At 47.7% G+C, this 71,806-nt stretch overlaps 2 long non-coding RNA genes across 9 annotated transcripts; both read left to right on the top strand.

Annotated features, from left to right (window-relative positions):
* Positions 1-15,295: 15,295 nt before the first annotated feature.
* On the top strand, positions 15,296-45,698 carry LOC131910960 (uncharacterized). 7 transcript variants are annotated; one of them, XR_009379262.1, is made up of 6 exons: positions 15,296-15,456; positions 16,093-16,311; positions 17,892-17,977; positions 35,374-35,478; positions 36,707-37,133; positions 37,587-38,844. It is a non-coding gene; the product is annotated as an uncharacterized LOC131910960 (long non-coding RNA). The 7 variants fall into 7 exon arrangements; XR_009379259.1 differs by lacking the exon at positions 16,093-16,311 and having other exon boundaries at positions 15,301-15,456; XR_009379258.1 differs by lacking the exons at positions 15,296-15,456; positions 16,093-16,311; positions 17,892-17,977 and adding an exon at positions 31,911-32,614 and having other exon boundaries at positions 33,025-35,478.
* A 7-nt stretch (positions 45,699-45,705) lies between these two features.
* LOC131910961 (uncharacterized) lies at positions 45,706-68,512 on the top strand. 2 transcript variants are annotated; one of them, XR_009379264.1, is made up of 8 exons: positions 45,706-47,061; positions 49,815-49,944; positions 53,958-54,088; positions 60,578-60,746; positions 63,660-64,115; positions 64,399-64,557; positions 65,426-65,550; positions 67,494-68,512. It is a non-coding gene; the product is annotated as an uncharacterized LOC131910961 (long non-coding RNA). The 2 variants fall into 2 exon arrangements; XR_009379263.1 differs by having other exon boundaries at positions 63,660-64,557.
* The last annotated feature ends 3,294 nt before the right edge of the window (positions 68,513-71,806 follow it).

The raw sequence follows: 71,806 nt of genomic DNA, 5'->3' as shown, positions 1-71,806 counted from the left end.
CGTCAAGGGTTTGGGTGAGTTTGTGGCCCAGGCGAGCTGGGGAGAAGTGGGTAGCATGTGTGTGCAGCATTTTTCTATGCCCTGGTTGGCAATGATGCTTGGCACACCTTGCTATACTCGGCTAGGAGCTAGGCCAAGGAGACAGAGGCCAGAGCACATTTTAAAAAAGCCACTTCCTTCAGGATTTTAATAGATAAGCGTCCCCTAAGGACTCAGGTTTATCCTTATAGAGACAATATAACATTCTCCTCAGAAAATATCAGGTCACCAGTGGCTTTGACAGTGACTCTCTACCCATGTGACACTGGCCCTGCGTGCTCTCACCCGCCTGTCCCCTACCACGTAGCAGCTGTATGTCTGTCATCCTTATCACCCCTTCACAGCAGGAAAAGAATAAAGAGATCCATGGCCTCAGACTTCAATGGTCTGAGGTCTGAGTGACTGTCTCTGCTGCAAGCCGTGACCTCCTCCTACTCAGCTGCTTCTCTCCTGGCTGAGCCTCAGGAAGGAGGAGTGACCTTTGTCTCCCTGACAGAAGTCACCCAACAGGGAATCCTGTCACACTCTAAACTGGAAACACCCACTTGGGTGGAGCGCCCAGGAGAAGGACAGGTCGAGGCCTCACTGCTCATAGCCAGGTGACACTTCATCCTCTGGCTAGCAGGCGGTCCCTGCAGAAGCCACCCCGATGCCGCTGCTCTTCCGACTCTCAGGCTGTGTTTATGGAGAGTCATTATCCTGTCTTTCATGGAGGTAGTACATGCACAGGCTTGAAAACTGAGGGAGGAAAGTAAGGTCTGAACACAGCAGCTTCACCCTTCCCTGCCTTCCCCCGCCCCCGCCCCCAGGTCCACCCAGGTCCACCTAGAAGTCTTCAGCTGCTGACCTCCCATGACCACCCCCCTTCATGACAGTCACAGGCCATCTTCTCTTTATTTGTATCCAAAGACATTCATTCTTAGGCTGGAGTGAGATCGCCCAGTTGGTTAAAGTGTTTGCTGTGCAAACACAAGGACCCACACTCTATCCCCAGAAGCCATGTAAAAGAGACCAGATGTGTGTGCACTTGTGGTCCCAGGTCTGGGAAGGCAGAGATAGGTAGATCTCTGTGGTTTGCTGGTCAGCCAGTCTAGCCCACTTGCTCAGTTCTAGGCTCCGTGGAAGGACTCTGTCTCTGAAAGAAAATGGATAGTGGCTGAGGAATGATATCCAAGGTTGATCTCTGGCCTCCACACTCATGTACACATATGTGCACTGTTTCATACATACCCTATAAACACACACACAGACATAGACACACAGACACACACATGCAAATAAGATGCTCTTTGCACCAAACTGTGGAATATGCCCCTCTCCGTCTACTCCAAGTTTCCTTCTCTTATTTCAGTCTTGTTCTCAAGAGGCATGCACTGACGTTTGTGTCTGGAATGTGTAGGTGTCCCATGTAGTGCTGCCTAGTGTGTCCACACTTGTCCTAATTCACACATTAACAGAACGTCTACGCTTTATGCCGTTCCCTCACTTCCTTTGTAAATACAGGGGTTCTCTTTTGTGGTTTCAGTTACCTGGCATCAACTAGGACTGAAAATATTAAATGGAAAATTCTAGAAATGGAGGCTAGAGAGATAGTTCAGCAGCTGAGAGCATTCACTGCTCTTGCAGTGAACCTGACTTCAGTTCTCAGTACCTGTGTCAGGTGACTTACAACCAACTGCCTGCAATTCCAGTTCTGGATTCTTCTGGATTCTGTGGACCTTCACATGTGCCCTACACACATAGACATAATTAAAAAGAAAGTAAAAATCTAAAAAGATATTTTTGTAAATGAAGAACTCATGTTTTAAATTCCATGCTCTTCTGAGTAGAATGATGAACTCTTATGTGGTCTTATTCTGTTCTGTCCAGCACTGGAATCATCCTTTTCCCAGTGTGTTCCCATAGTATTTACTAACTACTCATTACACACACAATTTCTAAAAATTAAAAAGGAGAGAGGAGGATGGGAGGAAGGATATAGGGGTGTACACACACACACACACACACACACACACACACACACATACACACACATCCCTAAAACGTTGTATGTGACCCATGTTTCCACTGAAAACACTCCTGCGTAGTGCCCTTATTATTCTCCTAAAAATGTAAAAAACATAGATCATACTAGGCTCTCGCTTAGGGTTGTTTCATGCTGTCCCCAACCCTTACATGCTTTGTGGTGACATTTCCTGCTATAGGGGATGGTACTTTGCTCAGCACTGAGGACTCAGGACAAAGACAGTTCAAGGACACGGACAGTAAGCTACACTGTCATTGGCAGTGACTTCAGGCCTGAGAATCATGGCTGCTTGGCAGTCAGCTCACTGGGATTGTAGGCTTCTCCCTGTTCATCTTCCCTGGTCCTCTCATTTCCTAACAAACAGTTTCAGTCTTCAAAATAAACAGGAAGAAGAGCAAGCTGTTGCTTAGTTACCAAGAACAGACTCCCATCAGCACCTGGGGCCAGACTGTACTCTCTAAGAGGGTGGAACCTGCAGGGGCTTCCTGCACACCTGTGGGTGAGAGCCCTTGTCTTGTCTAGGGTGTTGGGGAGAGGAGAGGAGGCCCCGAGGGGCAGTGGGAGGACTGTGGGGCAGGAAGGATGAAGGGCTCCGGGCTGATTCATCCCCTCTCTGTGGTCCTTCTGTCTGTGGGGTGTGTGGATGAGCTCTCTGTGATGGAAATCACCAGGTGTCCATTCCAAAGGAAACAGACATTTCTGCAGCTTTTATAAATGAGGTGGTCCTTTGTCACACGCGTTATTAACACTGTGGGGAGAAGACAGACTGTTCATCAGACATGAATGGGATGCATTTTATGATTAATACTATGTAATCTTTGTTAAGTTTTCTGAGCAGACAAATAGATCTATCCCTTAGAGTGGTAAGACATAAAGAAACGAGGACTTGAATATTTGTGAGGGAAACTGGACATGAGTGGATAACTGAAAGAGTTCAGTTGGAAGTTCAAAAATTATGCAAGGGGCGATGGGGAGGAACCTGTGTCCTGTGTTTCCCCTATACAGTTGGCTGGCCGACAGTCATGCGCACACAAAGTTCAGGGCAGGGCAAGCTAATGCCTAGCAGGGGGAGCTCTGGGACCCTTGAGAACAAACAGAAGCTGTGGTAGGTGGCATTGTCACTGTGACAAATACTTAGGTTTACTCAGCTTAAAGGGGGAGGGTTAGCTTTGGCTTTCAAATTTCATTTCAGAAGCTTCAGTCCATGGCTGCTTGGACCTCACGCTTCCTGGGCTGAGGAAGACCACATGAAGAGGAATGTGTGGAAGAGCAAAACGGCTCACCTTATGATAGTGGGACGGAGGGAGGGAGCGAGGGAGGGAGGGAGGGAGGGAGGGAGGGAGAGAGAGAGAGAGAGAGAGAGAGAGAGAGAGAGAGAGAGAGAGGCACAGAGAGACAGAGAGAGACAGAGACAAACCAGAGCCCCAATATTCCCTTTCTCTTTCAAGGGTGTATCCCAGTGACCTAATTTCCTCCCATTAGGACCCACCTCCTAAAGGTTGCACCCTCTTCCAATTGTCCCACAGACTGACCAGCACATCTTTCACTGTAAGCCTGTCGGGGACATTCTACACCTAAACTATAGCAGGATGATGGTTTTGGCCATCATTCCCAAAGTAGAGCTTGCTGGGTGCTGGCACCCTCCACTAGTGTGTGTGTGTGTGTGTGTGTGTGTGTGTGTGTGTGTGTGTGTGTGTGTGTTCCTGTGAAGATGTGGAAGGCAGGGCAGGTCTAGGCACCACTGGACTCCATGTCACTCTCACTGCCCAGCCATCAGCAAAGAGGCTCCAGGGAAATGCCCTCCCTGTATCTCCTCAAATGACTCCCTCATCTCCCCAGTCAATGTAGGCGCCTCGGAGGCCATGTTGGCTCAGTGCTGGGCAGGCCACCCTTGGTACTTGTGTCATGAGGAAAAGCTCAGCGGAGACTGGCTGGACAGACACCTGGAGGCAGGACCCTGTCTTCAGATCCCAGAGGGTTTAAATTTATGCTAACAAACTTCTGTCTCTTTCATGGGCTGCTGCCAACAACGTGGCCATCCATCTTCCAGCTGCTGGATTTGCTACTGTGAGCTCATGAGAATAGACAGATTTTGCTTAGGGGCTAAGGCTTCCAGGTGGAGTCCTGCAACTGCCGCCATCATGGGCTTTGAATTGCATCAGGAAGGCACCCTGACACCTGGTGAGTGTCTCACTGAGGAGACAGAGCCCTGTCTTCCTTCTGCATTTACGGCCAGGTCAAAGGTCACTGGCACTTCCCTTTCCTGCTCACCCTCGTATCTCTTCCTGTTGGGCAGTGTAATTAGTTCCTGCTTGTATGTTTTATCTTCGCTTATCAGGTCTAGAAAAGGGACTTTGCTCAGCTAACTGGGCATCCTTTCACATTCTGCAGGGCAGTGTGTGTGCACTGGGGGAGATAAAGAGTCCCATGGGAGTTAGAGGGGCCTCGTTGAGAGGGGAGACAGGGCCCCCTACTCCATCATTTCCAGATGATCGCCGTGCAGGGTAGATCAGAGGCAGATGGGCTGCCTGTGTTGTTTTCCAATCTGCGCAGAGATGCCACTTTCTTACTGATGAAAATGTCCTTCCTTGTTTTATTTCCCTGCTCCCCTGCGGTTTTCTTCCCTATCTACATCTCCCCAGGCTGGTTTCATTCTATTCTGCTTGCCACAGCCTTCTCTTCTGCAGACTTCAAACCACTTGGCTGGCAGTTGTGAGCTTGTCCCTGCCTTGGAGACTGACTGCTTCTCACTGGAGATGACTGTCAGCCCTGTCCCCCATACGGTCACAGATGCTTCTCTAAACACGTCTTCGGTCACCCTTCCCTGCCTGGTCAGAATGGATTAGGGAAAAAGATGCATCCAGCCCTTGGTATTTATGTGGGATTTCCCAGGATCCATGTGAACCCCAGAATCCTCAGATATTGCACATCCTCTCCTGTGCTTCAGACCTCCCCTGGGTTGCTTATAGTATTTAATACAAAGTAAATACTATGTGGATGGTTACACTATACCACTTAGGGATCAATAGCAAGGAAAAGGTCTGCACATACTTAATATAGACTCTTCTCTCTCTCTCTCTCTCTCTCTCTCTCTCTCTCTCTCTCTCTCTCTCTCTCTCTATATATATATATATATATATATATATATATATATATATATATCTGTGACAAGGTCTCACTGTGTAAGGAAAAGGCTATATATCCAGGCTAGCCACAAACTCCCAGAGACCTGCCTGTCTCTGCCTCCTGAATACTTGGACTAGAAGTTTGGAACACCATACTAGACACAACTTTCTTCCTCTAAATGTTCCATCTGTGGCTAGTCAACTCCATGTCTATAGAAGCTGTGGGTGAGGAAGGAGGGCGGTATTTGGGTAAAGCATGTGGTTGCCAACAGCTGTCAGTCACTCAGGTAGGATGCTGTGTGTGAGCGATCATAGTCTGGGGGAATGCTGAGAAGCTGGCTCTCAGTCAAGTCTCACACTTGCCATCCCAGTATTCGAGAGATTGGGTCAGAAAGATGGCAAGTTTGAGGCCAGCCTGGGTCACACAAGAAGGCCCCGTCTAAGCAACAAAAGGACAGAAAGAAGGGCTCCCTGTGCCTGCTGCAGATTCCCCTAGTCATTTGATGTCCCTGTCACCTCCAATGCCTGCCTTTAAGGACATATCAGGGCAGGAGGATGCTGTGTAGGCTGATGTGTGACCCTCAAAAGCATCGCTATGGCACGCACGTACACTGTCTGCAAAGGCCACAGAAGGGGCTGAGACCAGGGGCCGGACATGGGTCTGGTTATCCATGCTGCATCCTTGGCACAAGTGAGTTCAGAAGAAAGGGTCACCACTGTGGCCACACCCCTTCATGGGGTTGGGCTCCTTCTGAGGGTCCCAGCCACCCATCATCCCTCACTAGCACACACGTCCTTCCCTTATTTCCTTTTCCTCCTTCCCTTTGCTTGCTTGCTTCCTCCCGTCCTTCCCCTCCCCTCCCCTCCTCTCTCCTCTCTTCCCTTCCTTTTCTTCCTTTCTCTCAGTGTAGTCCAGGCTGGCCTTGAACTCATGACCCTTCTGCACTTTCTTCTCCAATGATCAGATTACAAGACATGAACTGTTTCTCTCTGCTCTGACCTGCTGCTCACCACTCATTTCCGACACCAGCTAAGTGTCCCTCCCTCACACCACACAATCAGTTCAGCAGCAGAGACACCAGCTGAGTGTCTTTCTAACTGGTTCTGTTTTAACACTATCTCGTGGAGATAGACTCTCTTCCCGAAGGTGCAGGCTCACCCTCCAGCACTGCCCCTTCCTATGCCCGTCACACCCCCAGTGGTTTGACCTCCACATGTAAGCTGGAGCTCTTATGATATACTGGGGTCAAATACTTGCTACATCATCTCATACATGTCAGGGAAACAGGCATAAAGGTTTGTCATTACAAGTGATAGATGGAGAGATGAGCGGGACAACTTTGGAGACTCTCCCGGCCTCTTTGAGCGGCACCTGGCAGGGACCTCCAGGAGCCTATTTGGTACAAATCTTATCTGTTTGTGGTTCTAAGGAAGCTTCACCACATGGATGAGGTAGGGGTGCATTGGTGGGCGCTGGTGATGAGCACAACCTCCAGTCCCTTTCTCTCCCTGGAGGTAGGAAATGGCAGCTTTTCACCCTGCCTGTGCTTTCCTCTGACCAACCCCGCTTCTGAAGCTGCCGTTGCTCCACTAGCACACAAGACACTTTGGAGATGTCAAGGGTTTCAAGAGCCATGTGCCAGGAACTGGGGACAAGGAGGGTGCTTGCTATGACATTACCCTCCCCATCATGCATTCTTTTACTTTTGCATAGGTGAGTGTTTGCATGTACACATACGTGGAAGCCAGAGACTCCATCCCTCTCCACCTTATTTTTGGAGGTCACCAATCTAGCTAGACTGGCTGTCAGAATGAGACGGGGGTCCTCCAGTCTGTCTCCTCAGCTCTGGGATCACAGGCACACACCACTAGGCCAAGCATTTCAAGTCCTGGGTATGGAACTCAGATTCTCATGCTTGTGTAAGAAACACTGTACCGCTGTTCTCGGGTTTTCAGAGGTCAAGCTGAGCCGCCTATAGACCATACACAGCAGAGAGAGGTCAAGCTCCCGTGGGCCTCAGCGACATCTCCGAGTGTCAGCACGGGACCCAGACTCCTGAGGGAGGAGGTAGATGAGTGCTCTCTCTGGCACTGTTCCCTTTCCCTCCCTTGCTGCATCTCAGAGTATGACCTCACACCCTCCACAGGAGCCCCTGGGTGTGGTTGCTCTTTTCCTCTGTGGAGTTTTTCCAGGCTTTGCATAAAAAACAAAATCGTGAAGCAAGTTCCTGTATTAAGGCTGCTTGGAAAACACATGGATTTTTTTTTTTTTTTTTTTTTTGAGAAAACACTCTAGGTTTTTTTTTTTTCTTTCTAAATAAGGAAATAAAATTCAGAATGATTAATTCAGGGATGGTCTCATACAATCTGTGAAATTAATTCTTTCCAATCTCTCTTTATTTGGTAGTAATGTGTCCTTGGCACTGGTATGAACTCAGGAATGAATTCCTCCGAATCTGTCCCCCGAGAAGCAAGGGGCTCTCATGGCCTCTAAACACCTTTTCTACCCACGTGAAAGGAGATAACTGGATCAAATGATGTGGGGTCCCTCTGTGCCCTGTCCCTCACAGTGATAGGACTGAGGACTGAGGACGTGGCCATACCCTTGGATCCTTTATCTTCCCCAGAACCTGAGCTGGGTCTTGGTGTCCACACTACTGGGGCCCTCCATGCCCTGTCTCCCACAGTGCTATGACTGAGTCCCTGTGGCCATGCCGTTAGCCATGCTGTTAGCCATGCTTCTGAATGCAGAGGTGGCTGTCAAGGAAGGCAAGGATTTAGCCATGTCTTGTTCATAGGGTGGTGTCATAGATGTGAAAACCTTCTAACATCTCTCCCATATTGGGCTTGAATTTTTTTTCTAATAGTTTGGATTTAAAACGTTAAAATGTCATGTTTTTATTGATATGAGTCCAGGGAGCCTCTGCTGCGATTTCCAGGTTACTGTGTCCTGGAACAAAGAATCAGACCAGGGACACATGGATAGTGATAAAAATAGAGACAGTTTATTAAGAGAGAGGAATGTCCTCCTGAGGATGGAAATGCGCCAGAGGGCTGGCCAAGGTGAGAAGCTCAAAGGCCCTGGGCCTGGGGAGTCATAAGCCTTTGTAGACCATTTGCATAGTGTCTGCCTTCTCCTATGTGGATGGTTTGCATAATGCCCACCTCCTTGGGCATCTGAGGTCACAGGCTGTTCGCAAGCATTCTCTGCTTTATGTATATATAGCCCATGGCCTGGAAGGGTTTCTAGTCTCTTTTACCATTGGTGTCTTTCATGGGTACATCATGATGCTTTGGAGCCTCCTTCTGCCCCTAACCTTGTTCCTTACTGTCACACTGGCCTTTGGGGTGGTTGGACAATGATAGAGGTTAGAGCAGGCATTATCCCATTGGGGCTCAGCCTCATCCAGCTGCCCTGACTCTAAGGTCCCCATGAAACCAAGGGAAGTAAACTTGTGGCTTCAGTGGCCTCTAACACCAACTCTTAGAGATCATGTTGCTAAGCAATACTCTTGTTCGCTTTGCCATAGGTAACCCCTCTAACTGATGGGGCATGACAGTAAGGGTTGCCTAATTGTTCTGCAGGAACTCAGGCAGTTCAAGCGGGGTGAAGCCACTGATCATTCTCTTAGGCTTGTGCAAATGTCTAATGTGTAAGCTTTCAACACCAGAGTGCTCCAAACTACCCTCCAAGCACACACATGCTGCCTGCACCCAGTGAAAAGCTTGAACCTTGACCTGGCATGTGAGGACCACTGATCACAGTGATTTTCCTCACCACTGCCTCAGACCCCCACGTCCTTATCCCATAACAACCCTGACCCCATCCTCAGCATTGGAGGCTGGAGGCTGGAGGCTGCCTCCCTATGTTGGCCTCACGAGTAGATGGTCTTTCTCTTCTGTGAAGCTGGTCACTTCATGACTAGCATGCTCTGTGGGGGGCTCAAGGAACTTGTCTTTAAACCCAGAGCTCCAATGACTCCATTAGCATCCTTCATGCTAGCCAGAACTTACTGCACGCAGCATCCCGCATCTTCTTTTCTTTATTGATTTTTTTGGTCCCAAACTTATTTCAAGTTAGCCATGAAAAGAGGCTACTAGAGTGGGGATACAGGAGTCTGGTTCCCCTGAACTCCCCATCCAACTGCCTGAGATAGTTCCCACAAGATCAAAGAGATTATTCTCATCATAGTTCAGATCTCTTAGACATTTAATTGTGAGGTGCTTGATGTATTCTAGTGACTGTGTATGCATGATGAGTGTGTAAATGTATGTGTTCATTCTGGTGTTACACAGTTTATACAAATGCCGTCAGGGAGGCACAATAGATCTGGACCAGAGACACTCTGAAGCCTACTTCAGGAAGTCTCCTCTGTTCCTCCTTGGTTCTACAGCCCTAATGCCACATTCTAGCCTGTCTGCCATGTCTTCTGTCAACACCACGTCCATGTCCAAGTTTCATAAAACACCGTAAGCTGTGTGGAAAATAATGTTGTTCTGGAGCAGTGGTTCTCAACCTTCCTAATGCTGTGACCCTTTAATACAGTTCCTTATGCTGGGACGACCCCCAACTGTAAAGTTATTTTCATTGCTACTTCATAACTGTAATTTTGCTCCTGTTGTGAATACTAATATAAATATCTGATATGCATGATGTCTGATAGGCTATCCACAAAGGGGTCGTGGCCCACAAGTTGAGAACCACTCACTGTTCTAGAGGAACGCTTGTGTCTCTCGGTCTGATTATCAGATTCTTGAAACAACAGCCTCAGAGAAATGGGAATTCCCCTGGAATCTCATGCTGTGAGAGGGAAAAGGTGCCAACTAGAGAGCAGTTTTTATCTTGGGATTCCACACAGTTCTAACAACTTCTCAGACCACCTTATAGGACAAGAAGCCCAGACAATGGTGGACTAATGGTAGGCAGGCCCACACCTTAACCAGAACTGCTTAGATGTCCATATCCGTGGTCCTTTATTTGAAATTTAACCTCAGTTCAGGAACTAAAGGATGGACATCAAGCAGGGTCACTCGATCTTTGTTCCTCTTCCCAATGTGGCCTCACTGAATAAATCTCTCTCTTTTTCTTCTTACTGTTCATCTGGATGTTTTAATTGAATTTTGGGGGATGGGTAGCCAACTTGTCTTCTTAGTGTACAGGCTGTGACCCCTAATTTGGTAATGGAACTACATTTTGTCTGGGCCACCAGCTAGGGCATCTATCCCACTTGCTTCTCCATTGCGTGTTCCTCTTGATGCCGCCCTGTCACATGGAGAATCACATCAGGCTGTGAAGAGCCTGCTGGCCGGCCTTCCAACCACCCTGCTTCTGGCTCCTTGGCTGCTGTTGGCAGTGATGGCCAGGAGACCTTCCCCTTGGAGTAGCAGAGCCTTCCTGAGGTGCCATTGACACCTTCCTCTGTCCCTCCCTGAAGTCTCATTTCTCACGTGGCTGCTGCAGGGACACCTTTCCTCAAGTCCCACACACAGCAAGGCTCTCTGCAGAGTTGGCTCCCAGGGTCTGTTTCATGCTGTTTTCACCCACTCCACATCAAGGCCTGACTCAGGGGAGGTGGGCAGCACAGCCTCAGGGATGAATGCGTGGGGAGGAGCAGAGCCACCCAAGGATTTCCGGGGGGCCAAGCTAGTAATGCCGGTGTAGAGTGCAATGCAGAGCATCCTGGCGCAGAGCAAGTCCTGTGGTGGGAGAGAGCGAGCAAAGCACTGATTCTCACATCCAGAGACTGTTTGGCCCCCAGAGCCACGCCTTTGCCTCATGAAAGGCTTATTTATTTACGTATGTGTGCATGCATGCATGCTGCACACAGAGGTCACACTCTCTGTTTTCCCCTCTTCCTCTTGTGTTCTGGGGGTGAAACTCCGGTCCTCAAGCTTTGCAGTGAGGGCCTCGGCCTGTTGAACTGTCTCCCCAGCCCTTTAAAGAGATTTTAACAGCAAGGCCCTCCCTCCCCTCTTCTCGGTTCCCCGTCTCACTGCCTGCTCCTCTTCTGATCAGCAGCACGGCCATGCAGAAGATGTGCCAGCCAGCCTGGGTCTCCTGCCTCTCCTTCTTCGCTTCTTTTATAATGAGAATTCATATTTCTGTTTAAAAAATACATGTTTTCATTAGTGTGTGTAGTGTGAAAGAGACACAAAAGGGTAGGCTGAATGTGATCAAAACATGTTGTACATGTAGCATGTCACATGAAACTGACTACTATATATAGTTAATAGACTGATAACAGAACTTATTTATGTATCATTACTTGTGTGTGTGTGTGATTAGGGTGTGGTATAAGCATTTCACAGTGCGGATGTGAATGGCATAGGACAACTTTGAGAAGTCAATTCTCTCCTTCCACCTTTACACAGGTTCCAGGGATCATATTTAGGAAACCAAGTTTGGGTGACAAGCACCTTTACTCACTGAATCTCCTTACCCCCCAAAGCCTTTATAACAAAGAAGACAGCAGAGCGCACTCTCTTTGTCTCCCAGCCCATCACACAAAGAAACAACTAAAAGCTGCCATCTTCCGCTCAGAAAGTGGGGCCTCACCTGAGCCCAGCCACACCAGTCTCTTGGCCCTGGATTACAGCCTTCAGAACCGAAGGAAAGAGAATGCTCAGTACTTAAGCTCTAGCCTGTGACATTCTGCTGTGATGGTCACGGGTGGCAAACCTAGCCTCATTCTAGGAGTGAGGACAGAGTCTTGGGGCACAGAGTGCCAAGCCTTGTATTCTGAACTTCACTATTCCAATATCCATTCATGAAACATCTTCATGAATGGGGACAGCAGGGAGCATGAAAAGGACACAGCTCTGCCTTTCACACCCAGGCTGCGTCCACTGTTGCTGTACCTGCTGGCAGCAGCAGCTAGCGGCACATGGCGGCACATTCATAGACACCCTGGGGACAGTGGCCCAGAAACAGTCTTCCTAGCAGAGCTCTGCCCTACTTTTGAGAATACCTGTGATGATGCCAGGGGCAGAGTTTCGGTCCTTCAGAGCCGAAGAGAAATCAGAGGGCAGCATGGCCTCCACAGTGGGCCTGTGACTCTGGTCAACATTCATGTATGCTGTCTGAGGGTGGTGTTTCATAGGGCAGCGCAGTGTGAGGAACCATGTTGGGGGACAGTGACATGCCTGAATTCCTCCTCCGACATCATGAGCAAAGATCAGGCTTGGTAAAGTACCATAAAAAAAATTCTTAAAAATTCAAGACTCTAATTCCACACAGCCTAAGGTCCGTTAGAACTATGGGGCAGGCAAGGCAGTGGCCACTGTGGAGATCACAACTCAGGGTTTCTCAATGAGACAGTAGAATTTTCTTTTCTCTTTCCTATTACTTTTCTTTAGAAGGAAAACTGGCTCAGGCCTATAATCTCATAAACTTGAGAATCTGAGGCAGAGGATCACAAGTTCATGACCAGCCTGGGTAATTAAGAGAGAGTCTGTTTCAAATTTCCAAAAGTAAAAAAGGGCTTCGGATATTCCTCAATGGGAAAAAGTGCTTGCCATACAAGTGTGAGAACCTGAGTTCAAATTCCCAGAGCCCATGTAAAAACCAGATAGGTAGTGCGAGAATCTGTAGTCCTGTGCTCTGCCACAGTGAAAGAGGAGGTAGAGACAGGAGGATCCCCAGAAATTCATGGGACGGATAGCCTGATACACTCAGGAAGAACAAAGAAGAGATCTTATTTCAAATGAGGTTCTTGAAGTGGTACATATGTACCTGTGCTCGTGAGCCGCACACATATACATGCATGTGCACACACACATACATACACATGTGCACTGTGTGCACACATAGATATTAAAGTTTTTTTAATTAAAAAGCAGGCTGAGGATGTAGCTCACAGTAGAGCCCTTGCCCAGCATGTGTGAGGCCTGATTTAATCCCTAGTACGACAAAGAAAATTAAGGAAGGAGAGTGAAAAATGCTGGGGATACTTATATTTGATTGGGTGCAAGAGATTTTGAATGGGAACACAATACGTTTCTACATTTTTAGATGCTGTTTTATTATTTTTTTTATAATGACAAACATATTTTCCATGGTCTTTGGGCTTTCTGTTTCTAGGACAATATCCAGACACTCTTGTTTGCAGATACAAGAGGACCTAACTTTGTGCTGGCCTGGCAATGACTTACTTTACAGAGCATGTCACGTTGAAGTGGCTGGCCACTATGTGTCCAACACCTGTGGCTGGCCACTGTCCACACAGTCATCACAGTGCACCTTTGGTAATACAAAGCATGAGATACTTGTGAGTGATAAGAGACTGACTTAGCGCTCAGCATGGCTGGGGATAAGTGTCACTCTGTTTTACTGGCCACCGGAGACCTGGCCGGCACATTTGCTCTCTGGGGCACTTTCTACCTCTGGGAGCAGCTGTCTGGAACGTTAGACCTGCAATGGCAGTGTGTGAGCAGGCTGTGGTTTGTCGGCATGCCTCACAGAGGCCGTCAGGTCTGCAGGTCTTCAACCTCACCCCTCCAGACAGTACGGGCAAGGGCTTGAGCCCACTGGCCTGGCTGCCCCCTCTGGCTCCATCTTGAGGGTCTCCCCCCTGGGTGCACGGTCTCAGCCACATCGGAAGTGAGGATGGGATTGCTCAACTCCTTGGAGCTCGTCCTGTCTGCTCACCCAGAACCCACCTGTCCTATCTCCAAAGGCCTCCAGGAAGGAGCAGCCACCACCACCTGGTCTTTAACTCTTCCTTAACTGAGTCCAGGTCAAAATCTTGTGTGTGTGTGCATGTGCGTGTGTGCGTGCGTGCGTGCGTGCGTGCGTGCATGCGTGCGTGCGTGCATGCGTGCGTGCGTGTGTGTGTGTGTGTGTGTGTGTATGTTGTGTGTACATAAGTGTGTGCATGTAGTTGCATCCACATATACCAAAGACCAAGGGCATATGTATGTGTATCTTTACCACACAAACTACACATCAGAAAGATACCTCATATACACACAACAACATTCACATATCACACTCGTCACATACATCCCCACACATGCCACATGTCTGACACACAATAAGCAGTTCAACACAGGCCAAACAAACAACTCACTGTATTATAAATACATCAGTTTTCACATACCATACACATTCACACATAATAAATGAAATGCACAACACACATGTACCACAGACCATTTCCACAGGCACACACACTACTCACCGAACATATCACATGTCACGCTTACATGCTACATGTGCACACAGACAGTCCGCATTCAGACATTGTTCCCTTGACCACAGACTTTAGCATAGGAGGGATTTCTGAGAAAATCCGGAGTGAGCTTTGGAGAGAGAGAGAGAGAGCACAAGGAATGACAGTGTCTCCTCTAGTGCTGGCCACTGACCCTTTTCCACTCGACACATCTTCTGGCACCCAGAGTACAAGCACTGTACAAGGTAGAGTGTGGGGATCCCTGTGAAGGCAGAGGGGACACCCCTGTTCTCATGAAGCTTAGAGGTCTGGACAGGAGATACGGAGAAGGAATGAGCATGTCAGCGGATGCCATGACACAGTTGACAGGCAGGAAATAGAACCCAGGAAGAGTGAAGCTAGTAGCTCATGACCAGCGAGGCAGGAGAGAGGCAGAGGAGTGGCCAGGATGAGGAGTGGAGCCCCTAAGTGGGAGGGGGCAGGCTAGAGGACCCTGAAGGTCTCACCTCTCATGTAAATCTTGCCCCTGGGAAGATGTTCACAAAAGGGTTTGACCAGACTCTGCACCCACAAGCAACCATGTGCCCACAGAGCTCACAGCAGGGGCAAGAAGCCCGGGCAAGTGGGTGTGTGAAGGAGGAAGACCTGGCTGGGCTGTGGGGGAGGGGCAGCTCAACTGTCAGGAGGAGGAGGGAGGGCCGGAGTCTCAGGGTCATTTCCCATCATTGCATTATGAAATGCTCTCTAGCTTGTGGAAGTGTTGAAGGACAGAGCTTGCAGGTGTATGCGTGTGTACGTGTGCTTGCACGGAGACTTCACCCTGCTTTCCTCGGTGTCAAGACATCGCACAGCCCCAGTCAAAACTGGGTGCTTCGTTTTCCTAGCAGCTGTGCCTGCTTGCACAAGACCCTCACAAGATTGGGCCCTTCAGCATTCCGTCCTGGAGGGGGGAAGGGCTCACAAGGCCTAACCCCTCCTCAATGATCGGATGATAGTGGTAGTTACTGTACATTGGAAGAGAGAGGTTTTTCTTCTGTGCTGTAGCCCCCAAGTAAACTGCCCATGTATCTGTAAATAATTCCTCACCCACGCTCCTGTAAGTAACCCTCATTAAACTCTTTGGTTCACTAGAAACAAATAAGTCCCCATAGAAGTAGAGGAAGGACCATTTGGGAAGAGGGGATCAGTGGGAGAGGGAAAGAGGGGGTAATTTATGATCAAAATACTACATGTATGAAAATCTCATCGTATATTACAATGTATAGTTAGTATATGCTAATATCAACTTCAACAAAAGAGCCTGGAGGAGGAACTCGGTTCCTTAAGTGTTTGCCTGGAGAGGGTGGGAATCTGATTTTGGTCTCTAGTGCCACACAAGAAAAGCCAGGTGATGCGTCATTCCAGTGGTACATGTGGAGACAGTCCCTGGGACACAGCGGCCAGTCAGTCTAACCTAATTGGTGAGCTTCAGACCAGTGAAAGATCCTATCCCAAAGACGATGGCTAGCACTTCTGTGGATGGCACCCAACATTGTCCTCTGCCCCCTACACTCATGCACACACATAAAAAAAATCTGAGTGTTTTCTGGTTTGGGAAATCCTGTGGACAGGATTGCAGGCTCTATTGAGTCTTCTTCCCTAAAGGCTTCCATGCTTGGTAGATAATCACAAGTTCAGTGTCTCCCCGAGTCTGCAGCAGTCCTGTGCTTTTTCTTCTCTTCCATACCCTTAGCACTTTGGGCCCGTGGCCTTGTGAAATTCCACTCCAGCTGAGCATGCTTGGCGGTTTCTCAGATTGAGTTGCTGTTCTGAATTTGGGGAGAGGAACGTAGACATGAGCCCTCTCCTTATTTCACACTCAGTTCGTGTGGCACACCCAACTGACTTTTGGAGGTCTTGACCTCCATCTCTTCTTGGTCCAGTGGTGTCTGCTCAGTTTCTCTGCTGACAGGTGATTATTTTAACTGTTTCATGGATTGGTCAGAAGGAAGCAGTAATTCATGCCCACCCTGAAGGGCAGAGACAAATTCCGCTTCCTGGGGTGGGGGGAGACTTGAGGAGTTTGGATGGTATATTGTACCATCCTAGTCATTAGGAAATGTTGCTCACATCACATGTTTGGTTATCATGAACTTATCTTAGCTGTCTTTTCTATTTGTGGGAAGGTGACATTTTGAATGCTAATATCTTTGACAGTCTGGGGGACAAAGGTTGGCTGCTGTCTAGCCATAGTCTCAGGGGAGGCGTCTAACTAAACCAGGGGAGGTTTTGATTTGCATAGACCCAAGGGAACTTCCAGTTAGGGAGAGACCAGTGAACTACAGTTAGGTGCCTCCCCTCTCTCTCTCCAAGCTCCTTGTAGCTTCCATGGCTCCAAAGGCCCATGTATTTAACGGTGTTTGGTCCTGGTCCATGGCTTTACTGGGGAGTGTCAGTACCGTCCACTGGAAGGAAGGCTGTCACCTGCTCATGTGCCCTTTAAGGGGGATACTAGGACTCTGGACCTTCCTCTTTCTCTATGAGGCAGACTACCACCGTGGTGCATTGTGCCACTGGAGACCCAAAGCCACAGGACTTAGTGACCGTGGATAAAACCTCTAGAATGGTCAGCCAAAATAGAGAGGCTGATCACTGCAGATGTTTGCTATAGTGATGGAAGCTGAATGAAATATCCCCACTGAAGTCACCTATGAACCAGAGAGAAGTGCAGACATGCTAAGGAAAGATCTCAACATTTTGTAAGTGAGGCAGCTGAGCAGACATTAACCGGGGTCCTGCTGTCCCTTGGGAGGTGGTTATCCGTCACTAGAGGCTTGCAGAAGGGTGATCTGTGGCCTGGTGGTTCTTGCTCCTGCTTGTACAATCTGTGACTGCCCGGCATAAAGCACCACACTAGGTTGCTGGAGCCATGGGGATTTAGGATCACCCAGTTCCACAGGCCAGAATTCCAAGATGAAGAATAACTCCTGAAGGACTAGGGACCATCACCTACTAGGCCTCTGGCTTGCGGGAGTGGGTCTTCAATCTCTGCAGTGTTCTCGGGCATGTATATGTCCTCTTCTGTAAGGACAGGAATCACATTGAGTTGGGGCCCAGCCAGGTGACTCCTTCACAAACTGCACTTGCAGTGGCCCAGTCTCTAGCTATAGCCATTGTCTGACACATTAAGGTTAGGACTTCAACATTTGAAATTTGAGGTGGAGGGCATGACTCAGCCTATATGTAGGTGGGACATTTACCTGCTGGTGGGACAGCAAATTCCCCTTAGGTTGGCTGTGGCCAGTGGATCTCACAGAGGGCAGGGAGAGTGTTGAGGATGATAATCAGTAAGGCCAGACAGTAGCCAGGCCTCCCTGCCTTCTCCTGGGGAGACACTGAAAAGATAACAGTCCCCAGTGACAGTGCCACCAAGGGCTGCCATCAGATGCCTCCTCACCAGAGTCTGAGTCTCTTTCTACCAGACTAGAAGCCCTACCCCGACATCTACCTGCTCAGGTTCCAAACAATATTTAATGCCTCTCTTTGAACTAGGAATGGACAGCTGAGGACCACCGGATGCCTGGGGAGCATCTCTTAGAAAACCAAGACTTGGAAGAACAAACCAGACAGCAAGGCAGGTATGTGGAAGAGGAGGAGTAAGCAGGGGCCAGACACCTAGAAAATGTGGTTGTAGAAGCAGATGGCCGTGCACCCACAGGAAAAGAAAAGTAGGAGAGTAAAGGAGAATTGCTAGGCATTGGTCAAGAGGGAAGGAGAATATATTTTTAAGCATGAAAATAATACCTACTATCTACCTTCTAGCTATCATCTGTTTATCTATATATTAATTATCTACCATCTATTTACCTATTGATTATCTCTCCTCCATAATCTGTTAGCTATCTACTACCTATCATCTGTCTATCAAGATTAATCTACCTACCATCTATCTGTCTATCATCAAACTATGTTCGTATTTCTTCTTTTTCTCCTGAACTCTTCCTTTTAAATTAGTGTGTACTATACTATAAAAAAAAGGAAGAAAATTACAAAATCTGATCCTTGAAGCAGGGGCCCGAACCCAAGTGAGGCAAGGAAGGATCACAAATCTCCAACAGAAAATAAAGATATTTGAATACTTGGAAAAATTTTGAGGCATTTAACAACCATCTTAACTTTTGGAAATGTTAGCAGGAAATACATGGAAAACTGAACAAATAAAAATATAAGATGACTCTCAGCTCCTGGAAAAACAAACCAGTATGAAAGTTGTGTGAGAAAGGAGTTATGCTGGGAGTAGGACCCTGGGCTCAGCATGAACAATCTGTGCCTCAGTTTACCAATATAGACTCTGTGGGAAGAGGGTGCAGGGAGCTGGGAGGATGTGAGAGAACAACTTGGCTACCACAGCAGAAACTATGCTAAAATGTCTCCTAATCAGAAGGCATCAGAATAGTATATTGCGTAGACATAAAGAAGTAAGTACCAGAAAGTCATCTTTTAAAGTAGACAATGACTTCCTCTATGATGTAGGGAAGGTTTGGGCACCAGGCCCATGAGTTTTAGCATAAGCTACTTAAAGATCTTTGATTTCACTGTGTGGTTGTACTTAGCTAAAATTAGAATCATAATTTCACAGCAGAAGTGCGAGCTTCAGAATGCGTAGACACAGCGCAGGCTTCCTGGCAGGAGAGTGTATTGACTTTCGTGTGGCGAGCTGGCCTTGGGGTTTTCTGTGCTTGTTGTCGATGCTGCAAGGAAGTCTCTGGCTCCTGGAGCCACGCCACTCCATCCATCACTGTCCCTTTGAAAGGGCCTTTGTGACATGATGCTTCCCACATTTACACCTCACCCTACTTGTCCCATACAGGGATGCACGGATGAGAGAACCCAGCTTCTCTCAGCTGGTGTCAGCAGAGCCTCCACTCCGTGAGGACACTTACTTAACAGCAGCTGTTATAACTCAAGCTCTTGGGAGAGTTGATAGCTTGGCTCCTCCTAGAAAAATTTCACAGCTTCTTTGCTCCATTCCATTCTCTTGTCTCCACCAGTCCTCCTGGACTAGCTCTCCAGATCCCTGTGATGCTGTTCTCTGTCATGACATCCCTTGACCTCCAACCAAGGTCAGAGACAATGGAGTTGGGACCAGAGAGACTTTCTGTGGGGAATGTTGGGTCCCCATTTGCAGGACACCCAACTTCCCCACCAAGCATTCTTAAGGAGGTGGGGTAGATGTAGACCAGTGACACACAGAGAAGGTGATTTGGTGAAGGAAATGTGAACAGGGAAAGAATGTCGCTGCTGTTTGATTGGACTGGCCCATGTTGCAGATTTAAGGTAAGAGAGACCTGAGCAGGCCCCATGCAGCTGCGACACTCAGTGCTATGTGGTGGAGCCTACAATCAACAGTTACTCCTCTATGGTAACTCTTTGGTGTTGGGAACTTTCTCTTCTCATGGGGGCTCCAAGATGGGAGACCATCTGGATAATGCAGCCATGTCTGGGGAGGCCAAGGTGGAAGTGACCACACACCAGAGGGGCCAGCAGTGACTAGAAGGCTCTGAAAGCTGGTCTTTAATGCAAAACTGGGCTGGGGTTGTAGGAATGTTTATTGTAGAATGCGTATGCTAATAGTTTCAGCACTGGAGAAGTAAAGTCAGTAAGATCAAGATTTCAAGGTCACCCTTAGCTATTACAGTGAGTTTGAGACCAGCCTGGGCTACTGGAGACCATGTTTCAAAAGAAAATCAAATCCAGGCAATAAAGGGACATTGCGGGGGCTCAACCATGCAGAACATTTGCGCCATCACCGACTCAAGGAGACAGGCCTGGCTTCAGGGACCTTGACTGCAGGACTGCATAGGGCTGTCGTCTTCTCTTGGTACAGACTGTCTTGGGAGCGAGGGGCAGGGTTGCTCTCAGCTCTGGCCTTTGGGTCCACCAGGTCATTTGTTATACTTGTGAGGTCAACAGTTTTGTTCCCAGGTTGTAGCCTAACAAAGCCGTTGTCATCACCAGGGGCTCGGTGCCACCAAGATGATACAGAGTGGGGATGGGAAGGGGAAGCTGAGCCACCTCCCTCTTAGCCATCCCTCTGTCCAGTGCCTGTTTCCACAAAGCTAGCACACTATGGATTTAATTATGTGCCACAATATTTCTTCATTTCTGATGATGCTCAGTTGACTGGGAGACACAGTGACTGCTTTTCTGTCGTGGTTGAGTAGGATATTTTCCTGTAAGGGCCAAAGATCATTGTTCAGTACCTTGCTCAATCACTTACCTTTTTCTTCGTCTTCTTTCTTTTTTCTTTTTTTGAGAGAAGGTGTTTCACCAAAATTGAAGTTCATAGAGTGTCTAGATTAGCTGGTTAGTAATTTCCACAGATCCTCCTGTCTTCACTTGCCATCACACTGTGGCTACAAATGTGTACTGCCATGTTCTGCTTGTAGATAGGCACTGAGGATCTGTGGTCTTGTGCTTGTTCAGCAAGCATTGTACAGGCCAAACTATCCATCCATCATCTATCCAACATCTATCTATCTATCTATCTATCTATCTATCTATCTATCTATCTATCTATCTACCTACCTATCTATCCATCCATCCATCCACCTATCTATCTATCTATCTATCTATCTATCTATCTATCTATCTATCTATCTATCTACCTACCTACCTACCTACCTACCTACCTACCTACCTACCTATCTATTTTGGGACAGAGTCTCACAATGTAGCCCTGGCTGATCTTGAACTCATGAAAACCCTCTTGCTTCTGTCTCTTGATCTCAGGTGTGTGCCACACTCAGCTCAAAGGTACTTTAATGAAAATGTTTGTTCATATGACACAATTGCAGCTTCCCTGGAATGCCCAGCTTACTTCTTTTATGTTCACAGCCCAAAGAATAGTCTTGAGAGAGAAAGCTGGTGTGACTCTTGCACCTTTGTACACATCAGAGCTGAGAGCCTGCAACACCATGCCATGGGATGGAGGCTCCAGAAGAGGTGGCCAGCTGTGGAGCTGGGAACAGGCACCGTTACCTGTTCCCTCCTCTGATCTACAGTCTACAGGATACTTGCAGGGGAAGCCTTTGTGAACTCAGGACCCAGAAGTCACAGGCTCAAGCCTCACAAAAAGAGCTCAAACTGGAGTGTTGACCAAGGAGACAGAAGTTACGGTCTTTCCAAAAGAGCAGGACCCTGGGAAAATTCTTCCTCTTTTTCTCTCATCAAACCCAGCGAGGGGGGAGTGGAGCAAGGGGAGCATTTCCAGCAGAAATGCTCCTGGTTCCATTTAATGACAGTGTAGGCACCAATTTTTAGTGGAAAAACAAGTGGTCAGCTTGGAGCAGTTGAAGAGGCTGTGGAGGTAGGCTGTGAATTTGCAGCCATGCAGGTAGGTGACCTGCCCTAACCACATCTGAGGGCATGGCTGAGTCTAATTTCACTAAGAAAAATCCCATTTTCCTGGGATTGTGATATCAGGCACCCTAGCTAGATTTACATGAGATGGAATTCTTAGCTGTCAAAGTATATGGAGCCAGGACGTCAGTGTTGCATGGGATATTTGATCAAACTGTGAAACCACAAGATTGTGCTAATAATATTAACCTTGGATCAGGGCAGAGCCAGCAACTAGTTGACAGGAATTATCCATAGACAGTATAGAGAAGCCAGGAAGACAGATAGAGAGATGCATAGGAAGGAGTAGGGAGTCACTTGAAATTTTGCAGTCTTTTGGTTTGGGACAGCTGGAGAGAAACTCTCTTGCTGGGTCTCTGGCCAAAAAGGAAGATCAGCTGGTTGCTTCTCAGGCCCTCTGAGCTAGCAGGTTTTCACCCCAACATTGGATTCCCAAGTCTTTATTGGTAAATAGAACCACAGAGCCTTAGTTAAAAACTACATTTGGTGGCAGTGGTACACCAGGCTGTGGTCTGAGCAGTGGGGCATTGACTGCAGGGGCCGGGGTGTTGGGTGGGGTAGCAGGGACGCAGATGATTGTTAAAATATCAGTAGATTTAGATGCGTTTGATAAACCAACAAAAAAAAATAACACTCCACCTCAAGGAGACAGCATTCACTGGTTGTGGCTCTGGCAGAGACTTTTGTGACAGCTGTTAGTATCAGGTACGTCTGTGTGAGCTCACCTCTTCCACACCTCCTGGCTGCTCACCTCTTCCACCCTTCCTGGCTGCTCACCTCCTCTACCCCTCCTGGCAGCTCACCTCCTCCACCCCTCCTGGCTTTGGCTCTATTTTGAGTCCCACCATCTTTACAGTAGTCTCTCTCATTCTCACCTCTCTCAGTTACAAATGACAGCCTACAATAGGACTTTCAGTACATTGACCCTTATTGGGTCGCCTTGTGAGGGCCGAGATCACCAGTGAGGAACGTTCTGAGCACCTCTGATTGTGAGTCCAAGTCTCTCAGAGCCATAGAAGTCACACATCTAGGCGTGGAGGGGAAAAGTAGAGGGAGGAGGAGAAATAGGAGGAGGAGGAGGAGGAGGAGGAGGAGAAATAGGAGGAGGACCCTTGTGGTTCTGTGCTGTCAGGGAACTTGGGCACGTGCTACTTCAGTTAGCTTCATTTAATTGTCAGCGACACTAGACAAGGTCAATGACCTCCTCTTATTATATACGGGGGACAGGGGCTCAGAGAATTCAGGGTGTTGCTTCCAGCACTGCAGCTGGTTCCCTGAGGAACTGATGTTTGTCGCCTGGCTTGTCTTAGCCCCACAGCTCCCACACCCATTATTTATGGGACCTAGCCGACACACAGCTCACTGGTGAAGTTTCTGGGATGAAGCACTCAGAAATAGCCAGGGCACCAGCCATTTTTCTGTAGCTTAGTATCTCCAGGATCAAGAGCTACTAATTAGAGCTGGTTAGGAACTGTGAATGTTGGTCTGCTTGGGGAGTGGGAGGGCTGAGACTCCAGGGAAGAAGCATGTACGATCCCTAGCACCCAGGCAGGGTGGGGCAGTCTGCCAGTGCCTGTGCAGATGTTCAGCCTCTTGTAGCCTCTGCACAGACATGTTCCCATACCAGCTTGTGCCAGGACAACTGCCTCAATTCATGTATAGTGCTATAACAGAATACCACAAGATGGCTTCCGGACATCAAAATCATACTTTTTATTTATTTTTCATGATTGCATGTGTGTATACTTGTGTTCCTGATATCCTATGCACGCTGCAGATGTGCATGCACATGTGTGAACATAGATGTGGAAGCCAGAGGGCAACCCCAGGTCTCTTTCCCAGGAGCCTTGCACCTCTGATTTTCTTTGTTGTTTGCTTGCTTTGGTTTTGGGGTCAGGTCTCTCACTGAACCTGGAATTTACTGGTTAGGCCCCTGCCTGATTCTGCCTCCCCAGCACAGGGATTACAAGCCTCTGCCTCCATGCCTGACTTTTAATGCAGGCTCTGGAGACTGAATACAGGTTCCTCATGCTTATCTGGTAGGCACTTCACTGAGTGACTTGTCTCCCCAGCCTGTATTTCTCACAGTTCTGCAAGTGGAAAGTCAACGATGAAGGTTGATGGTGGGCTTGGGAGAGCACACCTTCTCACCTGTATGCTACAAGGGCAGAAAGGTCTCATGTTTTTGAGTCTTGCTGTACAGCCCAGGCTTGTCTTGAACCTCTAATCTTCCTGTCTGAGCCTCCCTGGTGCTGGGATTGCAGCCCCACACCACCAGGCCTACTGATCTGAGATCTCCTACAGAGGCCCTAATCCTGGTCATGAAAGCTCTGCCTTCTTGTCCTATCCACATATCCCACGGCTCCTGTTTTCTGGAGGAGGGTGTGGGAAATGAGTATCCTGCCTTCCTTAGATGTTTCTTGGAAATTACGGGTGAAACTATCTGAGCTAGGTGGGTTTTAGTTTTAGTTTTTTTCACTTGTTATTCAAGAAACTGAACCAATATTCCACTTGAGGGGCCCCCTGTGTTATCTTTTTCTCTTTAAGTGACTTTGTGTCCTTCCAGGAATCTTTGAACCCTCTTAGGAGTTTGGAATTTGAAGCTGCCAGAGGACTTAGCTTTCTCTCCCTGGGAACTCAGCAACTAAAGAGAATGTCCCTTTGAACTCCCACTCTTTGTGGAGTCTGCACAGGCCTCAGAAATTCCCCTTCTCCATCCAGGCTTAGTGAGGACTTCTGCTATGTGGAACTGGACAAAGGTGGGCATGGTGTGAGGGGAGTGGATCCAGGAAGGGAGGTTCAGTCTTGGTCACAGAGTGGTCTTGAACTTAATTGAATTGGTCTAACCTGAAATCGTTTAAGAATTTGGAGGCTCAAGATTTCCTGCTCTTGTCATTTCCTGAGAAATACCTGTCTGACCATCCTGAGGGTCAAGTGCTTTTTAAACCCATTGTCTCTCTGGGTAGGCCCTGTGGGCTCAGAACCGAGCTGCCTCTGGTCGGTTAGCCTCAGGATGAGTGTCAGTGAGCCCTCCCCGCTGCGGAGGTACACCACGTTCGTTCCCTAGGCCAACTCTGTAATACACATGCTTTTCCTGCTCCAGTGCTGATTCTGAATGCTTCTTTGCCAGGTGGTTCAGGAGTCTCTGTGGGAACTGGGGGTGACAGTTGATGGGAACTCCAGCAAGTAAGCTGAGACTGTTCAGTTTCAGCTGAACACCTTAAGCCACTGAGATGTGGACAGAGTGCAGAACAGCCCTTGTGGTGAAAACAAGCCACTGCACAGGAATCACTCATCCCCTGAAGACTTGTCATTTCTTCACACCTGTTAAATTAATTACATGTCTCCTCACTGTGGCAAATCCCTGAAAAAAGCAACTTAAAGAAGGAAAGGATTGTTTTGGCTCACAATTTGAGGATCCAGTCCATTATGGTGAGGAAGGCATGGTGGCAGAAGTGTGAGGTGACACAATGTGAGGTCACATTGCATCCACCATCAGTATTGAGACAGAGGTGATGGGGAGAAAAGGACAGGAGAGAGAGAAGGAGCAGGGGAGGATAGAGGAGGGGAGGAGGAAAGGGAGGAGAGAGAGAGGAAGAGAGAGGATAGAGGAGGAAAGGAAAGGGAGGAGAGGAGAGGAGAGGGGAGAGAGGAGGAGCAGGGGAGAGAGAGGAGAGAACAGAGGAGGAGAGGAGAGAAGGAGAGGGGAGAGAGAAATTCTGGTCCTTTCATGCAGTTATGCCAGCCTACTGAATGGTGCTGCCTTCATTTAGGGCAAGTCCTCTTACCTGAACTCATCTTGGAGCTCCCTCACAGGTATGCCTAGAGGCTTGTCTCCTAGAAGACTCTGGATCCTGTCAGCTTGACAGTATCAACCCTCACAGCCTTGCAGGGCCTGCCCTTCATTCTTGACTCCCTGCTGAATGAAGAGATATTTCTTCCTACCCAAAGCCGGCTCCTGAAACTCTCCCAAACACTCTTTGCAAACATCTTTGCAGGATGAGAAGACTTCCATCCCATCCACCATCTCTTTTCCTTCCTGTTTAGTTCTCTCCCTCTCTGTACTAGATTCCTGCAGTAATTTGTGAAATACGATAAGTCTCTCTTACAAACTTAAAATATAGCAGAAATATCAAACTCTGCAGTTCCTGCCTGCCCTTCACTCTGCAGGTGCAGGGTTTCCCACAGGGGTTGCCTACACTTGTCTACAGTTTTTTACTTCGCTGTCACTCTGCCATCACTGTAATCTAGCTTCTGCTGGCACTGTGCCACTAAAACACCCGTGGTTCAGGTGACTAATGGCCTCTATGCTCTGCATGAACGCTCTGCAGAGTTCTGTGCAGATGAGAAGAGCAGGTGAAGCCCGGTCTGCCCTCAGCTCCTGGTTCCTCCCGTGCTTTGGCCACACCTCAGTCCCCTGGCAGGTTCAACCTGTAAGACCTCCATTAGCTGGGACCTTCTCTTTTCTTACCACTGAATTTTCACCTGAAATGAAGCAATTACTTTTACAGTCACTTCCTTATTCTTCCTTGTCAAGGTTCCAGATTGGTCCATCCTTTCACGTGGCTTGGCAACCAGCCCTAGTGGGTACAAACCAGTCAGTCAAATGTTAACATCCCTGCATGGGCTCCAACTTCCTCTGCTGAGTGGCTTTTCTGGGCTTTGTTCCTCTTTTGATAAGAGAGACCTTAGGGACTTCTGACTTGCTTTTATTGATTTTGACTGGAGACAGGACTCCTAGACTACTGTAGGACTCACTACCTTAGCACCCTACAAATTTAGTCAAGATGTTGGGGGTGCTTCCCAAGAAGGGTGGGTTGTCTGTGTCATAGTAAGATGAGTCACCCTCTAATGGCTCTAAGGCCATGCTTCTTGTTTTGTGAGATAGTGAGTTCTTTCTTTGTTGACCTCAATTCAGGTTGAAGTTTTGGTTATGGGTAGATATGATTGTGTTCTTTTGGCTCCACACACCACTGATTTGCAAAATATACACATATTTCTATAATCACACTGGGATAATCTTCCGAGCTTCACATTTGTATAGCTCGTGGCTGGCTGGCTTAGAGTCATACCTTAGCAATTTTGAAGACCCCTCTCATTCCTGGAAGCCAAGTCATGGTCTGTCCCCTTGGCCTCCCTTTCATCAATATTCCCTCTTTAGTGAGCGGTGTTATGTGTGTCTAGCTTTGCATACAGGAACCCAGAAACCCTCCCTAGAGCTGCTTTTGCCTCAGCCTTTTGGTCATCACTAGTAAATATCTTTCTAGCTAAATTTCTCTCCTCATTGCCTCTCCTGAAATGTTTATTCTCTCTGATCTCACATATGAACATTCTTAGTACTATCTTTCCCCTTCCAGAATATCTGCCCTTTGCCCTGTTCTATTCCCACACACCACAGCATGGTGCTACCACCTGGAAGGGACCAATTAATGTCCATGTTTCCTGGCGTATGGTGGTTTTTGAAAGTTATTTTTTTTTCATTTGACTTCAAGATGGTGTAAAAAGTGATAGGCAACCAGGAGAAACCATACCTCAGGTTTTTAATTTTTGTGTTTTCAGAGATATGAATAGTCTATATGACCCTTTCTTGTGATGCTGGCCAGAGGCAGTGGGCTGTGGCTTGTTGTTGGCTCCATGACCATGACGGGGACAACTGATGCTCTGTCACCCCATGCTGCAGTGGTGTTTTCAGGTGATGGAGACAGAACCTTGTCACAAACTGAAGAACATCAGTTCTTGAGGAAATAATGGATCTGTTTTCAGCTAGTCTGCTGTGTGCAGTGGTGTGTGTGTGCATACAAGAGACCCCGCCTCAAACAAAATGTGGAAGGTGAGGACTAACAACAGCTGAGATTGTCCTCTGACGTCCACATGTGTCATGGCACTTGCACACCTGTACTCACAAACATGATCATATGCAAGTGTATGTACATGTATACACATGCATACGTACCCATGCTTGTATGCACTCATACATGCACACACATCTGCATGCACATGTACACACATGTGCACACACACACACACACACACACACACACACACACACACACATACACCTCACAGGGCTTCGGAGAGAGGAAAGAAAGTTGGAGCCCACATTAGAACATTCCTTTTCCTCTCAGGCTTTGCAGAGCACACTAAACACATCTGAGAGGAAGACGGTGCCTACTCCTAGTGAAGTGGAAATGACAGAGCCCAGGGGCTTGTGCTCTGACCAAATTGTCCTCAGAACAGGAGTGGGCTGAGCCAGCCCTAACTCAGGCCAGTCCAAAACGTCTCTCCTGTTGCTAACAGCATGGGCCCTTGACTACACATGGCATGCATGTGCTGCCTAAAGGCACTTAGGGTACTCTTTCTCCTTCTCTTACTGCCGGAATAGGAAATGACCTGCACTCATGCAGTATTCTCCTCTGAGCTGGCAGCTTGCTTTCTGGCTGCAGATAAGCAGCAGGTATGAGGGATGTTTGTCAAACGGGCCTCTGAGGGGAAATTTCCTTTCTGCTTTTCCTGTCAAACTAGTGAGTGAATCCCATTTCTGCTCCACACCACAAGCTCCCTGGGTGCAGCCTGCCCTAGTGTGCAGATGAAGCTCTGGATCCTTCCCCCCTTCCCCCCACACACCCGGCAAGCAGTGGGTCCACAGAGCCCCTTCTGTGCTCTTGTGTGTCTGGTTTCTTGGACTAAGCACAAGATGAATCATCCTTGGGGAAAGGCTGATGGGTGGAGACGTGAGACGCCCAGGAGGATGTGACCGGCCTGCAGGCGGGACCCTGCACAGTGTGTTTCCCTCCACAGAACTTGCTTCCAGCAGGAGGCACTGGGGTAAGGGTGTTCCCTCCCAGGAGGCTCCTCGGGCTCTACTAGGCAAATGCTATAGTGTGCTGCCACGGCTGGCTGCAAATCTCCTCTCTGGTCTTCTGCTCCAGGGGCCCAGCTGTAGGGAGCCTTGAGCCCCCAGGTGGAGAGCTAAACTGCATCTAAAGTGGAGGACCAAAGCCAGGGAGGTGGCACTGGGGTGGCTTGAGTCTGAACTGTCCCCCAGGTTCATGTGTTTGAACATCTGGTCCTTGTGTGGGGGTGCTACTTGGTAGGTTATGGAACCTTTAGGAAGTGGATCCTGGCTTGAGGAAATGAGTCACCAGAAGCAGGCTTTTGAGCTTTTATGACCCAGCACCACTTCCTGTTGAGGCTCTTCTCTCCACAGTATGACCTGCTGGTTTCCTGCCCCTACTATTGTGTCTTTCCTCCCTCCCTCCTACGCGACTTCCCCACAACAGTGGCCTGTATCCCCCCCCCAACTGTGAGCCTCAGGCATTTTGTCACAGTATGGAGGAACATAGCCTGCATGTGCTGACACGGGCTGGCCCTGTGGGGTGGCTTGGCCGTGCAATTCTCCAAACTCGATATCAAGGTATGTTACCATATCATTCATGGAAGCATTTGGGGACCCACAAATCTGAAACCTAGGCCAGTATGTTTTCCCTATGACAGAGGCATTTCTCCTCAGGAAGTCCAGAGCCTCCACTCACATTGGCCTCAGTTACTGTTCCGAACACAATATTCCACTGGACATTCTCCCTTACGGCTCTATGCTGGTCAGATTCCAAATGGGGCAATTGAACAATTTCTCCATCACTTACTGACATAAATTTGGGTTTCGTGGGATCCTGCCTGGTGAAAAGCCATGTTCCCTGGGGATTGGCAGCTGCCCAGAATAGCAAATTAGTGACAATTAGTGACAGGGTCCAAAAGACAAGGGCTTTTAGATGAAGTGTACACCAGTGGGAAGCCTGGCCAGAGAGAAGCTCCATGGTGCAGGTCAGCTCCAGTGCAAAGAAGCAGTCTTCATCCACATAACTGTGAGGATGGTGCCTCTACCTCCTGTCTTGTCCTTTCTGGAGAAGGTCAAGGATACTGGAGACAAGACGGGGACCACTCTATTTTGTCAGCTGCCTGGGCAGCTGGCAAGAGTCTGGTGAGTACCACTTGTGGATATGAGATCTGTCCCTGGGAAATGGGGGCTGGCTCAGAACTTGAGTGTCAGAGCCACAAGCAGTGAGAGCCCACTTCAGGGGAGCTGACAATCACAGTGGGTGCTGCAAGGCCAGGACGACCAAACACTGAGAAAACCTGGAGCTGAGAGCAGCCAGGCAGGACTAGAACTGAGGCCCAGCTCTTCTGCGCCTACTTGGCGAGTTTCATTTGAACTCGTGTTCCCATGGTATCAGGTCACTTCTCAAGTGGGCTCACCCAATCAGTTCTCTTTAATCACGAAAGTAATAAAACACAGCTACGTGTGTATGTGGATGTTCCAACCCCATTGTGCAATGTTTTGACTCCACGACTGTCTCTTCCTTATGCTTGTCTTTAGAGGGGCTGAGAGTGCTATTAAGTATCTCCATTCCATGCAGGGGGTGAACTAGAATGGAGATGGCCCCTAGAATTGTCCCTAGGCCAACACAAGTGTTCTGTTTCCTTAATGCATGCTTTCTGGCCCAGTGGAATGGCCCAACACTATGGCGCCAGCTGTGCTATTGGACTCAGTAGGGCCTGAAGCAATGTGTGTCCTGGGAATGGAGAGTTTGAGAAACAGACATTTTCTCCACCCCCAGGCATTGGGAACCACACACAGACTACTGTCTCTGACTCAGCAGCCCATGCTTCCCAGCGGAAAGCCATATCAAGCAGAAATCGGCACTGTGTACGAGCCAGGAGAACCCTCAGCTGACCCATTTTCGTTGCTGATGGAAGTTTTAGTACCACATCTCTGGCTGTCACTCCTTTGACCATGGCAATGTACACATGGAACTGATTCTCCATTTGTCTAAAGCAGAATCAACCTCAGCTTTCCTGTTTGGGGCAAATCAAGTGCTCTGAAGGGAAGAAGAAATAGACATAAAACACAATCTGTCACACAAAAGACAGAGGCCTAGAGGGATGTGTTCCGGCTTTCACAAAGGCAGCTGCAGAGGATTCTGTGGGTAAAGAATTAAGAGAGGAGCAGGCCAAGAGCCTACCTGCCTCCTGGAGATAGTGCCAGTGAGCACCACACTGTGTAGATGGGCAGATGTACACAGGTGTCACCTCTGCTGTCGGGAGTTATAACAACTCTCTCTGCCTGAGAGTTATAACAGCTCAGGGCACAGGGAGAAGGGAATGGTGGGCATCTCATCCATCCTCTCATGACTCACTGCTACTGCTTAGATGTAGTAGAATGTCTCCTCTAGCCCAAGTATTGGAAGTCTGGTCAGTAATTTGATGCTGTTTGGAGGTGGGGGAGCCTTTGGGAGTTGGGGACCCAATGAAAGGTTTTTGGGTCATTGAGTCATTGAGGGAGTTCTCTAGAAGAGAAGTGTGGAATCCCAGTGTTTCACATTCTTTCTCTCTCTCTCTCTTTCTCTCTCTCTCTCTCTCTCTCTCTCTCTCTCTCTCTCTCTCTCGCTTCCTGGTTGTGAAGTTGAGTGGCGTTGTTTTGCTGTATGCTCTGGCCATAGTGTGCCACTCCAGACCCCGAGCAATAGGAAGAGTGGTGCATGAATTGACGCCTCCAAAGCTCTGAGCCCAAATAAACCTCTGCCAATAAGCTGAGTCTGGAGGCTTGCTAACACGATGGAAGGCTGACTGATGACATGTTTGTCTGCTGGGAGGAAGGCACAGAAAAGGACTTCCTGGGGCCTGAGCGATCCTAGCATCAAATACTGCTGAGAAACCTAGAGATGCTTGAAGCCCACAGCCGAATTCCCAGAAAGGTGAGATCTTTGCTGGAATCCATAGATGGGGGATGAAGTCAGTGTTCAAATGATGACCTTTGGGCTTGAGAGGAGCCATAAAAGTCACCACTGGCAAGATGTTAAAAGAAGTCTGTTACATACATTCTTATTTAGCACCAGAGCTATTGGAGGGCCTGGGGTATCACAGACTTCCCATCAACACATGAAGCCTTGGCATACTGATTTACACTATGGTCACTGGGTTCACATTATACAAGGCACCAAACCCTTCAGATCTGCACCAGCTGATCACAGGCACTTAAGGCCACCAAGTATGTGAAAAACTGGGAAACCTTTATATCCTACTTGCCTGTTGTAAGTTCTGGGGACAGGATAACCATAGGCCAACTCATGGAGCACCTGGCTATGTCTGTGATGAAGCTTTGTCCCCAGCCCCTCACAGAAATCATCCCAATAATTCCAATCACCAAGATTGTGGAAGCCATGGGCACCATGAGCTACAAAGTCCAAGAAATCATGGAACCTGTAGGAAAGAGAAAGCCTAATGAAGTCCCAGCAGCACGCACTATACTGAAATGCTGATTAAGCCATGGGCACGTTTTCATCAAACGGGAAAGTTTGTGAAGTGCCATTCAAACATGGGTCCTACAGGTCCTCTCCCCTCCTCCTCCCTCTTAATTTCATCTCATCTTGGAAGAGCCAACTGCAAGAGGTGGATGAAAAAGGAAGGAGCAAGGACTGCTCGAGGTCTAGCTTACCTGACCTATTATGCCTCTGTCCTTCTAATCCAGTCCCACAAGATGTTGCTGTGGATGTCAGTAGCATCTGCAGTGCTATGGAGATCAGCATTGACTTGAGAGTCAGTGAAACGTCGCCTGATGATATAGCCTCCATGGACCCTCCCAGGATGGGAAAATCAGGGATGAGAATGACAGGGGCAAGTCCCCTGAGGAACCATCACTGGGTCCTATCATCAGCGATCACCAGCCCCAGGTGGCACCCACAGCCTCTGGCACCAGTAGACGAAGGGCAGAAAGGAGGAGAGGAGGCAGATTGTTCACTTGCTTCATACTCTATGTTGTTACCTCTCTATCTTGGAGAAAACAGTGCATTTCCCAGGTAAGAGACAACAACCAGAAGAATGTGGTGTGGTAGGAAATGCAGCAAAGGCATGACCACCAACATTCACTTGTGTGTTTGATCTTTGCTTTTTAAATGCCCCATCCCACTGGTAGGCTGCACCCATGCCTAGGTGCACAGATCCTAAGATGTCTGTGACCCTTAGAAGGAGCTTTCTTCCTGCATCCCCCTTGTGTGGATTCTGGGGAAGTTGAGCCAGCAGCAGACAGCAGAGGATGTGACCAGGGGCTAAGGAAGGAGGAAGGAGGGAGGAGGGCTTGGTGGAATGGGGCACAGGTTCAGGAGTGAGGAGTCAGGTGGAGGGCTATGGTAGAGCAAGGTAGCTCGGTACAAAGTCCTGTCTGTGCCAGTTTTACTAACAGAGTCCTTTTCTTGTGTCTTCTTTCAAGGGGTAGAAACAGCCCCAGGTCTGTGGTCATCAAACCACAGGGCTGGGGTCAGCCTGGTATGGACTGAGAGCTACAGGAAGGAGCCAAGCCAGAACTCCAGGAGACTGTATGCTCAAATGCCTATTTCCAGACAGACTCCCCTGGGAATGAGGGCACAAGCTCCTCCACCCCCTCCCCTAGCTGCCGGGTCTGAGCTAACAGCTCCCGCCTCCTTTAGTTCACTGGGTCTCCAGTACTGTTGTCCGGAGAAGGACGTGGTCCACATGGCTTCCACCTTATGAAGCTACGATCCTCCAGTATAGGTGGGATGGAACACCCACAGTGACAGAACTGAGTGCCCCGCTGGACTCAGGGACCTTCGTCAGCTTGTCCCCTCATCCTCACCAACATTATCACTAACTGCTGCAGAAACTAGGTAAGCCTAGCAGGATGATGACTGGCTAGAAGGGCAGAGAGAAGAGGAGAGAGGGGCAAATGGGACACGGGGAAGACAGAAAGGGAAGACCAGAGGCGGAAAGGGCATGAAGCACAGTAAAGGAAAAGGGGGACTGTCTGTTCAGAGGAAATTCTAGTCAGGCATCTGGAAGGAAAAGGATGAGTGTTTTGTGTGGGGACAGGGGCCATGAACAAGCAGGAGCAAACTTCTCTTGAAGAGGAGAGTTGGGGGTGCAGGGCATGGGTACCTGCGGGGGTTCCTGCAAGTGTTATGGCCTTCATGCCCTCTATAGGCACCCATGAGGAAAGGAGGGTTTCTTCCTGGTGGGTTCCAGCATGTGCCAGGTGCATTAGTAGGATGTTGCCTTGCAAAGCTGCTCCTGTCCTGGGGTGCTGAGGCAGGATGGGGCTGTAGAGAAGGGAAAACTCATCCTTCACTGATGCCTCCTTCTTCTTGTGCTTGACCCAACCTTGGGATGACCTGGTAACATTTGTGTCTTTGTTTTCTTCACAGTTCCCTTCCTCTAAGCACCAAAGGTGTTGGTCCCCTGTGCCAGGATTCCAGAAACTGGTAGAAGTTTTCCTATCCCACTGAGGGATTTCTTGTCCATCATTTTGACTAGGCTTTTGAGTTCTTTTCTGTGACACCTAGGCAGGATAAGTAGATATTCAGACCTGGGACCCAGCATTGCTTCTACAAGGCCAGCAGCTGTGAGACTACTTTGTGCCCAATGTCTTAGAGATCAGGCTTAAAAGGAAATCTTGATCACTATGTAGCTGCAGATGTCAGCCATTGATGCTGCGTAGATCCCTGCTGAGTGAGGTGTTAGGTGGGGTGTCTGTAGTGTTCTCCTGGGCACCTTCCAGGTAGGAATTGGCTACCAGAGTCAGCAGGGGAGTTAATCTGTGGGGATCACACCACTGAACATCATTTTAATTCTGCTGTGTGTCTGCTTCCGGTAGAAGATGTTTCTGAAGCCTCATCTTGTCTTAACATCTGCCCAAGTGAAGAGAAGGGGAGATCACGTGGCTGATCTCATCCTCCCCACACCAGAGGGAAAGAGGTCACTGGATTTCTTTTCTGAAGAACCTAGGATGACTGAGAAACTGCTGAGGTGTGGCTAGGTGTGATCTGTTGTGCTAGGCAGCAGGTCTCCAGATCACGGTGGAACACAGGGTCACATTGAGAGTGGCCAAATCATCTTCTCACTAGCACAGTATGAAGGCCATGCTATCACCTGCCAGCCACTGCATGGCATCACGCTCTAGGACCTGACTACCATGTGATTCCCATATGGCCCCACATGGGACACATGGCCAGTGACACTGAGCATCTTGCTTGTGGGGTCAGAGCAGGTTTTGGGTGTGTGGGTGTTCACTGGGGCAGACCTTTGCTGCTTCTTCGGATTAATGAAGCCAAGGCTGGGAAGTGGGGTGGGTTCTGTGGCCCTCTTGGGAATGAGTGAGGGGAATCCAGCACCAGGTGCAGGTCTCAGAAGGGAGAGAGGGTTATTCCCTGGGCTGTAAGGAAGTGCTCTCCAGGGGGTTGGCATGCTTTGTTATGTCATGACCATGGACATGCTTCCCTGTAGTCAAGGAACATCAGGAACCATTCACTGCAAAAGAACACAGAATTTGAGTTCATGTCCCTCTGGCCTCCTCACTTGGTCTGCACACTCCGCCCACCCATTCTTACAGGACATTGGCATGTCATTGAAAACTGTTATTTCAGTGGCCGCTGTTACCCTTTGTTCTGGTCCTGTGGGAAGGGTCCCTTGTTCAGTGGGTGGCATGCAGCCCATGGCCACAAGCCTCAGGATGGATGGAGCCTTCTTTAGGCCTGGGCCAAATGCAGTTCTCAAGTGTGAAGACAGTCAGCTGATTCCCTGAATTATTTCTCCCTTTCTCTGCAAGGATCACCCTTCCCAGTTGCAGAGGACAGAGTGTCCAGGGGGCCATAAACTTTCTGCACATTCTCCAGACAGACTTTTGGCTTGCTACCTGAGAGCAGAGAAATAGGTGAGGAATGATGCCCACACGCTGCGCACCCACTCATTGCTTGTCTACACTTCCTCACCCTGCCAGTTGGAGCCAGTGTGGTCACTGGCAGCTACTGGGTATCAGGTTGTTCACACTCGCTGTTCAGTGTAGCCCGCAGACTGCAGGTGTGGTCTGTGCTAGGCAGCAGGTCTTCACTCTGAACTTCACTCTCCAGAACATTGTGGAGCACTGGCTCATACTGAAGGGAGTGGCAGAATCACCTTCTACCTCCGGGTGGAGGAAACATCGTGGACCTCCTCAGAAGCATTTGGACAGCTTGTTCTTGGGGAAAGAACAAATTTGGTCAGTCACTGTGTAGTCTCTGAGCCAGGCATGTGGGCCTAGCCATGATGCCCTTTGTGGCCCCAGACTGGGTTGGGAGTTCACATGTCAGCTCTAGAGATCCACCATGGCCTTCCTTTCTGGTCTCGGCTCCACTGGCTCTACTGATGTGTCCACCATTGAAGCTCTCTTCACTCTGTCTCAGCTGGAAAAGTGTAAGGGAGATGGAGAGTGGAGGACGGAGGCCCCAGGGTGACATGTCGGTGGGGGAGCCGTTTCTGACCATCTGACCCAGAGTTTGCTGCAGGGAGAAAGATCAGGGCCAGCCAGGCCAAACTCAACCCGGGAGTCAGAGGCCCTGCTTGGTGTCCTTCCCCAGGGGAGGTCACAATGGAAAGCAACAGGCTTTGTACCTGCCTCTCTTTAGTCTCTGACACCAATGAAAATGAACACGCTGTTCTCTGCAGAGGCTGCAGCCTCGGTCCTGGGGAACATGGGACTTTGTGCCAGGCTATCCATTTGTCCAGAATGTTCTTCCTCTTTCACAGCCAATCGGCCAAACCTTGGAACCTGTAGCCAGGACTGCCTTGACCTGGTAGCTGGCACTGTCCAGCACTGGTTGCAGAGGGCCATCTAGTTTCCCTCACTGTGGAGACTTGATATTTGGTTTCCTGAGGGCTCTGGAACATGACCCAGCCTCACAGGGGCCTACAAGACAGGGACGTGCGGTGGAGGGGACAAAACAGTTTCTCTCCCAGACACCAGTCACTGTGGCCTCTCCCCTCCTTGATAAGATCTGGGATCTTGCAACAGGATCCCCTTGGGCAGCATCACATGGGGTCTGACTGTTGAAAACCTCCCCTTCAGCTCTGCTTGCATTTCCATGGAGCAGAAAGGTCACCCTTGTCTCTTCTCCCACATGCAGCTTCTCCAGACAATCTTGAAAGGGTTTGAGAATGTGTCCTCTGATGAGCCCCGCAAAGCCAATGTATAGCTGTGCCTGCCCTCTGGACAGATCACCTGGGGAAGGGCCGTGTCTCTCTCCCTCCTGTCCCAGGACACTGCTAATGTGAATATGAGGAACTTGAGAACATCCATATGGACAATCTCTCGTTGGCCTTCTCAGGACTTGGCCTGCCCTGAAGGAGCCACAGCTCAGTCAGGCTGCATTTGAGATCACAAGTTTTAACTAAACACAGAGCACAGTAGCTAATGCATGCTGTTGGTGACTACCCAGATGGTTTAGAAGACACTGCAATTGAACTCCAAGGGCTCTCATGTCCATGAGTGCCAAGACAAATCAGGCAGATGGTGGTACACAAAGAGACAGAAAGATTGAATACTTGCAGCAGGTAAGGAGTTCATGGGAGTCATTTGGAAGTTGATGTCCTCCTCTAAAGAGAGCATGGGGATTTTATGTTGGGAGCTTAAACCTATTCACAGATGAGCAGTCCATTCATATGTATGCTCGGTGAAGGAGGGAAGTACATTCCCGACCACACAAGAGTTTAATGCCACGGAGCACTATTTAAATGATGTTGATGAAGAGCTACCTGGGAAAGTGGCTGCCCCCACTTTGTGGCTGACAGCACCCCTGTGGGTATGTGGGTTTATGCAGTCCCTCTGAGCACAAGACTCACGGGGAATCAGAGCCACTGGTGAGCTGTGTCCACATCACTCACTGAAGCTAGGAGCAAAATGCTATTAAGACATGTCAGGAAGAGTGTCAGGAAAAGGTATACAGAATTTGTGTCCCTTCTAGCCTTCAGACTCGGTCTCCCCATTTCTCTCCATTCTTTCTGCAGGGTTAGTGACACAGTTCTGAAAGCTCCTTTTGTGGGGACTGCTGTTACCCTTTGTTCTCATCCCACAAGAAGAGGGCCTGGCGTCAGGGATGGTGCCCAGCTCCCAGCTCCCAACAGAACCCTCATCTTCAGGGAATGGTCAACTGCACTGCATGAGTGTGACGGTGCATGGCTGTTTCCATGTACTGCTTCGCTTTCTCTGCAAGGATCTGTCTCCCCACTTGTAGAGCACAGAGGTGTCCAGGTGTCAATAACTGTCCCCATACATCCCCCAGGCTCCTTTCTGCTGCTACAGGACACCCTCCGTTGGGGCGCGTTCTGTCAGGTCTCAAGTTTCTTCCCACCCTGGAATGCCTGCAAACCCAATGGGAAACAGTAGTATCATTAGACACGCCAAACTCTGAGCGCCTCTCATTGTGAGGTTTGCAGCTTATCCTCTCCGCATTTTTTAAAGTTAGACTCCATTTGCTTAGTAAAACTTTCCCAGAAAAAACAAACAAACAAAAAACAAAAACAAAAACAAAAACAACCACCCTTTGTCCTAAGGAATGAAGACAATGAAGGAGAAACATGGAACTAACTGTCTGGGTCTTCTGTGGGTCTCCTCCAGGAATCCTGTGAGCCACAGGGTTCCCCTCTCTCTATACTGCTGCTGCATGCACACAGTTCGGAGTCATCTATCCCACAGTGTCCTCTGATGTAGTCCAGCCATAATCTAAGGAGTGGCTGTAGCTTAGGCCACAGCACATCAACCTTTCTTGTACCTTTGGAAGTGCAAATGAGAGGTGCCAGATCATTAGACCCATGCTGCTAGCTATGGTGTGCAGGGTGCTGTGGAGTCCTAGACAGGTTGGAGACTGGATCATGGACAGAAACCTTCAAAAACTGGGGCCCAAATCACTCTTTCATGGTTGTAAATTGAATATCTCAGGATTTGTACATCGAAGGAAGGCTGACTGGCATACTTGTCTCGTTGGAGGAAGACATTGTATGGAATTTCCCTCCAAATAGCTTAAGGAAGGGACTCTGAGTGGTGCAAATGCAGAGAAGAAAGGGTTTGGACTGTATCGTCCCCTGCAAGCAGTTCAGGGAGCCCAAGGTCTGCAGCCTCTGTGGACTGTCACCCAAGTTTGGGTGGGCTTTCTGGTGATAGAAATGTCTTTTTTTCCTAAGAGTCATTGCTGTACCTTGTGCAGAACCTCTCATCAATATTCCTGGTTGTAACCCCAATAAAACTTCATTGTCTCACCAAATAGAACATTCATGTAGTTGTGTATTCATCAATTTGGTCTCTCATGTACTTCCTTTCTAGGGTTAACAAACGTGTTTGTGTTGTGTCTCCCTGGGAAAAGTCAATCATACAACATTTTGCACTCTAACAGGGACGTGACAGGATCAGAGTTGGAGAGGATCACGACATGAGTAGTGCTATGGGAACCTGCAATGGAGGCTGAGCAGCTGAAGTTGGAGCATCTGAGAGGGAATTCTGATACAGCCAGCCTTTTTCATATGATGTGTGGTAGCGTATCTTTTGCAGAGACAGCAGTTGCATGGTTCTTGCTATAGGTAGTGAGGCATGCAACTAGGCCGAGCCACTGCAGGTTGGAGTGTCTGAGGAGGTAGTCTGAGGATGGCAGTCTTTGCCTATGTGGTATGATGTGGCATGCCTGCTTGAGGAGTGCGTTTCTATGACATGACTATGGAGATGCCCTTAAAACAGTTAAAGGCTTAGGGAAAATTTTGAGACACTTGAGAATAGCATGCAAGGGTCGAGATTGTCTGGCCACTGCTGTGTGCAGTAAGAAATGCATCTGAGGCCAAAGTGGCAGCCAAACAGCAGCTTGTTTATGTAAAGGAAAAATTAGAGAAGGGAAATGGTGCCTGGTTTCCTCCATGGGAGCCTTTCCATGGGGGCCTCTGCTCTGGCAGGTAAATTAGATAATTTAGAGGATGAGATAGAGATGTTGGCTTGCATATCTTTGGCTTGGAGGCCAAAAGAAAAAGGAGAAAATGGGTTAGATCCATGCTGAAAAGCCTTTCCTGGGATCCAAGACCTTTGAACCTGTGAGAAGAACCAGAGTGGGGAGAATATGGTAGAAATGATGAGGAGATACCTACGCAGTATGATCTTGATAGAAAAAAAGGAAATTGATCTAACATCCAGTCTTTACAATGGTCCAGCACTTGTGCCTGAACTGGTAGAATTGGAGAAGTCCTTTAACAAGTGATGAAAGAGACTGTCACGTTCTTGGCGCCCAATGTGGGGCAAGAGTTTCCACCTAAAACCTGAGAAAAAAAGATTCTAAAACAGAGCTAAAAACAGTTTCTAGTTGTTTCTCTCAAGTTAGTGGCAGCCTGCGTGTTTGAGCTACTATGGCGGGTTTCTGGTGTGTGCACTTGACCTGCAGTTTGGCAGGAATGAGGCCTCTGCAAGTGGCTTATTAAGCTGCGTCGTGGATTTAGCCTTTGCTAGTACAAAACAAAAAACGAGGTTTCTGGGCTACATGCTGCTTTGATAGAAGCATAGACCCACTATTTCTGAGAGTTGATGGCTCCTAGAGCTGGCGGAAAACGTACCACCGCCATGCTGGGAAGCTGAAGTGGGTGGAGCCAGCAGCCACAGAGCTAGTGCTGTTTCAGTCTTAAAAGGCTGCAGTTTAAAGCAATAGGCTCAAGGTAATATAAAAAATAAGCCATGCAAAGATGGCTACCACACAGAGAATCTGGATTATGTTCTCTTTGATATTTGTAACTGAAGAAAAACATTTGATTACAAAAGCTCTTGAGTTATGCCAAAATGTATATTTTAAAGGTACCTTGACTTCAAAATTTGGATGTAAGGATATGTTGCTTTGGAAAGGAGGCTCTACTTTTGTTTCCACAGAAAGCCAGAGGCTATGGATTTGTTCCAGATTAAGATACATCAGGTTTGACCAACCAAGACCCCCTGAAAGGTCTCCGATGACACCAAGGTCCGATGATCCAACATCTAGAACCATTTCAAGGCAACTGGCTCAGATGATACACCCTCATGGACTACTCCATAATCCTAAAATTTTCTTTGTGTCCCCATAAGATACAGCACCCCCCTCCAGCGGGAAGTAGTAAGAGAAGCTACACCCAAATTCCGAAATATACCAAGCTGGCTTTGGAGATGTGTAAAAGTTAAAACCTTCCTCTTTTTTTAAAAAAAAAAAAAGAAAAGGGGAAGTGCTGTGGGATGGTCTGTATGTCAAATTACTCTGATTGGTCAATAAATAAAACACTGATTGGCCAGTGGCTAGGCAGAAATTATAAGCGGGACTAACAGAGAGGAAAAAAGAAAGAACAGGAAGGTGGAAGGAGTCACTGCCAGCCACTGCCATGACAAGCAGCATGTGAAGATGCCGGTAAGCCATGAGACATGTGGCAAGGTATAGATTTGTACCTTTTTATAGAAATGGATTAATTTAAGCTATAAGAACAGTTAGCAAGAAGCCTGCCACAGCCATACAGTTTGTAAGCAATATAAGTCTCTGTGTTTACTTGGTCGGGTCTGAGCAGCTGTGGGACTGGTGGGTGACAAAGATTTGTCCTAACTGTGGGCAAGGCAGGAAAACTCTAGTTACATGTTCTGGCTTGTGAGACTGTGGGACATGGAAGTGCACTGAGTCAGTCTGGCTGCTGTTGAGGACAATTTTACTACAACTTAACAGTAGTACTACCCACCCCTCAAGATGGAGGCTGCATCCTGAGACTGTGAGGGAAATCAGTCCCTGATAGACTGGCTTATCAGAGCCATTAGGGTACTTGGTTATCTCCATCGGAAGTCCCTGTAAATTATCTGGGAATGGAGAACAACAGAGGAATGGTAGACTTTGCTACCAGATGTAGGAATATGAGGAGCTAGCTGTGTTTGGTCCTCAGGTCAGTGGGCCTGATAGGACTATGTTCACAGGATGCTTAAGAAACAAACAGCAAAAGTTCTTTCAGCGTGATTGTTAGGATTGGTATGGGACCATGGTGGCTATATTGAGTCTCATGGTGATGTACGGTCTAGTTGGAGAGGCTCTGGCATATCTCAACAATCTAGAAGAGCAAGTCGAGTTTGTAAAGTGCTAAAGCTCTTGTGGGGAGACTGGGAGAGGAGTGAGCAGACAATGGGTCCCCTCCGAATTACCCAAAGGCAAACATAGCAAGAACAGTGTCCAGCTAGATTTCCCAGGGAAACTATAAGAAGCCAAAATCTGTGCTTGTGGATCTTTGGAAGGCCTTAATGCCTGACCAGCCACTCAGCAAATGGTGAGGAAATGGAAGATAGAGAGGTACAGGCATGCAAGAATATGCCCTGGAGTGGGAGCCACCTGTGCTGGGGTAGCCAAGGTTGCCTGTGAGTGAGGGACATACACAGAGACCTGAGACCTCTGGTGAATTACACACTTATTGGCCCCCCACTAATGTGTTAAATATCTGGGCTTCGGTGGATATTGGAGCTGAGTACACCTCAATTCGTGGCAGAAGCACCAGGGACAATGGGTCACCATGGGCGGATATAGGCACATGCCATATGAAGGCAAAGGGATTGATTGTTCTTGGAATGAGGAGTTATCCCACCCCAGTACAGTGTGCTTTCTCCACCACAAGAGAACATTCTGGGGGTAGATATAATGTTGGGCCACACCCTGTATATAACTGTTGGAGAGTTTTGCCTAGGGATGCAGATGTTGAAGCCAGCTGTGCATGCTTGGGCAAGATGGGAACCTGTAAAATTGCCTAAAGCTAAGTAGAGTGATGGAGGCCAAGCAGTCTAGACTACCCGGGAGGCCACGATGAAATTACAGAAGCTATTAGAGAATTAGAAGGGGTAGGGGTTATCTGTCCAGCTCATATTGAAATAACCCAGTATGGCCCGTGAAAAAGCCTTGGCTCCTGGAGAATGATTGTGAATTCTAGATAGCTAAGTAAGGTAGTTCTCCCTCGCATGCCTCTGTACAAAATCTTTCTCTTTCGACTGCACAGCTGCTGTGAGTGATGAGGAGTTTCCATGCTGTGCTAGACCACGCTATTTTCCTTTAACAGCTGGGTCCCAAGACACATTTGTATGCACATGGAATGGTCGCCAGTGGACATTCAGAGCACTTCCCCAAGGTCACCTTCACAGTCCCCACTGTTTGTCATGGGTTGGTGGTTATGGACCTTGTTATCCTGTCTCCCTCTGTCAAAAGGATTCATTATATGAATGACATAATTGCTACCCCCAGAGTGTTTTGCAGATTGAGAACAGCATCTCAAAGAACATGCATGTGTACCTGAGGGAACAGAGTCTAAAGGACACAGGTGACATCCAAAGGACATGGTGCCCCTGAGAGATCAGCATGTGAAGGACTCCAGATGCACCTGAGAGAATGAGGGTAGGAGATGAATCCACCCACAAGATGCAAGGCCAGGTACAGCTGTAAAATTCCCGAGAGTGTTGCAGTACTGTAAGACACACTTGATAGCTCACGAGTCACTGAAGAGACCCTTATAACAACCCTTACAGTGTCTGTAAATGCAAAGGAGCTGCGGGTCTTGGGACTCTGGGGTTATTAGAGGATTTTCGCAGCCTATCTTGCTTAGTTGCTCATCTTCTGTATAGCTTGATAAATTCCAAATGGAATTGGGAGCTTGAAAGCTCAAAAGGTTTTTTGAACAGGTGAGACCCTGTGGGACAGGCTAAACAGCTGTGTACTCCATCACCCCACTGTGCCTTCATGTTAGAAATCACCAGAAACTCAGAAGGGCTATAGCAGAAAACCTGAGGAAGCAGTTCCAATAGGGTTTTGGTTCCAGGTGTGGAAGGTGGTAGAAATCAGTGCTGAGTACTGAACCAGCAACGGCTACCTGTATGGAAAGCATTGCAGCTGACAGAATGCATCACTGGCGCCATCCCAGTCACCATCAAAAGAGCTTATGCAATTATGAGTTGGACTGAAAGCCTTCCGGCCATGCCTCTCTGGGGTGGCACAGAATCAAACCTTATAAAGGTGGTATATGTAGCTAGAGTTTTCCTGCCTGGCCCACAGTCAGGACAAATCTCTCTCACCTGCCAGTCCCACAGCCTCTCAGACCCTACCAAGTAAACACACACAGAGACTTATATTGCTTTCATACTGTATGGCCATGGCAGGCTTCTTGCTAACTGTTCTTATAGCTTAAATTAATCCATTTCCATTAATCTATACCTTGCCACATGGCGTGGCTTACCGGCATCTTCACAAGCTGTTTCTCATCATGGTGGCTGGCAGTGTCTCTCTGACTCAGCCTTCCACTTCCCAGCTTTATTCTCCTCCTTGCCCCGCCTATACTTCCTGCCTAGCCAACGGCCAATCAGTGTTTTATTGATTAATTAGCAACACATTTGCCATACATCCCACAGCAGGTATACATATTTACAGCAATGTGGTGTAGTGTGTGTGAGCCCTGCCACCAATGCCATATAGGCTGTACTGGGGACAGTGCCTTTTCAAGCCACTGAGCCCCTTCCACCAATTGAACCAACATCTAAGCCAGACAAAAGGTCAGAAGGGACTCATCCATCCCTGTAGATGCCTGGGACGTAGATGGTGGGAGGAAGAGCAGCAAACATACATCGCTGCTGCTGTCAGCCTCAAGTGTCATAAAAACAACACACGCCCCTGCAAAGGATGGTACAGGATGAAGACTCATAGCCACTGGTGGAGCTCCTGAGAACCAGAGACTTGCTGTGGCTTAGGGGCCCAAGTCTTAGCCATAGATGGGCATCTATATCACCTCTTCCTAGACTCAGGGAGCTCTGTGAAAGAGGGAGTTGGAAAGAATCTAGGAGCAGAGGAGGGAGTGAACTGTTACGGAGCACTTTCCTCCTAAATACAGCATTCCCTCCAAATTGAAACATGCCCATGCCAAGGTAAACCAGAGGTCAGGTGACTGAAAAACAGAAATTTGGACTTTTCTTGAAGGCATCAGAGCAGAAGTATGAGAAAGAATAAGCAGTTGGTAGAAGAAGGGACTCTGGCCAGCAAACTTCAAGAAAAAACAAACCAGACATTCCAACTGTGGAGCTGCCAGCAAGATGCACAGAGCTCCAGGGCTGCAGCCTTTCTGGGCCATCACCCACTTTGAAGTGGGCTTTCCAGTAATGAAGCTCAGGCTTTTGATGTATTTGTCTATTTTCATTTTGTTTTTTAAGTTGACCCTGCTCCTTGTAAGAAATTCCTCACCCATACTTCTGTTATTGGTATACTCATTACTTTGGTCTGACATAGGTTTCCTTTCTAGGGTTAAGTGATTGTGTGTGTGTGTGTGTGTGTGTGTGTGTGTGTGTGTGTGTGTGTGTACTGGTTAGTTTTAACTATCAAGTGGACACAACCTAGAATCATGTTAGAAGACAGTCTTAATGAAGAATCATCAAAATTAAGCTGGCTTCTGAATGTGTCTTTTGAGGATTATCTTGTTAGTTGATGAAGAAAGACCTAGCCCATCCTGGGTGGCACCATTCCCTAGGCATGAGGTCTTGAGCAATGTAAGAGAGGAGAAAACTAGCTGAAAGCAAGCCAGGACATCCTCTCATCTCTGCTTTACCAGCATTGGAATTACAGGCAAACAACTGTGCCTGGATTTCCCCTTGGGTGCTGGGGATCTGAATTCAGATCCTCATGTTTGTAAAACAAGGATTTTACTGACTGAAAAAGTAAACTTCTCTCCAGAACCAAGGCTTATCACTCTTGACAATGAGTGGGGTTGGTGTGGTCAGTACCTCTGCAGTTTGCTCAGTATCCCTGCTATGAGGTAAGTGTCCCTTCTCGTACCTTTTCACTGCTTCTTCCCTGCTCCATGTGTATAGATGTGGGAACAAAAGCCCAGGTGCACAGGAAGAGCCCTGTGTGGAGCCTCTTCACATCACACTGCCCTGGGGTTCCTCTCTGTCTGTTCTGCGGCACAGTTACCATCTCTGAGTGCTTTTCTTCCTTTCCAGTACACCACCACGTCACACACAAGATGTCTGTATCTCATGGTGTTCGTGTCTTTGGTCCTGAGGAGGAGCCTGGAGAGCGTGCAGAAGCCACAGTGGTCAAGGAAGCAGATCAGCCCCAAGGCAAGTCGTGGAAGAGCTCCAGTATCTTGATGGAAGCCTGGGGGCTAACCTCAAGTCAGAGACAAATAACCATACCCAGCCTGCTCCTTGTCCACAGAAGCCCTGATATAGTAAATGCTTGCCAGTTTCCATGACTTAAGCTCTAGATGTCTGTTCTACCCAGCAGCAGATGATGAGTCCAACCCCCGATGAGATGTTTTCCCAGCTTTCCAGGCCTGTACATTAAAATGGTCCCTGCCTAGGACTTACTTAAAAATAATCAGAGATTCTAGTTGATGAGCCTGAAATGAGTAGAAAAATCTTTCTCTGTTAACAATCATCATAGGTTTCTGATGAATCAGGAGGTAAAAATGAGAAAGGCTGTCACAGATCAAGCTGGAACTCCCAGACTTGATCATAATCCATTTTTCTCAAGGGATCAAGGACAGACAGCATGCTACCGATGACCAGTGAGTATTATTTGGAGAGTGACTACCAAGGACTGTAGTACCAGGCCTCTTGCTGGAGGTTTGTTTTCTAAAGAAGGCTGCCCTGGACCTATGTGTGCATGGTGGCCTTACATCAACAGGAGCAAAGCTCTAAGCACCGCCCCCCACCGCCCCCCAAACACACACACACACACACACACACACACACACACACACACACACACACACTCAGGAACCATGGCTGTCTTCTGATCACAGAAGAGTGGAAATATCACAGTGGCACTTCGAAAGCAGGCAACGGAACTACACCTGTGCCTGGTTCTCTGGAGATCTGGCTCAAAGTGAGCCAAGCTCCATGAAAGATGCTTGTGGCCTTGAGACCCCAAGATGAGGGTGTGCTGCTGAACTCAATGCCCATGTCACTCCCAGCCTGTGAGTGAGCCATCCCACAGGGCCAGCCCACAAAGCCAGTGTCTGTTACGGCTCCATGCAAAGGCTTAAATGTCATAAAAACTTTCCCGCCAGACTTTCCCACCAGCACCTCCGAGTTCCTCATTTACAAATCTAGTCAAGTTAATGGTGGTTCTCAGTAAATAAACGCTGGGATCTTTGGTGTCCCAGCTATAAGAAAGCCCCTGAGGCTGGAGAGAGAGAATAAAGGCAGGGTTTCTGTGTTCAGCTTCACGGCTACAACCAAGGAGCAGAAAAAAAGCTACAGAAGGAAAGATAAAGCTAGCTGTTCTAAACAATTCACACCTTCGTTTCTCACGGACCGGCAGCTTCATCTATGACATACGTAGGTCTAAGGTGGAAAGAAATGAGAATGGATGGGAGAGACCGTGACACTAGAGCCAAAGGTTGAAGACAGACGGGAGCTAGCTGGCCTCTGAATGCTGGGAAGCAAACCCTGGGGTGAGAATTCTGAGCAGTTCCTGAGTGCAGAGTTCCAGAGGTGAGTGGGGGCTGGCAAACAGAGGTCTGTCCTGCATACCGGGCTGAAAAAAGCATGCCTACTTGATCGTACCCTCTCCCTGGGTGAGCCCCTGGAGGTTTCAGGATGTGCACCCCCAGAAGGTGGAAATGCTCTTTTGTTTATGAAAATGAAAGCAAGGGCTCTGAGAATCTATTCAGTGGAAAAAGAACTTCCCACAACTCAAGCATTTCTAGTTACAGCCTGCACTTCCCGAGGCTCAGCCTCTGATCACATGTTCTCAGCATGGCTGAACACTCATGATCTCTCCATAAACATCTGCAGCTGCTGTATTGCTGGCTACTAGGAAGCTAACGTGGCCGTAGACAGAGAATGTGCATACGCCTCTTAGAGAAAGAGACCAGATACGCTAGAGATACTATGGTTACCAGATCCCTCTATAATCCAGCTTTCTAGAAAAGCTCAGGCTCTGGGCAACTCAGAGGCCAGGACTCCTGAAGTAGAGGAAATAGGAAAGGAGGGTGTTCTGCTCTGGAGCAAGCAGGATGTGCACACAGAGAGGGCTGAAGCTAAGTCAACACAGGAGGGCTCTGGCTGTGGAGGAAACTGCTTTCCTCTCCAACAGAAAGAGAGATTAAACACACACACACACACACACACACACACACACACACACACACACACACACCCAAGCCCTGCACCAGGAGCCTACAGAGTGAGTGAGCAGCCAGAGGTCCAGAGGCAGGACAGAAGTCAGGGCTTTGGCAGGGCCAGGGACTCAGGGACAGGCATAAGGTCTGAGCTAAGTATAAATGGAGGCCACCCGGGGGGGCGGGGTGCCTTGACTTGCAGGGTATCACAGGGCTCCTCCAAGCTCTGCTACTTGCTGACTTTGTGCAGGGTAGGAGGTGGGCTGGTGGGTCCCAGACAGGGTGACTGTAACCAGCACTCCTCAGCACTAGAGTAAGAAAACCTCATGTGGTAAGGGAAGGTGGACTCCTCAGCCTTCCTCCTCCTCACCCTTTCGAAGGCTCAGAGTCCCACTGTCTGCTAAGTGTGGTTTGAAACCCACAAGAATGTATCCAAAGGAATGCTCAGGGCATGTCTGACTCAACACAGAACCTGGGGAATGGTGCATGAAGCTCATTGATAAAGAGCGTGCCAGGCCTTAGCAAGACTTTAGTTCAATCCTCAGAACAACAACCAATAGTAAACCCAAACCAAACCAAGTCCCTCAATGAACATTGGTCTTGCCTTACATACCACTTATAACCTGGTAAAGGACTCATCCAGCTATGCTGTGAGGCTGCTAGCTGGTTTCTATTCTACCCCTCTTCTTCCTTGTGAGCAATAGAGACAGTAAGGTGGAATTCAAGATGCTCCCGCAATAAGAGTGAGACTATGTGATGCAGGCCTTCCCTGAGAAAGGGTGCAGTGATTGCCCTAACATGCACTCATTTAAGCTCACAGACATGTCTAGTGGAAAGAACCCAACCACATAAGATGTATAGCTGAGCACATGAGGCATGTCCTTTCTCCTCCTCCTCCTCCTCCTCCTCCTCCTCCTCCTCCTCCTCCTCCTCCTCCTCCTCCTCCTCCTTCTTCTTCTTCTTCTTCTTCTTCTTCTTCTTCTTCTTCTTCTTCCTCCTCATCAATTGGGTCCAGGTACCTCCAGGAAATCTCCCGATTTTCCCAGTGACATCACTTAGATGTGCTGTCCTAGGGACTGGAGCCCATTTTCTCCTTTTGTTTGGAAAGGTAGACCAGATGACATTGTCTAAAACAGGGAGCACTGACCTGGTCCCAAGAGAGAGTGGGAAGCAGAGGTGGCATCAGACTGGACACTCCATGGACAGAACAGCCGTGCCCACACCTTCTGCAAAGCAAACAGAAGCCTCAGAGAAGTGAGGCAGCTGCCTGAATAAAAGTGGAGATGTCTACCTGTAGGATCTTCTAGGGAGGAGGTGGAAATCTCCAGTCAGAGGGGATACATGGTTGCTTCACATAGAAGACCAAACAAGAGGAAACCATTCTAAATTGCTGCAAAACACTTGGCTTTGGGCACTAGATGCAGAAAAGACAAGACACAAAACAAAAGGTTTCTGAGAGCCGCTGGAGTTCCCAGGGAAGGCTGAGGAGTGGGCTTTCTGAGCCTCAGGGACCACAGGACCATTTGATAGCAGGAAGGAGACTGAGCAGGGCTGTTGGTGGCCGGGTCCCAGCCTCATGGCTCAAGTTTCTCTGTGGCCTGCTGGATATTTTCAGAACAACTGGTCCATGCTCACCCACCCTGTCCTACCTGAACAAAGACCTGGGAATGAATGAGAATTCTGCTCTGCAGCTCTTTCATAGTCTCCTGGCAAAGCTGCTACAAGCTATCCCTTGACCACTATAGTCATATTTTCCAAAAAGAGCCAAGGACTTAGGTCTGTCAGAATAAAGCCGTTCGGATGTGGGATTGGGAAGTTCTTCTAATCATTAGAATACTTTATATTTAAAATGCTTTATATTAGCCAAGGGTCTTTAGAGGAACAGGACCAATAGAATGAATATCTCTATCACTGTCTATCTCTATCACTATCTATAGATCTACATCTACCTACACACACACACACACACACACACACACACACACACACACACACAGGTTTTATTGGGCTGGCTTACAGGATACAGGATAGATGGCTCAACAATGCCTATTTGCCCACAGGAGAGGCCGAGAACCCTGCAACTGTTCAGTCCATGAGGCTAGCTAGATGTCTCTTCCGTCCCAGACTAGAACTGAAGGCCTGAGGAGTTCTGGAGGGTCATTCGTCTTCAGTGCAGTTTGGAAGGTTCAAAGTCATGGATGGAAAGCTTGCATAAGCAGTAAGAGGACACAGACACTCAGCAGTAAGAGTTAAGGTGGGCAGGCAGGTGGTTGTACCTTTTCCTTGGATCTTCTCCCATCTGGGCCATAGCTGATAGTACTACCTACCCTGGGAGAAGGTGTTCTCCCCTCAGTGAAGCTTTCCTGGAATGTCTCCTGGTTTCTCCCTGTGCTTCAGATAAACAATGTGACGTTACAGATAATCACCTTTGGTGCCTCTGTCAGCTCCACCATGAACCCTTGTCCCAGTGTCTGCCACACCCAAAGACCATCTCTCTAGTGAGAGCTCAAAGACCACACACTCATTTCTATACCAGAAATCTTGCATGTATGAGTGATGTAGCTCTTTGGGGGGTTGTTAATCCAGTTAGCTGTGACATCTTAGTAAGTTGAAAGCCTCTTAAGCCCACTTGTACTCTATCCCTGCATTGTGTTTATCCCAAACCACCTTGACATAGATACATTTGGTCTTTTGCCAGGATGGAAGCATTCCTCTTCTACTGTGAACAATTGTTTACTCTGTTGTTAGCCTCTGAGGTGCTTTGTGATTTACAGTTTCTGTTGAAGCCATAAAGAATGACATAATTGCCTCTCGACCATTGCCAGCAGTATGTTGTGGGGGTATCTTTGTGGATTTCTGTGGGCCTCTCTAGCACTTTGTTTCTTCCTATTCTCATGTGGTCTTCATTTACCATGGTCTCCTATTCCTTGTTCTCCCTCTCTGTTTTTGATCCAGCTGGGATCTCCCACTCACCCAAGCTCTCTTTCCCTCGACTCTCGCCCTTCACTACCCCCACTCATGTCCAGGCTGTTTATGTAGATCTCATTCCATTTCTCTGTCGTTGGGCGATCCCTGTGTCTTACTTGGGGTCCTGTTTTCCAGGTAGCCTGCCTGGTGATGTGAGTAGCAGTCCAGTCATCCTTGTTTCACATCTAGTATCCTGTTATGAGTGAGTACATACCATGTTTGTCTTTCTGAGTCTGGGATACCTCACTCAGGATGATTTTTTCTAGATCCATCCATTTGTCTGCAAACCTCATGATGTCATCGTTTTTCTCTGCTGAGTAGTATTCCATTGTGTATATGTACCACATTTTGTTTATCCATTCTTCAGTTGAAGGGCATCTAGGTTGTTTCCATGTTCTGGCTATTACAAACAACGCTGATATGAACATAGCTGAACAAGTGCTCTTGTGGTGTGGTTGAGCATTCCTTGGGTATATGCCCAAGAGTGGTATAGCTGGATCTTGGGGGAGATGGATTCCCAATTTTCTAAGAAATCGCCATATTGATTTCCAAAGTGGTTGTACAAGCTTGCATTCCCACCAGCAGTGGAGGAGAGTTCCCCTAGCTCCACATCCTCTCCAGCATAAGGTGTCTTCAGTGTTTTTGATCTTAGCCATTCTGACAGGCGTAATCCGAACTGACCTACTCTGGTGATGGGATGGCCAAACACCCTAATTGTCGTGCTAGAAACCTCATCCAACTACTGAGGGATCTGGATGCAGAGATCCATGACTAGGCCCCAGGTGGATCTCTGGGAGTCCAATTAGCGAGAATGAGGAGGGTTTATATGAGCGAGAATTGTTGAGACCAAGGTCGGATAAAGCACAGAGACAAATAGCCAAACAAACGGAAACACATGAAATATGAACCAATGGCTGAGGGGTCACCAACTGGATCAGGCCCTCTGAGTGGGTGAGACAGTTGATTGGCCTGATCTGTTTGGGAGGCATCCAGGCAGTGGGCCCGGGTCCTGTGCTCATTGCATGAGTTGGCTGTTTGAAACCTGGGGCCTATGCAGGGTCCCTTGGCTCGGCATGGGAGGAGGGGACTGGACCTACCTGGACTGAGTCCACCAGGTTGATCTCAGTCTGTGGGGAAGGCTTTGCCCTGGAGGAGATTGGAATGGGGGGCGGGCTGGGGGGAAGGTGAGGGGGGCGGGAGGGGGGAGAACAAGGGAATCTGTGGCTGATATGTAGAACTGAATTGTATTGCAAAATAAAAATTAAAAAAAAAAAAAGAAAAAAAAAGAATGACATAATTGCATACTATCTGTCTATAATGAACTCTTATAATCCCATACCAAAGTCGCCAAACCCCTGCCAGTGTGTTAGAGGTCCCTGTCTTCCATTCTTGCCCAGAAATCATCATTACTACTAGTGGAGCGTGGATTAAGACTTTGGGACTTTCCATAGGCAAAATGAGACTATGTGGTACACTACACCAGGATGCTTGGGCATGGAAAAAAACATGATTCCTCAGGAACTGTAATGAACTCTTAAAGTTCATGCTAGGCAAGCATAAGGTGATCTAAGGCTGGGCAGAATGAGTGGCTGAGAAGAGTATGGAGCAGAGAACTAAGCTGATGGTTGCCCTAGACTATGCCTATGGAGCCTCCAGGCACCTGGTCATCTTCCCAACACATGCCACTCATACCTTCGTGTAGCCACAAGTTTCTCCAGTCCTGCCCAGAGCCCTGCAGTTGGGACGAATCTCTCCCACTCACATCCTGCAGCCACTTGGTTCCAAGTAAACACACAGAGGCTTATATTACTTACAGACTGTATGGCCTATATCAGGCTTCTTGCTAGTTAGCTCTTATAACTTAACTCAACCCATTTCTATTAGTCTATATGTTGCCATGTAGCCATGACGTTACTGGGCCACAGGCATCTTGTTGCTCCTTAGGCAGCCGGCTGGTGTCTCCCCTGACTCCACCCTTTTTCATCTTGTCTTCAGTTTGAATGTACTGTCTAACCTTAGCCTGCCCTGCTATAGGCCAATGCAGCTTTATATATCAACCAATCAGAGCAACACATACTCACAGCATACAGGAAGACATCCCACAGCACATTCCCCTTTTCTGTCTAATCAAAAAGGAAGGTTTTAACTTTAACATAGTAAAATTACATATAATAGAACAGTTATCAAGCAAGAATTACAGTTATAATATCTAGTCTATTTGCATTTGGCAAAATTAAAGACAATATTTTATCTATCCTATATTTGTGAGTCTAAAGTTTCATATCTAATTTATCTTTTATCATAACCAAGGAAAATTACCTAGGATGACAGAGACGTGACCTCCTCTCTCTTAGCCCTGTACATGGACCTGCCATGGAGGGACCTGGTACCTCCAGATGTGTACACATGAATCCTTGTGGGGATTTTCCTCATGTTCCTTTCCTCTCTGGACACATTTGCCCAACTCAGTGTGTTCTCTCACTCAAGTTTACTCCAGGCATCTCCGTGTCCTCTCTCACTTTCTCCTCAGACGTGTGTTGACACCTAAACTTCATGTCCCAAACTTCAAGCTACACTTTATGTTTGGGGTGAGGATTCAGGTTAGGCTTAAGTGTGTTGATGTGCAGAAAACTTTTACTTCCTGGTGGTACTTTCTTTTTTTTCTGCATCCATGTGGAGAGTTTATTATAATAGAGAGATGAAGAGAAAGATAGGAAAGAGAGAGACAGAGAGAAAGAGAAAAAGAGAGAGGGGTGTTACACACCTCATGGAAGGAAAAGCAGAAAGAGAGCCTGATGGTACTTTCACTAGCAGAGAAAGACAGGGAGTTTGCTAGTGTACATCACAGGGCTGGTCCTCTGTGGTTCCCATGGAAACCACATCCATTTACCATGCAAAAGTGATGGCTGTCTGGGGTAAGCTACAGCAGCGTAGCTCAAAGACCATGCCATGCAAGACAGCTCTACTCTACTCGTTCAGTTGCTGATGTCACACTTACATATGTATGTATCGTAGTCCAATACCAGTGATTAATATGTCTTCATACATTAGTCATTGAATCATGTAGACCAAATATCATGCGGTGCTGGCTCTTACTGTGTATAGAACACTGTGTGGCACTATGTTATTTACTTCTTGGATTAAGACTGGATCTCGTGGAGCACAGTCTAGTCTAGAACTGGCTGTGTAGTTAAAGATGACCTTGGAATGTTGATTCCCTTGCCTCTGTCTCCTAAGAGCACTCAGTTCTATAACTTGTCATGTGCTCATCTTTACCAGAGACCTTTATGCTTCCTCCAGGTCCTCTACAGGATTGAATCTTCCCAACCAATGGCTCCACAAATTCTTAAAAATTATTCCTATCCCACAGAGAGATCTATCAACTCCATTTTGATTGGGCTTTTGAGATTTTTCTGTTTCACTGAGGAAAGGTAAGTAGGTCTTCCCAGGCTTGGGACCCAATATTGCCACAAGGCCATTAGTCATGGGACTAGTTTGTGCCTGGTACCCACCTTAGAGGTCAGGCTTGGAAGAAAACCTCGATCACCATGGAGCTACAAATGTCAGCCAGTGGTGTCGTGTGGAGCTCTGATGTGTGGTGTGTCTGTAGGGTTCTGGGCACCTGCCAGGTAAGGAGCAGCTCTCTGAATCACAGGAGCTTCCAAGCTGACAGAGAATGCAGAGAGTCAATCTCTGTGGACCATGGCTCTGAAGGTAAAGTTGAGTCCACTAAGTGTCTGCTTGTGAAGATGAGTTTCGGAAACCCGGTCTTCATATACCACTAGCTCAAGTGAAGAAATGGGAAACATGAGTTTGCTTATGCCGCCTCCCCACCAAGAGAGAAAGGTGTCATTGACTCACTTTACTCAAGAGCAATGGGCAACTAAGCGACCACCGAAGTGTGGTTAGGGAGGGACCATCTCCTCCGTTGTGTTTGGCAGCATGCCTCCACTCTGTCCCTCTGTCCCTAGACCATAATGGAGTGCCAACATTGACGGGTGTGGCCAAATCATCATCCCACTAGTATTCCGTGGAGGCCATGTCATCACTGATCAGCCACTGTGTGGCATCTGGCTCTAGAACCCTCATCACAAGGTGAGTCCCATGTGGTCTCACATGGGAAACAGAGACAGCAACACTAGGAATCTTGCTTGTGGGCCAGAGGAGTGAGTGTGTGCATGTCCACTGGGGCAGACCTTTGGTTCTGCTGCAGATTAATGAAGCCAGGTCTGGGAAGGGGCATGTGTTCTGTTGCCCTGTTGGGAATGAGCTAGGCAGATGCAGCACCAAGGTCTCAGAGGAGGTTGGGTTGCTTTGTTAAAGCATGTCTAAACCCTATATGAAGTCAAATTACTGCAAAATAATATATAGAATTAGAGTTTGTGTCTGTCAGGCCTTCACATATGGTCACCTCATTCAGTCACCAGTCTTATAGGAATATTGGCATGGTTCTAGAAACATACTTTGTGGTGGCTCATGATTGTTTTGTTGTCATGATATTGAAGAGGACCAGGAACCAGGAAATGACACCTAGACCATGGGCCATATGTCTTATTATAGACCCTACATGGTCAGCAATGAGCCAGAGTGTGACAGCACATGGCTGTTTTTTATGTGGTACATTTCTGTCTTTTGAAAGGATCAATGTCACCACTTGCAGAGGACAGAAGTGTCCATGAACTCTATGTTGATAAGTCCCTAGTTGAGGAGGAAATAATTTTTAAGAAGTTGCAGAATTCTTAGAAGATGGGAAAGCATTGTCCACCCAGGCCTTTGGCTTGCTACCTGAGAGCAGAGTGTTAGGTGAGGTACAGGCCCTTGAAATCTGCACCATCACCCTTTGCTTCTCTGTCCCTTCCTCATCCTGACAGTGGGAGTTGTTTGGGAAAGTGGCAGCCTCTGGGTACCAGGCTCTTCAATATACATTGTTTTCATGTAGGACAAAGATCTCCACCTCACAATGGAGCAAACACTGTGGACCTTATCAAAGACACCAAGGAGCTTGTTCTGGGAAATAGAACATGTTCAGTTTGGTTACTCTGTAATTTCTGAGCCAAACCTATTGATTCTAGCCATGGTGACCTCTGTGACCCCAGGATGTACGTAGGGGTCACATGTCAGCTCTATAAGATCCCATGGCCATGCTTTGGCTTCTACTTCGCTGGTTCTATTTGATGAATCCTGTATCAAAATTTACTTTGAAAATGTATTTACCCAGTCTCAGTGGAACAAGTGTAAGTGAAGGCGGGATGGGGGCAGAGCACAGGACCCAGCATATTGCTACTGTTTCTGACCATTAGCTCCAGAGCCCTGCAGATGGAGGCCCTGCTTGGTGTCCCTACCCAGGGGAGGTCACAAAGGAAGGAGACAGGCTTTGTACCCACCTCTCTTTAGTCTCTGACACCAATGAAAATGAACTTGCTATTTTTTGCAGAGGCTGCAGCCTCAGTCCTAAGGAACATGGGACTTTGTGCCAGGCTATCCATTTGTCCGGAATATTCTCCCTTTTTCATAGCTGCTTGGCCACGTCTTACAACCTATACCCAGGGCTGCCTCCACCTGGCAGCCCGCACTGCTTGGTCCTGGTGGCAGTGATAGGCAGAGGGTCATGACAGTTCCCTTACTGAGGAACTGAACACTTGCTTTTCTGGGGTTCTGGAAAGGCTCCCAGCTCCTCAGGGACCTATGAGGCAGAGACCTGCTGTGGAGGATGACAAGAAAGGTTTCTGATGAAATGCCAGTTACTGATTAGGCTCTTATCTCTTCCCCCATATGATATGGGGGCTTGGAAGAAGATTCCATGGGAAAGCAATGCACGGGGCTGTCTGTTGGAACACTTCGGCATATTCTCCAGCCTTTTATTTTTTTTGCTCTTGTTGGTCACACTGTGTGGGTGGTCACTGCTCACAAGCTTCAAGCTTCTGATTTTAGGATGTTTGTCAACCAAGTGAATAAAAGTCATAACATTAGAAATGCTGACTTGGCTGACAATGCTCCATCCAAGAATCGAAGGTTATCTAGCAAAAAGCCTAATACCAAGCATGAGAAGGCCTTCTTTGAGTTGTTGGTTGTCCAAGAGACTCCCAAAACATACAGGCTATTGCTATTGCCCTTGGTTGCCCCTCAGAGGTGGAGTGGAAAATAAGTCCCTATTGATGAAGACACCAGGCACTTTAGACATCGTGCTCAGCGGTCCCTGAGCTGAAACTGACCCACATGTTTCCTCCCTGTGGACTAATTTCCATGGTTCCAGAAGGCACCATGCAAGCTCCTAAGTGAGAGAAGCAATCAACAGTTCTACTCACCTGTGATGCCTATGAACCACGACAATGGCTAGCATGGCACTCTAACCCCCACGGTACAGTAGTGGCGGTAACCAACAACTCTCTAGTGGAACTTCAGGTTCCCTCAACAAGAAGCATGTCATGCCTGGCACTGGAGACCTCACCAGCTATCCAGGGCTAGTGAAATCGTAGATATTGGAGCAGAACCTACAACCACCACTTCACAGAGCCAGCAGATCCCTAACTACACTCAAGTATTTCTCTTTACGCCTACAGACAAGTGGAGTTCTCACCCCCATCAAGGAAACTTCTCTCTGCAACAGATGGAGACCATTACAGACAACTACAAACAATCCAAATACATAGGAGTAGAGCCCAGGCCCAGTGGATACATTTACAAAGCAACTCTGGCACCGAGGGCTCAGAAAACATGAAGGAAGCTGAGGAGGAAAGATTGTAAGAGCCAGAGGATCAGGGAGTTTGCTCTCAAATTGTGTCTCCTAGTAATGTCAGGAGCTACATCCATAAAGAGTCACCAACGTGACTACTTAAACATGTGCTGAACAAGGACAACAGCAATAGATACGGCAAAGTGGACGGGGAAAGACCATGAGGCCTTGAAACTCTACAGAGAATCACAGGCAACTGAGGAAGGCTGGAAGTGGAGAAATGGTCTTCCCCAGGGAAGAGCACACTACTGGCTATCCAATACCAAATGGTCAGCCCTGAAAATGTACACACAAGTAACATACGGAGCAGGTTCTATTTAGGAATATTTATGTACGTACATATTCATATATGTATTTAGCAACAATCAATGAAAAAGAAGCCACAGATTTTTAAAAGAACAAGGAGAAAATATGGGAGGGTTTGAAGGGAGGAAAGGAAAGGGAGAAATAATGTGAAAAAAAATGCTGAACCCTGGGCTCTTTGCCAGTGATGGCCACAGCTCCTTCCCCCAGGTGCCATGTGCTACTCAGATGTCTCATCTACTTGCTCAGGGCAAAACATCCTTTGTAGTAAGGAATATTGTCACTGCAGTGGACTGTGGCAAGTTCAGATCTTCTGTGGGTACCCTCCAGTCCTTCTGGGAGGGACAGGGGCCCCTCTCTCTGAGCTGCTGGTGCACTCCTGCTTAGTGACACCTCAGTCACCCATCCCACAATGTCCTCGGCTGTGTTTGTCCCACATTCTCATGAGGAATGGCTACGGGTCAAGCCACAGAGCTCATCAACCTTTCCTGTGCCCTTGTACGGTGCAGATGGGAGGCACCAAATCACTCAACAGACCTGCAGATAGGTATGATGTGTGGACACATTGCATTTTGAGACTGTCCTTTCCTTGGGACTGAAATGCAGAACAGGCGAAGGTACAGCCTAGTGACAGAACACATGCTAAGATTGCATGAGACCCTAACTCAGTCCTGTGCAGCCATAGACACATGTATGCATGCATATATGTATATAGGGAGAGAAACAAAAGCATGTGTGTATGCATACACATGTACATGGGGAGAGACTCAAAGACACAAGGCAAGAGCAAGGGTCCCAGGAGCCTGTTTGGAGAAAGGAGCTGTGCAGAGTCTGGAGTTCTTGATGACGTCACTTGTCCTCTCAGTCTGGAGCAGGGCTAGACTCAGCACAGAAGACAAGGATCAGGCTGTAGGGACCATGTTCATGCTTCATGATGTCTTCACAGCTGAGAAAAATGGGGGGTGCGGCGAGGAAAACCCAGCACAGGAAGTCTCCATATGCAGAGCCTCCGAGGAGGTGGGTGCTGGGGTCGGGGAGGAGGAGCAGACCACCTGAGGGGAAGGCCTGAGGGTGAGGGGTTGGGTTTTGTCAGAGGATTAATTTGTCACCTTGTCTTTGGTGCTGGTGATCAAAACCACACTCTGCAGATGAACTACACCCTCGCTTTGTTTGGAGTTTGGAGAGGCTCAACCTTCCACTTGAGATAATATTTTGTTCATGGAGAGTTTGCTCAGTGGCTAGGAGCATGTACTACTCAGCTAGAGGACCCAAATTCAGTTCCCAACACCCTCACAGGGTGACTTACCACAGACTAGATGTTCAGCTCCAGGGAGTTGAATTACATCTTCTGGCCTCCAAGGACACTAAACTACACCTCCCCCCCATAATTTAAAAAAGAAAAGTACATATTTTAAAAAAACCGACACTGCAACCTGGAGAGATGGTTCAGTGGGTAAAGTCAGTTACCAAACAACCAGATGACCTGAGTTCAGTTCCTGGAACCCACGTCAAAGGTAGGATGAGAGAAACAACTCCACGAAGTTGTCCCCTGACTTCCACACATATGCTGTGGCATGAATTCACTCACACACCTACATCATGCACACACACAATAACAGTGAACATACATTTTAAAATCTGGGTATTGTGGTGTTCACCTGGAATCTTAACACTTAGGAATGGAGGCAAGAAGGGTCATTTTTAGGGTCATTTTGGGCTATATAAGTGAGTTAGAGACCAGCCTGGGATATATGAGATCCTGTATCAAAAACAAAAGCAAAAAAATAAGTTATGGTAATCAAAATAGTATGACTCGGGCAAAAGAATGGACATATGTACCCGAGAACAGACAGAGACCAAAAAACAAGTACAGCCAGTTAATGTTTAAGAACTGCACCATGTCCATTCATAGCAGGGAGAATATACTCTTCAAAGGAGAGTGCCTGGACACCTGGATGGTTGCATGCAGAAAGATGGAGCTGTCACCTACCTAACAGCATGAACAAAATTTGACTCAAAGTGTATCAGCCACCCAACTATAAGCTAAATGAAAAAGAAGAAAATACAAGGGTAGGTCTGTATGACCTTAGGGGTTTGGGGATGTGACAATGGCAGAGCTGAGGAGACCTGAGGGTTGATGAAAGCATGAAGACCTCAGTTCTAGAATCAAAACCCACAACAAAAACCCTGGTGTGGTACTGCACAGTTATAATCCCAGTGCTGTGGTGGTGGAGACCCTGAGGCTCACTGGCCAGCAATCGTAGTTGTTTGTCAAGTTCCAAGCCAGTGAATGATCCTGTCACAAACATAAAAAAGGGTGGAAGGTGCCTGAGAAATGATATCTGAGGTGTTATGGCCTTCACATGTATATGCAGTAATGTACACACACATACATGCTTGAAAACATGTGTACAAATGCACAAGTAACATAAAAACTTCTGTGTATCAAAGTATATTATCAAAGTAGTGAAAAGAGCCCAGAGAATGGGAGAAAATATCTGGATGCTGTACTATGTCCAATAAAGGCGACTATCCAGAGTATGGAAAAACACCATAACTCTATAACCAAGAGGCAGAGAGAGAACTAAATGAGCAAGGACTGGAATCGACACTTTCCAAAGAAGATGAAGCAGCCAGTGCTGAAAATATGCTCAACATTATTTTAGACATTAAGAAAATGCACACCACAGCCATAACTGGAAATTACTTCAGCCTACTCATATCACTGTGACTAAAATAAAATAAAAGGAGTTGGTGAAGGCAAGGAATGTAGAATGGTATGTGGAATTTGCCTAGAAAGTTAAGTCAGAATTTAGTGTAAGATTCAGCAAATCCTTTTTGTTTAAGACTTATTTTATTTTTATTCATGTATATGTGTGTGCAGGTGCTCTCGGAAGCCAGAAGAAAGGCTGTCTGATCCTGTGGAGCTGGGGTTATACGTCACTATGAGCTGCCTGACGTGAGTGTTGGGAACAGAACTCAGGTCCTCTGCAAGAGTAGCAAGCATTCTTAAACATGGAGCCTTCTCTCCAGTCCCTCAGCGATTCTCCCAGGTGTGTCCCCAAGGAATTGAAAGTGGGGATTGAGCAGGTACTGTGTAACAGTATTTATTGCAGCACCATTCACAACAGCCAAAATGGGGCAGAACCTCAGCATTGAGGACTGACAAGAAACACCCAACACCAATATATACATAAATTCAGCCACAAGATGGACGGAGTTCTGGAGTGTTCAACAATGTGGATGGATTCTGACAGCAAAAGGATGGGTGAAATGAGCCAGGTATAAGGGGAATGATGGATGATGGCACTAACATGGACTATCTAGGACAGGCAAACACATAGAGATGGAAAGTGGGTCAGAGACTACCTGGGCCTGGTGAGGAGGCGTGGGACTGATTGCTTAAGGGGCACAGAGCTTCTGTCTTAGATAATGAAAATGTTTTGTGAACAGACAACATAGATAGTTGCTCAACACTGAATATAACCAGTGCTATCAAGGTGCAAACTTAGAAATGACTAAGAGTCTTCCTCAGTCACTGTTCTATTGCTGATGAAGAGTGGAATATTCCTTTACATTGTGTGAATATATGTCACTATGATTGGTTTAATAAACAAGCTGACTGGCCAGTAGCTGGACAGGATAAGGTTAGATGGAAAAGCCAAACTGAGAATTCTGGGAAGAAGAAGAAGAAGAAGGGCAGAGTCAGGATTCTCAAGCAAACACAGAGAGAAGCAAGATGGGCATACATTTACATTAATTTAAATGTAAGAGTTAGCTAATGACAAGCCTGAGCTACTGGCAGAGCATTTATAATTAATATTCAATTCCTTGGGGACACACCTGGGAGAATCGCTGAGGGGCTGGAGAGAAGGCTCCATATTTAACATGGCAAAGCATAGATAAGAAATATGGGTTAATTTAAATGTAAGAGTTAGCTAATGACAAGCCTGAGCTACTGGCAGAGCATTTATAATTAATATTAAGCCCCTGTGTGGTTACTTGGGAGTGGCTTGCAGGACGGAAACTTCTGCCCACAATGAAGCACTATGCCTCAGTGACACGGCTCCTACAATGAGGCTATACCTCCTAATCCTTCCCACACAGTTTTACTAACCAGGGACCAAGCATTCAAACATATGAGCCCATGGGAGCCAATCTCATTCAAACTACAGCAGGGCAAATTGTGTGTTCTATTTCAGTCTCTGTCTCTCTCTGCATATGTGCATGACTGGTAAATCACATCATTTTCCCTGCTGCCTTATCTTCATCCCTCAATCTTGAGTGATCATGGCTCCACCTATTTCTCTACACATTTGCTGTTCGGGAACCATCTCATGATGAGGTAGATAGTCTGTGGGTTTTGGTGAAGGTCCTCCTTCCTTTATTCTGTTTTTCAATTCTTACCTGCATCACAGTAGGTAATGGTGCTTTACTTCTCTTAATGGTCATGTAACAACTCTTTTGGACCTACTATTGTACAGACACACTATTGTACGGACACACTATTGTATGGACACACTATTGTATGGACACACTATTGTTTTTACACACTATTGCTTACTTATCCGAGTTCAGCTCATGGACAGTTGAGTTGCTTCTCCTTTTCATCTATCATGAACAAGGCTGCTGGGAACTTTCACGTGCAAATTTTCCTGTGGAAGTTATTTCAATTTCTCAAGGCACCTAAAGGGTGTGGCCTGGCCTCCTATCATGATGACTCTGTTCAAGTCAGTGCTTTCTAAGGTGGAGCACTAGTCACATCTCACCAGGGTCCCAGACCCCGCTTCAGACTGTGTTTGCCATAAGGACCACTTAGGAGAACAGATGGGAGTTCTTCCGAAACTCAAGCAGAGTCAGCCTGAGACTCAGCAGCCCTTACAGGAAGTGCTCAGGGTGGGAACTAAACAGCTGTGCACACAAAAGCCTGTGAGGGAAGATCAATAAAGCGTTATTCATCATGGTCAATGGGAAAGACTCTGATGCAGGTTCCTTTTCCAGGAATATCTTGAGTAGGTAAATCCAGAGAAGGAAAGTGGGCTGGCACCTGCCTGAGTTGGGGGATGGGAGGAAGGGACCATTCAGGAGCAAGTTTCCTGGTGGAGTGGGGTGGGAGGGTGGTAAAAATATTCTAAAATTAGAATGAGGTTAGTGCCACAAGGCTTTGTAAATACACTAAAAGCCACTGGGCCGTGCACTGGGAATGGATGGACTTTATGCTGGGTCAACTGTAAACCTATTTAGAGAGGGAGAATTCAGTTTTGTTTCACTGTTCCATTACAGTGCTTTTCCCTACACACATGCTGAGATTTAATTTTCCACTCCCCCTTCCTCCATCCCTCTCTCTTTCTCACACAACTGCCTCTGTCTCCCTTTCTGTCTCATTCTCAACTTCTCATTTACCTGGTTGTCTCTTCAAAAAGACCACATAAAACTTATCCCCAGTTTGAAGGAACCTCTGCTGACATCTCAAGCAGGGTTGCAGGGAGCCAGCTCGGCATCTAGGAGCTCCGGGGATCACAGGTCAGGGAGAGCCCTGGGGGCCTCATCCTCCTCTGTTTGGAGACTCACATGGATGTGAGTGACATGTGACACCTCAGATATGTCCTGGCTCCCAAGCACTCCAGCTGATCCCAGGAAGTCAGGCCAGAGGGCTGAGCCCTTGCCCTCTCAGAGACTCTAACTACCCTAACATAAGTCCAAATATTACAAATGACAGACACATAAGCGGCAGCAGAGGCCTTGGATACAGCCACCTCTAAGACAAGTGTTCTGTAAATTCTTGATGCTCCCTAAAGAACAATGCATGAGCAGACACTGGTAGATAGACTCTGCAGTGCAGAAGTTCCCCTTGACATTTCTAACAGTCCCAGTCACGAGGGAGGGCTGCTCTTTAAAGACATTTAGGCTCCAGGAGCATCAAGTTTGTCTCTTAACCTTGTGCATTGTTCTCTTTCCATTTGTAGGACAGAAAAAGATTTCACCAATTCCAGTCTACTAGGGTTGAGCAGGACCAGGCCTTTCATCGTGTTTCCTTCTATGCCCTGCACGTCTCCTCAGTGTGGTTGTATTGTGTTCCTCAAAATATTGTGTACTCTAATAAACTTATCTGGGGTCAGAGAACAGAAAAGCGACTAGATACTTAGGATAGGCAGTGGTAGCACACGCCTTTAATCCTAGCATTCCAGAGGCAGAAATCCATGTGTTCAAGGATACAGCCAAGCATGGTGACTTGCGCCTTTAATCCCAGAAAGCATACCAGAGGTGTGAAGACCAGAAACTAGAAGCATTTGGCTGGTTAAGCATTTTGGCTGGTTAAGCTTTTAGGTTTTGAGCAGCACAGTTCAGATGAGAGCCATTCGGGTATGAAGACTCAGAGGCTTCCAGTCTGTGGAAACAAGATCAGCTGAGAAGTTGGCCAGGTGAGGTTAGCTGTGGCTTGTTCTGTCTCTCTGATCTTCCAGTGTTCACCCCAATAACTGGCCTCAGGTTTGATTTTATTAATAAGAACTTTTAAGATTCATGCTATACCTCAGGAATACTTATTTGATGTCATAAAAGTTCCCAAAAGGGTGTGCTGGGGAAGAACTGGCTTGTACCTTCCCTTTGCTTGTGCCCTCCCTCGCCCCCTTTAAAGTATCCAGCACACTCAAGTCTACCAACTATGCCTTACATTAGCTTATTTTTCTTGTCTTCTTCCTTTAGACCCAGACCTAATGAGTTTGGAACAGCAGTTTCTCTCTACAAGGGCGAGAGGCCCTGAGTCATTGCTGGAGGTAACCCATAGCATATGTGACCACAGAAGCATCCTGAGACTCAGAATCTTCTCCATGCTGTGGGATGCTCTCTTGCACCAGTTTTTCAGTGAGTGGGTCTGTTCTGAGGCAGATGAAGGGAAAGTGTTAATACCCTGTTGTCCTCACCCACTCTGTCTCCAGTATTGACGTGTAAGGTCTGTGGCTTTACGTGTGACTCTTCAATAAAAGGAAACAGTTGAAAGTTTAGTCAGTTAAACAGCATAGAAGTCAAGACACAAATCAAGACCCTCTTCCAATTTTCCTTCTGCAGTTCATGAGACATGGACCTTAATGTTGTATACAGAATGTCTTCCTGTGTCAGTAGGCCTTGTGACCTCATTTTTTACTGTGTTAAAATCCATCTGTCATGAAATTTACTATCTCATGTGTCCAGGTATTGTCCAGGACAGTCTCATTCCATGCAGCCATCTCTAGAACTTCATTAAGCTGCAAAATAGAAACTGCATGTATTTTGTATGAGTTCCCGCTCCAGTGCCCCTGGCTCTACTTCCTACTCCAGGGACCCCACATAAGCAGGATCCTATGGGATTGTTGATTTTGTTGCCAGCTTGTTTCAGAACTTGGCGTATGGTCGTGTGTGTGTGTGTGTGTGTGTGTGTGTGTGTGCGCGCGTGCGTGCGTGCGTGCGTGCGTGTGTGTGTGTGTGTGTGTGTGTGTGTGTGTGTGTATGGGCATCAGAATCTCCCTGCTTTTTAAACAAATAGTGTTTTGTGGTCCTGAGGGACTGTTTTTCTCTGTCTGATCATGTCACTGGGTTGGGACTGTTTCCACCTTTGGACTCCTTATTCAGGACATTTGAATGGGTTTTTGGACTAAACCTTGGTTCAGCTCACTTAGCTCTTAGATGAAAAGTGCTTTCTCCCACAAAGTTATGTATCTCTTCATGTCTACCTGTGATGCTTTACCACATTCAGGGTGGCCTACACAGGAGCAGATGGCCTATCTTCATGTGCATTCCTCTACTGTGTGCCTGGAGACTCCTGGCAGTCAGACCTGGTTAGCCAAGAGGAGGTGACATGATGTGAGCCTTCCGTTTGTGGTATGTCCTTGAATTGTTTGGTCAAATAATAAAGGGATGTGAGATTGAGAGAGGCCAGAGGAAAGGCCAGATCAGTGATAGGTGTACAAGGAGGAGGTGTCATAGACAGTGAGCGAATATCAGGGACTGCTAAAGTGGGAGGCAGATATGTGCATGTGTTTGGAGTGGGGTGGGGCTTCTCATTAGAATCAATACTTTGGAACGGAAGAGGAATCATAGGAGGGAGCCAATGAGCCTGAGCACCATGAACTGGAAGGACAGGGGGGATGAGTTAGGAGTGGGGAAGACAAATTTGGAAGGCTTTAAGTCAGGGTGTGGCAAGACTGTCATTATGTCTAAACTACTATGGCACAGCCACCAGGAATGAACAGTTTGAAGAAGAGGAGTGAGGCAGAATGGCCATGAGGTTGGCTGTTGTAGTGGCCCCAGCATGAAACAGAGTGCTGAATCTGATAGTGCAATTAGAACTGAGAAGCAGTGGGTGCACTTGACATTGATGTTGGGGGTAAACCAGTGGGGCTGGAGATGGGTTAGACTGAGGCAGAAAGGGAAGTGAGAGATGATGAAGATGCCCCCATTTTGTTCTCATTGGAGTTTGATGGACCCAGCAGTTTGGAGGGTATAGTTTACACAAACATGTGTCCAGCATGTGTCATGGGGTTTAGCCCATCTCTTACTACATGTACCAACAACGACAGAATGCAGTCTGACTCCAGAGCCCCTTCCATGGCTCTTCACACCATCAGGAGTAGGCAGTGGCCAGCAGGCAGTGGGCAGCTCTGCCAGACCCTCAGACGCTGCTTAGCTTGGGGACTCTGTATTAGATGTTCCTATACTACTTCCCAGATTTGCACCATTACTTCATCCATTATTGATAAGAATGATGTTTTCCTATCATGAGACATGAAGAAGGAAGAATATGGAAACTGCAGAAAAAGAAAAAATAAATCTTGTCTTTACCACATCCCTGTTATCTCTCTTTTAAGGCCATAATAACTTGCCATGAGAATAAAAGTATTTCTGTAAGATTTTTTTTACAGTTCTATCAACTTATGTTCATTTATAATTACATAGATAACTAATTTTATTTAAAGAAACAGTGTCTTAGTTTTGTTAACTTGGCCCGGGTTCCCACCATTTCTTCCATTCACATAACAAATCATGTTATAGCAACACACAGACTAATAACACTCAGAAAACAGAAAATTTACTTAGATCGTATATCACAGCCAAGTTTCATTCCTTTTTGATGTGATGAAAAAAGCAGTGACTTAGGGGAGAAATGTTTTCTTTTAGCTCTTTGTTGTTGTTTTGGTTTTTCAAGACAGGGTTTCTCTGTGTAGCTTTGCGCCTTTCCTGGAACTCACTCTGTAGACCAGGCTGGCCTCGAACTCACAGAGATCCACCTGGCTCTGCCTCCCGAGTGCTGAGATTAAAGGTGTGCGCCGCCGCCGCCGCCGCCGCCGCCGCCACCACCACCACCACCACCACCTGGCTTCTTTTAGCTCTTAATTCCAGGCTACCATCCACCTTTGCAGGGTCGAGGTATAAGGAACTTCACATAGCCCGTGGCATCACTCCTACAGTAAAGACCAACAGAAAGGAATGCATGCATGCTTGCTTGTGCTCAGCCTCCCTAGTCCAAGACCCAAACCCATGGAATGGCTACCAACAACTGGGCAGGTCTTCCAACCTCACTTCATATAAGACATTTCCCCCATAGACACACTTACAGGCCTTCCTGATCTAGACAATTCCCAGGCTTTTCTAGAATGTGTCAAGTTAGTAATTAAAACTAACCATCTTGGTGTGTGTAGGGGTGGGGGGTGGGGGGTGGGAGTGTCTCTCTCTGAACCTGGAGCCCTGTAGTGGGTAGCTGTTCCAGCTTTGACCTGGAACTACTACCCCCCATTGAGGTTTCTGGTAACTGTCATGCCTACCAGGCGGGGCCGAGATAGGAGCCCTTAAGATCTGAGATTCGGATGTGCCGGCTCTCTTGGTTCCTGGATCCTGGATGCTGGAGGTAGACGGAGCAGAGTTCTCCAGAGAACACCGCTGGACTGCACCTCTCCCGGACCCTGTAACCTATCCCTTCACTTGTGAGTTACCCCACAAAATAAACTCCCTTTTAACTACGTGGAGTGGCCTTAATACCTCCACAAATAGAGCTCCCCACTTCAGCTAGGTGCTGGGCAGCACTGGGGTTCCATGCATGCATGACTGTGCCCAGCCCTTCACATGTGCTCTGGGAATTTGAAGTTTCCCTGGCTTCCCTGGTTTTCACTCTTCTCTGAAGCCTCCTCCCCTGTTTGCATGTGGCTGCTTATGCCAACCTCTATTGCAAATGTCATGGTTTTTCCTCCTCCATGTCCCTCCTGTATGAGGATGCCAGGAGAGGGCACTGAGTCCTCCGGAAGTGGAGTGACAGGTGATTGACCCACCATTCAGGTACTGGAAACTGAACCGAGGTCCTCCACAAGAGCATTAAGTGCTCTTAAACGGTGAGCCTTTTTTCTAGCCCCCTGAATTCTTTTATTGATGAGACTAAGAACTACAGAAAGGACCCTCAGTTTCCATGGTGACACTAGAGTGACTCCCTGAAGGTTCCTCTACCTCCATATAGTATCCCACACTGGGGATCAAACCTTCAACACATGGCCTTTGAGAAACACTGAGCATCACGTGACCCTAGGGCGTACCCTTCCCTTCTCAGCATCCATGCTGGATCCTGGGCCTTTAAACTCTCATTGAAACTCTGTTCTCTTGCTCTGGTATCTGCTGTACCACTCCAACAACAGAACCCTCAGAAGGATGAAGTGGGTCCCAGGACCAAAAAGTTGAATAGGCTCTTCTGTCTTTTTAATACCCATGACCTCATGCACAGCACTGTGGAAAAACTCAGCTCTGAGTACCCACAACAAGAATGATGCCTCCTCTTCCTTCAGCTGTAAAGCAGCACGGGCATGACCCATGTGGTGCACATGCACCTGCCTGTCTGGCAGAGTGAGCATGTGCAGACAGATCTCAGGCTCCCTCTTTGAAGGGAAGTCAGACTACTGAAAAGATGGACCTCCCAAATTAGTGTTTCTCTGGGAGTGCCCCGCTGGAAAAAGAAATGGCTGAAGGCCTGAACTCAGCCAGAAGAGGACCTTGTCTCCTGGAGAAAGATTGACAGCATATGGGATGACCTTGCAGGAGAGACTTAGAGCACAAGAAACAGTGGGCAGGGGATCACCCCTTGCTGGGCTGTTGAGTGAGCACATCTCTTGCTTTCTATTTATACCCTACTCCCTTGTCAGGATCCCCCAAACTGACTTGTGGGACTTGAATCTCTTTGCCCCCCCTTCCCAGTGTGGCCACATTGAATAAATCTCCTTTGTCTACCTTTTGCTATTAATTTGGCTCCTTTAATTGGCTTATTGAGGATGGTGGCCAAATCCAGCTTGTTTGGGGCACAGGCTGTGCTCCCTACACCTGGTAACACACACAGTGCTCCCTTCACCCCTCTCAGTCAAGTCCTGATGCTCCCTCATGGCCGTCTGTAAAATCTTGCTCAGCTTGGGCCTCGGATGGCCTTCTTTCACTGCAAAGCATCAATCAACATGACCAAATGGTTCTGGTTGAAGTGAGTCATGCTTCTCCAATGGGCAGTACTCGGAATGGCTCAGGTCTCCCTGGTCCTGCGAGCCAGGCAATGGGTTTGAAGACAAAGCAATAAAATTTACCTCATGTGAGCAAGAAGAGTGTTGTGAAATGCTGTCCTCTGAGCAAGATGTGGTCTGCCTTTGAAGTGATTGGGTCCATTAATGTTCCACTGTGGGGAGGGGTTCACGAGGCCCCACCCCTCCCTGTGGATATCTGCAGGTATAATAGTTGTTGGGAGAAATATTTTCTTCACTGTAAGCTATCCAAGGTCCTGGAAGTCACTGTCTTAGTTAGGGTTTCCTATTGTGAAGAGACACCATGACCACAGCAACTCATAAAGAAAACATTTAATTGAAGCGGCTCACTTACAGTTTCAGAGATTCCATCTATTATCATCATGGCAGGGAGCATGGCGGTGTACAGGCAGACATGGAAACAGAAAGTCGTCGGACAGTCACACTGAGGGAAGCTTGAACAAGAGAGCTCAAAGCCCACCGTACAATGATATACTTCCTCCAACAAGGCCACACCTCCTAACAGTGCCACTTTCTTTGGGGGCCATTTTCTTTCAAACCACCACACTCACCCTTCCCCATGTTCTTGTAAGTAATTCCAATTAAAGTCATTGAGTCTCCAAACAAGATTTGAATGGAGGCTCAGGCAGGACCCAGGAAGAGCACAACATTACACATGACATTTGGCCCATGTGTTTCATGAAACAAGTCGAATGAGGGAAATAAACATGAGAGAGGTCTCTGACCCTCGAGACCACAATCTTTAAAGAGAAGGAGGTGAGGAGACCTGGTGTGCACCAGTCACCCAGCAACAATGGGGCTGAGGCAGGAGGATTACAAGTTCAAGATTATCCAAGGCTATATAGCAAGAGGCCCTGTCTCAGAAGAGAAAAAGAAAATACCTTAATGAGAGTTAGGTTTCCCCGTTTCATTTGAAGTTGTAAAATGAAAGTTCTAATATTACCCACTAAAAACAACTTGTGCTTAGCACTGGATCCCTTTCATGACTTCATTTTCCTGTCATTTCACAGCTGAGCTTCTAAAGAGTCCTGTCCCATTCCCCACTCCCATTCCCCCACCCCATCCATCAATCAACCAAGCCCCGTGTTCTCTCCTGACAACAATCCACCCCAGCTGATCTTTTTGAGGTCATCTGCCTCTCCCCAAAGCACAGACAGCTGACACTTTCCAAAATATCTTCCAGTAATCAAAGGTACCCTCCCCTCAGCTTTCTCTGATACTGGGGCTTTGGAATCACCGTCCCTCACTGTGTCTGGGCTCCTGACAGTACAGCCACACAGGCTGAGCACAGATGCCCTTAAACCCAGGATCACTCCCCCCAGGCATCTGCCACTGTTTGCTGCCTTGAAACCAAAACCCATTCACCTTTCATGTTCTGAAGCCTCAGGCTTGACACATCCTGTAGACACTCAGGGTTGTGGGAAAGCCAGTCTTTACATTCAAAAGTGAAGAGATTAAAAACTCAGAGTTCTTCCTGCATGTGTAGTGAACACTTGAAGGGAGTAGTCAGATGTGATTTCTTTTAAGAATCTTGATTAAGCTTTAAAGTACCTGTGTTGAGTTTTTGAGTTCAGTTTCAGTGAGAGCAGCAAGCACTTTTAACCACAAAGGTATCTCTCCAGCCCCTCACTGTCTTTAAGTTGGAAAAAAAAAAAGGAGGTGAAGAGCTAGGTCTAAGCATTAAACATGAGTGCAGAGGCTGGAGACCACTTACTCTAGTTGGTAAACTGCCTGCCACACAGCTGTGGAGATCTGAGCTTGAGCTCCAGCACACATCTAAAGGCTGGTCATGTGCATTTGTGCGGGGGAGGTGTAGACATGTAGATTCCAGCAGCTCACTGGATAACCAGCCTAGCCCAAACAGGGATCCCCAGCCTCCAGTGAGACCCTGTCTCAAGAAAGAAGATGGCTGGGGACTGAGGACTCACACTCGAGGCTGATTTCTAGCCTCTGCATGCACAAGCACACATACACAGGCATATACACAAACATGCATATGTGCATACACGCATATACAAAAGTGTGTGTGTGAGAGGGAGGGAGGGAGGAAGAGAGAGAGAGAGAGAGAGAGAGAGAGAGAGAGAGAGAGAGAGAGAGAGAGAGAGAGCAGTAAGGAAAAACACAAGTGAAAATGGGCACTCTGCAACCCACTGGCATGAGTGTAGATGTTCATTTGCACAAATGACATCATTTCCATGAGCACCTGTGTGACAGAGGAAGTCAAGGACAGTTTTGGATGAGACAACCAACCTTGAGGACTGTGAGGACATTCTCTTTGCTCATTAGTCATCAGTTCATACATCAGTTGGCAGGCACCTAGCCTGACTCCATTTCCTGGCTATTGTGAGTAGATCAGCAATGAAGATGAGTGTGGATGCAGCTCAGTAGCAGGATAGAGAGTCCTCTGAGTATGTGTCCGGGAGTGGTACAGCCAGCTGGCTGACGTCAGAGCACTACTGTTCATTTCTGAGGTACCCCCGCACGGATTTCCATCGTGACTGCGTTAATGTGTCCTCGAGTGGTGGATGAGGATTCCTCCTCCTCAGCAGCCTCGCCAGCGCTCTTGACACTTCTTC

This window comes from Peromyscus eremicus, chromosome 5, assembly GCF_949786415.1.
Source record: "Peromyscus eremicus chromosome 5, PerEre_H2_v1, whole genome shotgun sequence".
NCBI classification, from domain to species: Eukaryota; Metazoa; Chordata; class Mammalia; order Rodentia; family Cricetidae; genus Peromyscus; species Peromyscus eremicus.
The sequence above is the reverse complement of the archived record's forward strand: the minus strand, read 5'-3'. Positions and strand labels throughout refer to the sequence as shown.